The sequence below is a fragment of the Silurus meridionalis genome, chromosome 4 (assembly GCF_014805685.1).
Source record: "Silurus meridionalis isolate SWU-2019-XX chromosome 4, ASM1480568v1, whole genome shotgun sequence".
Taxonomy (NCBI): domain Eukaryota; kingdom Metazoa; phylum Chordata; class Actinopteri; order Siluriformes; family Siluridae; genus Silurus; species Silurus meridionalis.
Window position 1 is genome coordinate 41,994,031 of NC_060887.1, and position 72,089 is coordinate 42,066,119.

General features: G+C 43.1%; 2 protein-coding genes across 9 annotated transcripts in view; both read right to left on the bottom strand.

Moving 5' to 3' along the window:
* Nucleotides 1-22,220: 22,220 nt before the first annotated feature.
* On the bottom strand, nucleotides 22,221-50,090 carry zgc:91999 (uncharacterized protein LOC445104 homolog). The gene is made up of 9 exons (XM_046848643.1): nucleotides 49,932-50,090; nucleotides 49,511-49,667; nucleotides 40,248-40,483; nucleotides 39,626-39,781; nucleotides 36,475-36,650; nucleotides 36,083-36,203; nucleotides 35,840-35,910; nucleotides 22,905-22,984; nucleotides 22,221-22,763 (listed from the first exon to the last, which is right to left on the bottom strand). The coding sequence occupies exons 1-9, from the start codon at nucleotides 49,974-49,976 to the stop codon at nucleotides 22,657-22,659; spliced, it is 1,149 nt and encodes a 382-aa protein (XP_046704599.1). The 5' UTR covers nucleotides 49,977-50,090; the 3' UTR covers nucleotides 22,221-22,656.
* A 13,241-nt stretch (nucleotides 50,091-63,331) lies between these two features.
* The window catches only part of LOC124384309 (SH3 and multiple ankyrin repeat domains protein 1), a 73,486-nt gene continuing 64,728 nt past the window's right edge, over nucleotides 63,332-72,089 (bottom strand). For 2 of the 8 annotated variants that reach the window (XM_046847049.1, XM_046847047.1), the window contains 4 exons: nucleotides 67,109-67,235; nucleotides 66,810-67,015; nucleotides 64,170-66,700; nucleotides 63,332-64,052 (listed from right to left, as the gene is read on the bottom strand). In XM_046847049.1, the coding sequence (XP_046703005.1) occupies nucleotides 63,464-64,052; nucleotides 64,170-66,700; nucleotides 66,810-67,015; nucleotides 67,109-67,235 (3,453 nt within the window). In that variant the 3' untranslated portion in view covers nucleotides 63,332-63,463. Of the gene's footprint in view, nucleotides 64,053-64,169; nucleotides 66,701-66,809; nucleotides 67,016-67,108; nucleotides 69,506-72,089 lie in introns of those variants that run through there. The other 6 variants (XR_006925376.1, XR_006925377.1, XR_006925374.1 and 3 more) reach the window with 6 other exon arrangements.

Below are 72,089 nucleotides of genomic sequence, written 5' to 3' on the forward strand. Positions count from 1 at the left end.
ATACACACAGATGCTCCCCACTTTTAGCTCTTACATCATTAGAAGATATGCGTAGTCAATAACAAACACAGTAACAACTAATGAACATATTCAAGGTACGAATTGTCACTCGGAACTTTACTATAGTGTAGACTGAGGGTAAAAGTTCATGTGGTGGAGCAACCATCATTAAACTGTTCTCTAAAGACTTTTACACCTGCACTATTAAAAGCATCCAGACATCACAAGTTTTTGTCACTTTTTGACCAAAGCACAATTCATTTGTACACAGTGGCATTTCAGGTTCAAGGAAAAAAGAGACCTGGCAGCAAATTAAAAATGGTGTTAACACAATATCATCTCATAATCCTTGATATTGACAGTGAGGGTGTTCTCCTTACAACCAGTCATCATTCTCATCAGCAAATAAATCTGCATGGTCTGTATGTTCTTTGAGCAGATCTCTTTCTGACAAAATGAGCAAAAGCACTATATCAGCCAGAGCAAATGTTCACTGTTATGCAGGCTTTTAGTACCTCTTATAGCAATCTAAATACATAATAATTGAGAGACTAATTGGCTATATGCCAATAAAAAACAGTTAGCTTGCAGATATATAGGCTACTAATGGTGCTTGGTATAAAAAGTTTAATTTAATGGTTTCTGTTTAATTTAGTTTATTGTTTAATTTTATCATTAAACATAATTTTGCTAAACATGTACTTCATGCACAAACAACTGCACACATCTGGACTTTATTTAAAACAGTTTCCTAAAATAAGTATTTCTTACATATTTTTCCTACTTTTTAAAATATTTTCTGCTGTTATAAAACTAATTTTTTAATTTTAAATTATGGATGCCCCTCCATAACCTCACAAATACTATACATCTCACATGAATTCCTAAAATTCAAGGAATTGTTCAACAAGACCAAAGCCAGGACAGTTCCAAATAATTACTACATAGTTAATAATTTATCATCAACGCAACCATGTCTGCCCACTCTCCATGTCCAAGCTTGAAGTTATTAAGAAAATTGTAGAAGCTTTTCAATGGTACAGTGTTTTTGCCTTCACTGACTATTTTAATCAGCTCGGATTTTCACAAAACCGGACCTTCACACTTTGTACAATATTCTGAGCATCAAAAGATGCTTTTTGCACCACCTCTGGTTAGTTTGAGTATTGTGTCATTCCAAATGGTTTACCTATTCATTCTCTGTGTTCATTTCTTTAGGAAAGTTTGTCACTGTTTACATTGTTTACATCCTGGTCTTGTTCTTGCCCTCATACTTCAAAAACTTTATGTCAAGGCTGGATCAGTTACAGTGGTGAAATGTCTTTCAGAGGTGGACCTGATATGATTGACTTAAAGTATCCAGTCTTGAGATAAGGGGCTGAACAAGCACCTAAGAGGTCTGTAACATAAGATAAGATAAGACAAGATAAGATATACCTTTATTCATCCCACATTGGGAAATTTTTAAGTTACAGCAGCAAAGAAAAGAAATGTGCAAATATATAAAAAGTTGAGACATAACTCAATTCAATTCAATTCATGTTTATTTGTGTTGTGCTTTTAATAATGAACATTGCCTCAGAGCAGCTTTACACAGATAATGTGGTGATAAAAATGAATATGTTCTTTATAAGTGTAAGTTTGTCCCTGATGAACAAGCCGTGGGCGACTGTGGTGAAGGAAAAACTTCCCGAGATGGCATAAGGAAGAAACCTTGATAGGAACCAGACTCAAAGTGAACCTCATCCTCATCTGGGTGCCACCGAATGTTCATTTATTACAGATAAACGATGTTGAGGTGCAGGGATGTGATCAGAAGCAAACTGTAGTCCTGAGTCAGTGTAGCAGACTGTTGATATTAACTACAGTCCAATTCATCCTCAAAGCTCCTGATCTTACTCCAGAATTTCATGGAACCACCCAAGGCGTTGATGAGAAACCGCCTCAAGCTGCACAAAGTTGCCTCCAATCGAAGAGAACACTATCCAGAGGCAGACCAGGATAAAGAGGGAAGATCCACAGAGGGAAGAGGGGCAGGAACAGTGATCACTGGAACCTCAGGAGCACGTTTAACCATACCTACCCATCACCTCCTCATCACCTCTGTTTCCTTCACCTACACGCCCATTAAAGTCTGCCCCAATCACCAATCTTTCATTCCTAGGTTGACCTTCTACCACTAAATCTAACTCACTCCAGATTTTTTTCTTCTCCTCCATCTCACAATCCACTTGTGGAGCATAAACACTGATGACATTTTTTCATCACCACTTCAGCTTCACGTTCATCACCCTATCAGAAACTCTCTTCACCTCCACTACACTCTTACTGTACTCTTCCTTCAGAATCACCCCTACACCATTTCTCTTTCCATCCACACCATGATAGAAAAGTTTAAACACCTCCATGTTCCTGGTCTTACTCCCTTTCCACTTGGTCTCCTGAACACACATCATCTCTACCTTTCTCCTCTCCATCATATCAGCTCCCTCTCTCCCTTTACCAGTCATAGTACCAACATTTAAAGTACCAACCCGAACCTCCACTCTCCTCCACTTCTTCTTTCCTTGCTGTCTCTGTAGACGTCTTCCTCCTCTCCTTCTCCTCCTTCAGCTAACAGGAGCCCAATTTCCACTGGTACCCTGTTGTTAATGATACCTGTGGTGGTTGTTAGTAACCCGGGCCTTGAACGATCCGGTATGAAATTCTGATTCGTGATCCGCATGTTTAATTCGGCACGTTTTACGCTGGATGTTCTTCATAACACAAACTTCCACATTTATCTGGGCCTGAGACTGACACTAAGAATGACCTGGATTACTCGGATATAACGAAAAACTAACCACCAAAATTACTTAAAAACTTTTACAAGTATATTTTGTCTCTATTTTGAGTTTGGTTTCACTAATAGTAAACATACATTTGCATAAAGCATCATATTTGTCCATGTGCATGTTGATTATACTACTAAAAACTTTAAAAGCATTAATTTAATGTACATTTAGTACAGACACAAATGTGCGATAAAGTTGCGATTAATCACGATGAAATAAAAATAGATAAATAAAGAAATTTAATTAAAGATCAATTGGCAGCAATAAATATACAAATGTTTACCACTGTGTGGCGTCCCCTCTTCTTTTTATAACAGTCTGCAAATGTCTGGGGACTGAGGAGACAAGTTGCTCAAGTTTAGGAATAGGAATGTTCTCCCATTCTTGTCTAATACAGGCATCTAGTTGCTCAACTGTCTTAGGTCTTCTTTATCGCATCTTCCTCTTTATGATGCGCCAAATATTTTCTATGGGTGAAAGATCTGGACTGCAGGCTGGCCATTTCAGTACCCGGATCCTTCTTCTACACAGCCATGATGTTGTAATTGATGCAGTATGTGGTCTGGCATTGTCATGTTGGAAAATGCAAGATCTTCCCTGAAAGAGACGACGTCTAGATGGGAGCATATTCAATTCAATTTCAATTCATTTTTATTTGTATAGCGCTTTTAATAATGAACATTGTCTCAAAGCAGCTTTACACAGATAATGTGGTGATTAAACATAAATATGTTCTTTGTAAGTATGTTTGTCCCTGATGAGCAACTGTGGCAAGGAAAAACTCCCCGAGATGGCATAAGGAAGAAACCTTGAGAGGAACCAGACTCAAGAGGGAACCCATCCTCATCTGGGTTGCACCAAATGTCCATATGTTGTTCTAGAACTTGGATATACCTTTCAGCATTGATGCTGCCTTTCCAGATGTGTAAGCTGCCCATGTCACACGCTCTCATGCAACCCCATACCATCAGAGATGCAGGCTTCTGAACTGAGCGCTGAGAACAACTTGGGTTGTCCTTATCCTCTTTAGTCCGGATGACATGGCGTCCCAGTTTTTCAAAAAGAACTTCAAATTTTAATTCGTCTGACCACAGAACAGTTTTCCACTTTGCCAGAGTCCATTTTAAATGAGCCTTGGCCCAGAGAAAACACCTGAGCTTCTGGATCATGTTTAGATACGGCTTCTTTTTTGACCTATAGAGTTTTAGCCGGCGATGTATTCACCAACAATTTTTTCTGAAAGTATTCCTAAGCCCATGTTGTGATTTCCATTACAGTAGCATTCCTGTATGTGATGCAGTGGCGTCTAAGGGCCTGAAGATCACGGCATCCAGTATGGTTTTCTGGCCCTGACCCTTACGCGCAGAGATTGTTTCAGATTCTCTGTGCCCCTGGTACTACATAAAACAACAATCACAGAAAACAGAAAACACAGGGTTAAGGTATAAAGGTATAAAGTGCATGTGTGCAACCTGGTGCAAACAGTGCAAAGACAACACAAGACAGTGTAAGACAAATACACAAAACACAAAATAGCGCCGCCAGTAAACCTGTTGTATATTGCACACTGCGGGGTGTAAAAGAGTAAAGTGAGCATTGTAAGTAACACAAAAATTTAAACAAAATGTTGTGCAAAAGAGCAACAGCAGCAATCTAAAATAAGGTGCAAAAACGGCATGTAAAAAGTTTAAGGTAATGAAGTGATGTGAGTGGTGCTGAAGACATTGATGTGTGAAGTGAGTATGATTGTGTGTTGAGTCCGGGTTGTACAGATCAGATACACAGTTTGATGTGTGTCTGTGTGTGTCTGTGTGTGTGTGAGTTCAGTTCAATTCTGTGTTGAGAAGCCTGATGGCTTGAGGGAAGAAACTATTACACAGTCTGGATGTGACAGCCCGAATGCTTTGGAACCTCTTTCCAGGAGGGTGAAGAGTGTGTGACGGGAGTGTGAGGGGCGTGTGTGTGTGACGGGTGTGTGGAGTCATCTACAATGCTGTTGGCTTTGTGGATGCAGCGTGTGGTTTAAATGTCCATGATAGAGGGGAGAGAGACTCTGATGATCTTCTCAGATGGTCGCTCTGTGCTCTACTTAAGTCTTTCGTTTTGTCAACATTCAGAGACAGGCTGTTACCGTTGCACCTCCTCTCTGTATGCTGACTCATCATTCTTGCTGATGAGACCCACCATGGTCGTGTCATTGGAGAACTTGATGATGTGGTTTGAGCTGTGCATTGCTACACCGTCGTAAGTCAGCAGAGTGAACAGCAGTGTTCTGAGCACACAGCTGTGAGGTGCCTCAGTGCTCTGTGTGGTTGTGCTGGAGATGCTGTTTCCAATCTGGACTGATTGAGGTCTCTCAGTCAAGAGGTCCAGGATCCAGATGCAGATCCAGAGGGAGGTGTTTAGGCCCAGTTGGCTCAGCTTCTCAATCAGGTGTTGAGGGATGATTGTGCTGAATGCTGAGCTGAAGTCTATGAACAACATTCATACATAAGAGTCCTTGTTGTCCAGGTGGGTGAGGGCCAAATGAATGGTCGTGGAGATGGCATCGTCGCAGCGGTTTGGATGATACGAGAACTGCATGGGGTCCATTGAGGGTAAAAGCTAGGTCTTGACGTGACTCATGACGAGCCTCTCGAAGCACTTCAACACAATGGGTGTGAGTGTGATGGGACGATAGTCATCAAGGCAGGAAACAGTAGACTTCTTCGGCACAGGAAAGAAGGTCATTGTCTTGAATCATGTAGGAACATTGTTGCTGCTGCTCGAAGCAGGCGTAGAAGTCGTTCAGCACATCTGGGAGGGAGGCGTCATGGTCACAAGTAGGTGAAGTTGTCTTGTAGTTCGTGATCGCCTGGATGCCCTACCACATGTGCCGGGTGTCTCTGCTGTCCTGGAAGTGGCTGTGAATTCTCTTGGCATGTGTGCGCTTCACCTCTCTGAAGGCATAGGGCAGTTTTGCCCTCGCTGTCTTCAAGGCCGTCTTGTCCCCTGCTCTGAAGGCAGTGTCGCTTGTTTTAAGCAGGGCACGCACTCATCCACGGGTTCTGGTTGGAGCATGTGGTGATGGTCTTGGAGATGGTCAGGTCATCAAAGCACTTGGCTACAGTGGGAGGACGTGTTTCTGGCAGTAGGTGAGCAGGTTGTATTTAATAAAATTGTGTCGGCTTCGAGAATGAACAAAGCAGTGGTGGTTTTTCTGAATGAGCGGCTGTTGGTGGGGCAGGTGATCGGGAGAGGAGTGTAGTGGGGCAGTTGATCGGGAGTGGAGTTTGGTGGGGCAGGTGATCGTGACTGGAGTGTAGTGGGCCAGGTGATCGGGAGTGGAGTGTAGTGGGGCAGGTGATCGGGAGTGGAGTGTAGTGGGGCAGGTGATTGAGAGTGGAGTTTGGTGGGGCAGGTAATCGGGAGTGGAATGTAGTGGGGCAGGTGATCTGGAGGGGAGTTTGGTGGGGCAGGTGATTGGGAGTGGAGTGTAGTGGGGCAGGTGATTGGGAGTGTAGTGTAGTGGAGCAGGTGATTGGGAGTGGAGTGTGGGTGAATGGAGCTCACACTACCATCTCACCACTCGCGTCTTAGTCTTTGAGGGTTACAGTATCAAATGTTCCTCCGTTTATTTCCGATTCCAACATCAAGAAGGAACTTGACAGGTTTGGGAAAACTGTGAGCAGAATGAAAATGGTTCCCCGCCTTAGGTGCAAAAACTACTCACTCAAGCATGTCATGTACTTAGACGTCAGGTTTACATGTTTCTGGATTTCCCGACCCTCAATATCTCCTTCTGCATCTATCATGAAAGGAAATCCTACATGATCTACACCAGTACCGGCAGTTTAAAATGCTTTGAGTGTGGAGATTTAGAAAGTGGTTGATCTCCTTAGCGGTGTAAAGCTGCTCATCTTCCTGTATTGAGGTGATATCAGACATCTCAGAGAGACTGTCATCATCACACATCTCATCCATCCCATCACTTAAATCAGCCAGTCCTCCCCGGGATAGAGAGGTCAGAAAAAACCGGCACAAAACAAAACGCATGTCCACATAAAGTTAATGAAACTGCGAATAAACAACCAGAAAAGAAACGGGTAATGAAGCAGCTGGTCCCAGTGTGGCTCCAGCAGCCGGTGAGAAAAACATGACAGAGAGTAGTGACAGTGAAAATCCCAGTGCTGAACCCATTCAGACACAAATACAGGAGAAAACAGACACACACTGTAATAAAACTGTAGTAAGAGGCTGTGACAGTGGGAATGATAATGTGGAGGTGTTTGCAGGTCATGGAGCTGATGGTGGTGATGCTCAGTGTGAGGTTCAGGTCGACAGCAGTAAAGGTGTGGAAGTAACACACTCCTCTCTACCCCGGGGAGAACTGGCTGATGTAAGTGATGGGACGGATGAGATGTGTGATGATGACAGTCTCTCTGAGATGTCTGATATCACCTCAATACAGGAAGATGAGCAGCTTTACACCGCTAAGGAGATCAACCACTTTCTAGATGAAACTTTTGGTAAAACTGTTGAGGTTCGGAACTTTTTTCTAGATGTTAATAGATTTCTAAAATCAGTAATTAAAATCCAGAAGTCAGCAGGTTTTGATGAACTGAGCAAAAGAATAAGGTTCAGATAAAAAAAATTTGTAACAAAACTAAGAAGAGGAAAAACGGCAGCAAAAAATTTTCTCTGAAATGGTGACACGGGGTGACTCCTTTCCTACTCTGTACTGTCTGTTACACGTCTATCTTCCCTTTCTCTCTTTCCTTATGGACAACATTAAGATAGGGTCTTGATGGTCCTGGGTGCTACCTCAGCTTTCATACAGGGGTATGAGTATTGATTCGCAAACAACCTGGAGCTTCAGCACTGTGGCACAAGATGAGCGTTCTGGATCCTCCAGCAGCATTGTGCAGGCGTTACAGATGAAACTTACTGACTTTTTCTGGGCCGGGCGGCACTGGATACAAGCTACTGCACTCTACCTTTCTGTCCTGGAGGGGGGTCAGGGTCTGATGGACATCAGAAATAGAATCAGGACTTTTAGACTTCAAGCTGCACAAAGACTCCTGTTAACACCATGCTGGGCAGACACGGCTTGCACCCTGCATTTTTAAATACCACATGGATCTGTTTTTAACCAGACTGTGCAACACGGATTCAAGGGAGTTTTCTCCTTTCTACAGATCTGTTCTAACAGCCTGGACACAAGTTTTTAAAGTCCAGAGGGACTTTTTAAATTATGGACACTGGAGAGGAAATACACCTCTTTTTAACAATCCACTAATCCGAGCACAGATACTGGAACACAGGAGCGTACAAATCATCATGGCAAAAGTGTGATGCACGAAGACCTGAGGAATGCGGCCAGCTGGAGAAGCCCAGAAGAGATGTGCAGTTTGACAGGCATCCAAGTCCAAAAGGTTTATGACACTCACGATAGAGAGCAACCTCTCAGCACTACCCTCCGCCTTCAAACAGAGTTTCAGCTGCGGTGGAGGCGGAGCCAGAGGAAGGCTCTCTTCTGACCTTCAGGACCCCTCAACTGGAGGACTTTGAGAACACCTCGAAGAAAGCACTGTATATCAGCTGCATAAAGGTGTCACACTACAGCACGCTCAAAGACTGTAAAGCATCGAAGTAGTCAGAAGTGTTTGGGCCAGACTCGTCTTCCAAAGGCTGCTGGAGATCCCTGTACAAACCTCCGATAGAGAAACGAACTTTGGATCTCCAATGGAGAATTGTTCACTGGGCGGTAGCTACAAACAGACATGTGGCACACATCGACCCCACCATAGGGAGGGAATGTGTCTTCTGTAACACAGACGAGTCAGTAGACCACCTGTTTCTACACTGCTGCAGGCTGAGATGACTCTTCAGGGTGTTCATGGACGGGGCAGAGAACTGGGCAGAAACGAAGAATTTTTTATCTTTGGGCCCAGATTCACGAGTATAGACAGAAAACGTATCTGCTTTATAAACTTCCCAACAGGAGAAATAAAGCTGGTAATCTGGTTGACCAGGAAAAGGAAACTCTGAGGTGAAGGTACAGTAGATGGTTAAAGCTTTAATATCTGCCAGGCTCAGGCTGGAGTTCAGCTGTTTTACACCACACACAATCTGGATGCTTTTATCTATATCCGATGCAGAGAAGCTCGTCCATGTGTTCATGACCTCCATGCATTACTAGGTGGATGTCCTGCATCATTAATAAACAAGCTACAGTTAGTTCAGAATGCAGCAGCAAGAGTTCTTACAAGGTCAAGAAAATATGACCATATAACCCCAATCTTCTCATCCCTGCACTGGCTTCCTGTTAAGTTTCGAATAGACTTCAAACTACTGCTACTCACTTATAAAACACTAAATGGTTTGGCTCCTATGTATCGCTCCAGTCTTTTAACACGCTACAATCTGTCACGCTCCCTGAGATCTCAAAACTCTGGGCTTCTAGTAGTTCCTAGAATAGCAAAGTCCACTAAAGGTGGTAGAACATTCTCACATTTAGCTCCTAAACTCTGGAAACAGTCTTCCTGACAGTGTTCAGGGTTCAGACACACTCTCCCAGTTTAAGTGCAGATTAAAGACGTATGTTTTTAGCGAGTTCTACACATAACACACATCACATCATAACCTTGTGCTCCAGAACATCTGATCACATGCACATTATCAACTTGTGCTGTTAATATCATAAACAGCAGCTACACTAATTCCTCTCCACTGCTTCTCTTTCTCTCCCCATCCCGAGGCTTCCTGAGGTTGGCCAGCTCCAGTCACCTCCCACCTCATGAAGATTATAGACCTTTGAAGAAGTAGATGCCGAACTCGCAAACATCCAGAACCATCTAGAGACAAACCAGTGCCAATTGGATACCACTACATGTGTGGTTTTGACATTGGACCTCCTGGAGTGTTTAAAGGCTCTGGCATGGAGAAGCTGATGCTGGATCTGTGATGATCACAAATGTTGAGCTCAGTAGCTCCTACTTTTATAACCATATAGACTGTATAAGACTGTAGAAAGATCATTACTTATAATCTTATACTCCAGTGCTCATGTTAGTTCTCACTCTCCAATGTTCTGTAGTGTTTAAAGACTATAATCACACTCTTGATGTCACCCAAATGAGGATGGGTTCCCCTTTTGAGTCTGGTTCCTCTCAAGGTTTCTTCCTCATAACATCTAAGGGAGTTTTTCCTTGCCACAGGCTGATCATCAGGGATAAACACACACCATTCACCTTCACTGTTGATTTCTGTAAAGCTGCTTTGAGACGATGCCTGTTGTGAAAAGCGCAATAGAAATTGTCTTGTCTTGTCTTGTCCTGTCCTGTCCTGTCCTGTCCTGTCCTGTCCTGTCCTGTCCTGTCCCTGGGCACTGAATGATGTCTTGTTCACACTGGACCAGGATCATCAATTGCTTTACATGTGTAATGTTTTAATGTGTGTGTCCTCATTTAATCCAAGTGTGTGTTTTTAATCTGTGCATAAGCAGGTTTAAATTTTGTGTATTTTTTTATTTATTTTTTACTTTTTTACGCACACACCAGTATTTATTCATTAATTGTGCTTTCTTCTTTTACCTATTTATTCATTTGAATATTTATGAAAGTGTCCGTACAGCTGTGTATTTGGTTTTTATTCTTTAATTTTAATTGAGCATGTTATCAATAGTTTAGGAACTAAAAAGGAATGTTAAATAAGTGGGAAAATAAATAAAGGTGTGTGAAAAGTCAAAAGTCTCTCTTTCAATCACTCACTCACTCTCTCTCTCTCTCTCTCTCTCTCTCTCTCTCTCTCTCGCTCTCTATCTCACTCTCTCTCTCTCTCTCTGTCTCTTCCACCCATGCTCTTTCCATTTTACACTTCTTTTTCATCTTTCTGTCTGTCGCTTCCTATTCCTTATCGTCTCTGTCTCTGTCTCTCTCTCTCTCTCTCTTTCTCTCTCCTCCATTAAGAATCCAGTCACACAGTAGTGCAGTGGATATTCCTCCTTCTTTCTCCTGTGCTCCCGGATGTCTGTCTGTCTGTCTGTCTCTTTCTGTCTCTATCCCTCTTTCTTTTTTTTCTCTTTTCCTATCTTTTTCTTATTTTATATACCCCTGTTCCTCTTGACTCCTCTCACTGTATCAATTTCTCTCTCTGTGTTTTCCCCATGTTCTTGTCATCCACACGTGTGTGTGTGTGTGTGTGTGTGTGTGTGTGTGTGTGTGTGTGTGTGTGTGGGTGTCTAGTTAGAGTCATCAGTCTGGAGGGCACTGATACTGATGATGACAATGAAGCCCTGTTTCAAACACATGTACACACACACACACACACACACACACACACACACACACACACACACACACACACACACACACATACACAGAAATGTCCTCTATATTTGCATACCTGTGAAAATTCATATTGCAAAAATAATTCCAATGTCACTGACACATAGAGAGAGAGAGAGGGCAAGAGAGAGAGAGAGAGAGAGAGAGAGAGAGAGAGAGAGAGAGAGAGAGAGAGAGGCAAGAGAGAGAGAGAGAGAGAGGAGAGAGAGAGAGAGGGCAAGAGAGAGAGGGAGAGAGAGAGAGAGAGAGAGAGGGCAGAGAGAGAGAGAGGCAAGAGAGAGAGAGGCAAGAGAGAGAGAGAGAGAGAGAGAGGGCAAGAGAGAGAGAGAGAGAGAGGCAAGAGAGAGAGAGGGAAGAGAGAGAGAGAGAGAGAGAGAGAGAGAGAGAGAGAGAGAGAGAGAGAGAGAGAGAGAGAGGAGAGAGAGAGAGAGAGAGAGAGAGAGAGAGGGATGGAGAGAGTGAGAGGAAGAGAGAGAGGGAGAGGGAGGGAGAGGCTGAAGTGACAGTATCTAAGCAACTACATCCGTTTCCATGGAAACAACAGCTGCGACATCACTTCCTGTCTGTGAGATAAATATTTAGTTCTTACACAATATGTTACTGTGTAGGAGAGAGACTGTGTGTGTGTGGTACTTTTCCAAGAATTCATACAAAGATAAAATATTGTAACTACATGCAAGACATTACAAATAGAATAAGCAATAAATTAGTTAGCTGTGGCAACAAATATATATATACAGTATATAATGTAATAATAATAATAATAATAATAATAATAATAATAATAATAATAATAGTAATTTAGCAGTCAGATTCAGTGAGCTGCACATTCACAGATTCCCTGATTGATTTCAGATCATATTCTCGGAAACTGGTGTGTTGTCGAGTCTCAGTTGATTTGTACATGTTATAATACAACTATCAGATATCTTAACCACTTTGATAACTTTTGTAAGGCCAAAGTGTCAATAAAATTTAGATCAGAAAACGAGAAAATACAGATGCTGGTTATTTCCTTCAGTTTACCAGAGAGAATCCTAATTTTGTAGAATTGTGAATTAATCAAAGTTCATCTAATTAAAATGTAAAATTAATTACATTTTATTTCATTTTAGATTTACAGCGGAGGTCATGCAGTTATAATGTGCACATTTTAAATGATTTCTGTGTAATTGTCTGTGTTCTGTCTCCTGGTTCTAAACAGGGATACTGTCTCCTGATTTTAAACAGGGATACTGTCCCCTGATTTTAAACACTGATACTGTCTCCTGATTTTAAACAGGGATACTTTCCCCTGATTCTAAACAGGGATACTGTCTCCTGATTTTAAACAGGGATAGCGTCTCCTGATTTTAAAAAGGGATACTGTCCACTGATTTTAAACAGGGATACTGTCCACTGGTTCTAAACAGGCGTACTGTCCCCTGGTTCAAAACAGGGCTACTGTCTACAGATTCTAAACAGAGGTTCTGTTCAATTATTTTAAACAGGGATACTGTCCACCAATTGAAACAGGGGTACTGTTCACGGATTCTAAACAGGGGTACAGTCCACTTATTTTAAACAGGGGTACTGTTTACTGATTCTAAACAGGACTCCTGTCCACTTTTTTATACAGGGGTACTGTTCACTGATTTAAACAGGGGTACTGTCCCCTGATTCTAATCAGGGGTACTGCTCACTGATTAAAACATGGGCACTGTCCACTGGTTCTAAACAGGCGTACTGTCCCCTGGTTCGAAACAGGGCTACTGTCTACAGATTCTAAACAGAGGTTCTGTCCAATTATTTTAAACAGGGGTACTTTCCCCTAAATCTAAACAGGGCTTCTGTCCACTGATTAAAAAATGGGTACTGATTACTGATTCTAAACAGGGGTACTCTTTACTAATTGAAACAGGGGGACCCCTAATTCTTAAAAGGGGTACTGTCCACTGATTAAAACAAGGGTACAGTTAACTGAATGAAACAGGGGTATTGTTCACTGATTCTAAACAAGGGTACTGTCCCCTGATTCTAAACAATGATATTGTTCAGTGATTGAAACAGGGGTACTGTTCACTGATTCTTAACAGGTGTACTTCCCCCTATTCTAAACAGGGGTTCTGTCCACTGATTGAAACAGGTGTACTGTTCACTGATTCTAAACAGGGGTCCTGTCCACTGATTATTAACAGGGGTACTGTCCACTGATTCTAAACCAGGGTACTGTTCACCGAATGAAGCAGGGGTACTTTTCACTAATTCTAAACATGGGTATTGTTCACTGATTGTAAACAGGGGTACTGTCCCCTAATTCTCAACAGGGGTTCTGTCCCTTATTATAAACATTGACATTGCTCACTGATCTAAAGAGGGGTACTGTTCACTGATTGAAAAATGGGTACTGATTACTGATTCTAAACAGGGGTACTCTTTACTAATTGAAACAGGGGGACCCCCTAATTCTTAACAGGGGTACTGTCCACTGATTAAAACAAGGGTACTGTTAACTGAATGAAACAGGGGTATTGTTCACTGATTCCAAACAAGGGTACTGTCCCCTAATTCTAAACAGTGGTATTGTTCAGTAATTGAAACAGGGGTACTGTTCACTGATTCTTAACAGGTGTACATTTCCCTGATTTTAAACAGGGGTTCTGTCCACTGATTGAAACAGGTGTACTGTTCACTGATTCTAAACAGGGGTCCTGTCCACTGATTCTTAACAGGGGTACTGTCCACTGATTCTAAACAGGGGTACTGTCCACTGATTCTAAACAGGGGTACTGTCCACTGATTCTAAACAGGGGTCCTGTCCACTGATTATTAACAGGGGTACTGTCCACTGATTTTAACAGTGGTACTGTTCACTGGTTGAAGCATGGGTACCGTTCACTGATTGAAACAGGGTTACTGTTCACTGATTCTGAACATGGGTCCTGTTCAATGATTCTAAACAGTGGTATTGTTCACTGAGTGAAAATTGTGTACTGTTCACTGATTCTTAACAGGGGTACTTCCCCCTATTCTAAACAGGGGTTCTGTCCACTGATTGAAACAGGTGTACTGTTCACTGATTCTAAACAGGGGTCCTGTCCACTGATTATTAACAGGGGTACTGTCCACTGATTTTAACAGTGGTACTGTTCACTGGTTGAAGCATGGGTACCGTTCACTGATTGAAACAGGGTTACTGTTCACTGATTCTGAACATGGGTCCTGTTCAATGATTCTAAACAGTGGTATTGTTCACTGAGTGAAAATTGTGTACTGTTCACTGATTCTAAACAGGAGTACTGTCCACTGATTCTAAACCAGGGTACTGGCATTCTAAACCAGGGTACTGGCATTCACTGAATGAAGCAGGGGTATTTTTCACTGATTCTAAACATGGGTATTGTTCACTGATTGTAAACAGGGGTACTGTACCCTAATTCTCAACAGGAGTTCTGTCCCTTATTATAAACATTGACATTGCTCACTGATCTAAAGAGGGGTACTGTTCACTGATTGAAACATGGGTACTGTTCAATGATTTTAAACAGGGGTACTTTCCCCTTATTCGAAACAGGGGTTCTGTCCCCTGATTCCTTATTAGGGGTACTGTCCCCTGATTCTAAACATGGGTACTGTCCACTGATTCTAAACATGGGTACTGTCACTGAATGAAACAGAGGTTCTGTATCCTAATTCATTATTAGGGGTACTGTCCCCAGATTCAACACATGGGTACTGTTCACTGATTCAAATATGGGTACTGTCCACTGATTATAAACAGGGGTCCTGTTCACTGATTCTGAGGAGGGTTTCTGTAACCTGATTACAAAGAGGTGAATTTTTACTCTGAAACTAAGGAGAGGTAATGTCTCCTGATTTTCCCCTGAAACTACAGATGTGTACTATACTCTGATGCTGAGGAGCAGTACTGTCCTCTGATGCTGAGGAGAGGGGCTGTTCTGGAGGGTTAGTGCAGTTTTCATGATGAGGTGGTCTGGTGCTGTTCTGATAGTGAGTAGGGGTAGTGCTGTTCTGATAGTGCTGTTCTGATAGTGAGGAGGGGTAGTGCTGTTCTGATAGTGAGGAGGGGTAGTGCTGTTCTGATAGTGAGGAGGGGTAGTGCTGTTCTAATGTACCTGCATTCTCAATCCCTTGCCTACAAGTATCCTCGAACAGATAATTTCAGAAGTAATTAAACCTGTATTAAAAATAATAAACTCTTCCATTAGCACTGGTTATGATTCTAAATCCTTCAAACTGGCAGTTAATAACCCCTACTATCAAATCTCCCCTTTATATCCAAGATTCTAGAAAATCCAAGATTCCTCTATTGAGGAATAACATTTATGAAATATATCAATCAGGATTTCGGCCTCATCATAGCACAGAGACGGCGCTAATTAAGGTGGTAAATTACTGTTATTGGCCTCTGATCAGGATTTTGTCTCTTTACTTGTTTTGCTCTGGTGATCTAGTGGTTAGGATGCGGCACTCTCATGGCTGCAGCCCGGGTTCGATCCCTGGTTAGGGAACCAACCCCAGCCACTCTTGGTGCCAGTCAAAAGCCCAGGTAAATGGGGAGGGTTGCATTAGGAAGGGCATCCAGCTTAAAAACGTGCCAAATCAAACATGAGGATGATCCGCTGTGGCGACCCCTGATGGGAGAAGCCCAAGTTTTACTTGTTTTGCTCGACCTCAGTGCAGCTTTTCACACCATTGATCATAATCTCCTGCTTGCTGGACTTGAGAACGTCGTTGGAATTAAGGGAACAGCTCTCTCCTGGCTCAGGTCTTATTTGACTGATCGCTATCAGTTTGTTGATGTAAATGGTGAGTTCTCCACACTCTCTGAGGTAAAATTTGGTGTTCCGCAAGGATCTGTCTTAGGCCCACTGCTTTTCTCTTTATTTCTGCTGCCTCTGGGTCAAATTTTACATAAACAAGGTATTCGCTTCCATTGCTATGCTGATGATGCACAGCTGTATATTTCAGCAAAGCCAGATGAGAGAGATCAGCTTAACAAGGTTGAGGAGTGTGTAAAGGACATTAGACAGTGGATGCTTGATAACTTTCTTCTGCTCAACTCAGATAAGGTGGAAGTACTTTTACTAGGACCACAGGCAGCTAGAAGTAAACTTTTAGATTCCGTAGCATCTCTGGATGATGTTTCTGTCTCAGTGTGTAGAGCAGTCAAAGACCTTGGTGTGATTATTGACCCGAGTCTTTCCTTTGAGTCTCACGTGAATAATATTACCAGGATCTCCTTCTTTCACCTTAGAAATATTGCTAAAATGATAAATATGATGTCGTTACAGGATGCAGAAAAACTAGTTGATGCTTTTGTAACATCTAGATTAGACTACTGTAACGCTTTACTGTCTGGGTGTTGGAGTAAGTGCAGAAATAAGCTTCAGTTAGTTCAGAATGCAGCAGCAAGAGTCCTCACTAGATCCAGAAAATATCTTCCATTAGCACTGGTTATGATTCTAAATCCTTCAAACTGGCAGTTAATAACCCCTACTATCAAATCTCCCCTTTATATCCAAGATTCTAGAAAATCCAAGATTCCTCTATTGAGGAATAACATTTATGAAATATATCAATCAGGATTTCGGCCTCATCATAGCACAGAGACGGCGCTAATTAAGGTGGTAAATGACTGTTATTGGCCTCTGATCAGGGTTTTGTCTTTTTACTTGTTTTGCTCTGGTGATCTAGTGGTTAGGATGCGGCACTCTCATGGCTGCGGCCCGGGTTCGATCCCTGGTTAGGGAACCAACCCCAGCCACTCTTGGTGCCAGTCAAAAGCCCAGGTAAATGGGGAGGTTGCATTAGGAAGGGCATCCAGCTTAAAAACGTGCCAAATCAAACATGAGGATGATCCGCTGTGGCGACCTCTGATGGGAGAAGCCCAAGTTTTACTTGTTTTGCTCGACCTCAGTGCAGCTTTTCACACCATTGATCATAATCTCCTGCTTGCTGGACTTGAGAACGTCGTTGGAATTAAGGAACAGCTCTCTCCTGGCTCAGGTCTTATTTGACTGATCGCTATCAGTTTGTTGATGTAAATGGTGAGTTCTCCACACTCTCTGAGGTAAAATTTGGTGTTCCGCAAGGATCTGTCTTAGGCCCACTGCTTTTCTCTTTATTTCTACTGCCTCTGGGTCAAATTTTACATAAACAAGGTATTCGCTTCCATTGCTATGCTGATGATGCACAGCTGTATATTTCAGCAAAGCCAGATGAGAGAGATCAGCTTAACAATGTTGAGGAGTGTGTAAAGGACATTAGACAGTGGATGCTTGATAACTTTCTTCTGCTCAACTCAGATAAGACGGAAGTACTTTTACTAGGACCACAGGCAGCTAGAAGTAAACTTTTAGATTCCGTAGCATCTCTGGATGATGTTTCTGTCTCAGTGTGTAGAGCAGTCAAAGACCTTGGTGTGATTATTGACCCGAGTCTTTCCTTTGAGTCTCACGTGAATAATATTACCAGGATCTCCTTCTTTCACCTTAGAAATATTGCTAAAATGAGAAATATGATGTCGTTACAGGATGCAGAAAAACTAGTTGATGCTTTTGTAACATCTAGATTAGACTACTGTAACGCTTTACTGTCTGGGTGTTGGAGTAAGTGCAGAAATAAGCTTCAGTTAGTTCAGAATGCAGCAGCAAGAGTCCTCACTAGATCCAGAAAATATGACCACATCAGCCCTGTTTTAATCATCTACACTGCTCCCAATTACATCTCACACTGATTATAAAATACTACTACTGACATATAAAGCACTTAACGCTCTCACACCGCAGTATCTGAGTGAACTTCTGTACCAGTATGATCCTCCACGGCTACTTAGATCAAAAGGTGCAGGCTATCTTTTGGTACCTCAAATAATGAAGACTCCAGCAGGGGGCAGATGTTTCTCTTATAAACCCCAAAATTATAGAACAACTTTCCAATCAGTGTTCGGGACTCAGACACAGTCTCAGTGTTTAAGTTCGAGGCTGAACACATATTTATTGTGAGGAGGGGTAGTGCTGTTTTGATAGTGACGAGAGATAGTGCTGTTCTGATAGTGAGGGGGGTAGGTGCTGTTCTGATAGTGAGGAGGGGTGGTGCTGTTCTGATATTGACATGGGGTAGTGCTGTTCTGATAGTGACGAGGGGTAGTGCTGTTCTGATAGTGACGAGGGGTAGTGCTGTTCTGATAGTGAGGAGGGGTGGCGCTGTTCTGATAGTGACGAGGGGTAGTGCTGTTCTGATAGTAACGAGGGGTAGGGCTGTTCTGATAGTGACTAGGGGTAATGCTGTTTTGATAGTGAGGAGGGGTGGTGAAGTTCTAATAATGAGGAGGGGTAGTGAAGTTCTAATAGTGAGAAGGGGTGGTGCTCTTCTGATAGTGAGGAGGGGTAGCGCTGTTCTGATAGTGAGGAGGGGTAGCGCTCTTCTGATAGTGAGGACGGGTGGCGCTGTTCTGATAGTGAGGACGGGTGGCGCTGTTCTGATAGTGAGGAGGGGTGGCGCTGTTCTGATAGTGAGGAGGGGTGGTGCTGTTCTGATAGTGAGGAGGGGTAGTGCTCTTCTGAAAGTGAGGAGGGGTAGTGCTGTTCTGATAGTGAGGAGGGGTGGTGCTGTTCTGATAGTGAGGAGGGGTAGTGCTGTTCTGATAGTGACGAGGGGAGGTGCTGTTCTGATAGTGAGGAGGTAGTGCTGTTCTGATAGTGACGAGGGAGGTGCTGTTCTGATAGTGAGGAGGGAGGTGCTGTTCTGATAGTGAGGAGGGGTAGTGCTGTTCTGATAGTGACGAGGGGAGGTGCTGTTCTGATAGTGACGAGGGGAGGTGCTATTCTGATAGTGAGGAGGGGTGGTGCTGTTCTGATAGTGAGGAGGGGTAGTGCTGTTCTGATAGTGAGGAGGGGTGGCGCTCTTCTGATAGTGAGGACAGGTAGCGCTGTTCTGATAGTGAGGAGGGGTGGCGCTGTTCTGATAGTGAGGAGGGGTGGTGCTGTTCTGATAGTGAGGAGGGGTGGTGCTGTTCTGATAGTGAGGAGGGGTAGTGCTGTTCTGATAGTGAGGAGGGTAGTGCTGTTCTGATAGTGAGGAGGGTAGTGCTGTTCTGATAGTGATGAGGGTAGTGCTGTTCTGATAGTGAGGAGGGGTGGCGCTGTTCTGATAGTGACGAGGGGTAGTGCTGTTCTGATAGTAACGAGGGGTAGGGCTGTTCTGATAGTGACTAGGGGTAATGCTGTTTTGATAGTGTGGAGGGGTGGTGAAGTTCTAATAATGAGGAGGGTAGTGAAGTTCTAATAGTGAGAAGGGGTGGTGCTGTTCTGATAGTGAGGAGGGGTAGCTGTTCTGATAGTGAGGAGGGGTAGCTGTTCTGATAGTGAGGACAGGTAGCGCTGTTCTGATAGTGAGGAGGGGTGGTGCTGTTCTGATAGTGAGGAGGGGTGGTGTTGTTCTGATAGTGAGGAGGGTAGTGAAGTTCTAATAGTGAGAAGGGGTGGTGCTCTTCTGATAGTGAGGAAGAATAGTGCTCTTCTGAAAGTGAGGAGGGGTGCTGTTCTGATAGTGAGGAGGGGTGGTGCTGTTCTGATAGTGAGGAGGGTAGTGCTGTTCTGATAGTGAGGAGGGGTAGTGCTGTTCTGATAGTGAGGAGAGGTAGTGCTGTTCTGATAGTGAGGAGGGTGGCGCTGTTCTGATAGTGAGAAGGGGTGGTGCTGTTCTGATAGTAACGAGGGGTGGGCTGTTCTGATAGTGACTAGGGGTAATGCTGTTCTGATAGTGTGGAGGGGTGGTGAAGTTCTAATAATGAGGAGGGGTAGTGAAGTTCTAATAGTGAGAAGGGGTGGTGCTGTTCTGATAGTGAGGAGGGGTGCTGTTCTGATAGTGAGGAGGGGTGTGCTGTTCTGATAGTGAGGACAGGTAGCGCTGTTCTGATAGTGAGGAGGGGTGGCGCTGTTCTGATAGTGAGGAGGGGTGGTGTTGTTCTGATAGTGAGGAGGGGTAGTGATGTTCTGATAGTTAGGAGGGTGGTGCTGTTCTGATAGTGAGGAAGAATAGTGCTCTTCTGAAAGTGAGGAGGGTAGTGCTGTTCTGATAGTGAGGAGGGTGGTGCTGTTCTGATAGTGAGGAGGGGTAGTGCTGTTCTGATAGTGACGAGGGGAAGTGCTGTTCTGATAGTGAGGAGGGGTGGTGCTGTTCTGATAGTGAGGAGGGGTGGTGCTGTTCTGATAGTGAGGAGGGGTAGTGCTGTTCTGATAGTGAGGAGGGTGGTGCTGTTCTGATAGTGAGGAGGGTAGTGCTGTTCTGATAGTGAGGAGGGGTGGTGCTGTTCTGATAGTGAGGAGGGTAGTGCTGTTCTGATAGTGAGGAGGGTGGTGCTGTTCTGATAGTGAGGAGGGGTAGTGCTGTTCTGATAGTGAGGAGGTTTAATGCTGTTTTGATAGTGAGGAGGGGTGGTGCTGTTCTGATAATGAGGAGGGGTAGTGCTCTTCTGATAGTGAGGAGAGGTAGTGCTGTTCTGATAGTGACAAGGGGTAGTGATGTTCTCATAGTGAGTAGGGGTGGTGCTGTTCTGATAGTGAGGAGGGGTAGCGCTGTTCTGATTGTGAGGAGGGGTGGTGCTGTTCTGATAGTGAGGAGGGGTGGTGTTGTTCTGATAGTGAGGAGGGGTAGTGCTCTTCTGATAGTGAGGAGTGGTAGTTCTGTTCTGATAGTGAAAAGACTAGTGCTGTTCTGATAGTGAGGAGGGGTAGTGCTGTTCTGATGGTGAGGCGGGGTAGTGCTGTTCTGATAGTGAGGAAGAATAGTGCTCTTCTGATAGTGAGGAGGGGTAGTGCTGTTCTGATAGTGATTAGGGGTAGTGATCTTCTGATAGTGAGGAGGGGTATTGCTGTTCTGATAGTGAGGAAGAATAGTGCTCTTCTGAAAGTGAGGAGGGGTAGTGCTGTTCTGATAGTGAGGATGGGTAGCACTCTTCTGATAGTAAGGGGGGTAGCACTCTTCTAAAAGTGAGGAGGGGTAGCGCTGTTCTGATAGTGAGGAGGGGTGGTGCTGTTCTGATAGTGAGGAGGGGTGGTGCTGTTGTGATAGTGATGAGGGGTAGTGCTGGTCTGATAGTAAGGAGGTGTGGTGCTGTTCTGATAGTGAGGAGGGTAGTGCTGTTCTGATAGTGAAAAGACTAGTGCTGTTCTGATAGTGAGGAGGGGTAGTGCTGTTCTGATTGTGAGGCGGGGTAGTGCTGTTCTGATAGTGAGGAAGAATATTGCTCTTCTGATAGTGAGGAGGGTTAGTGCTGTTCTGATAGTGAGGAGGGGTAGTGCTGTTCTGATAGTGACGAGGTGTAGTGCTGTTCTGATAGTGAAGAGGGGTGGTATTGTTCTGATAGTGACGAGGGGTAGTGCTGTTCTGATATTGACGTGGGGTAGTGCTGTTCTGATAGTGAGGAGGGGTAGTGCTGTTCTGATAGTGAGTAGAGGTGGTGCTGTTCTGATAGTGAGGAGGGGTGAGGAGTGAGGAGTGATAACACTGTTCTGCTTGCTAAAATGAAGTGTTCCCTCATTCATTGGAAATTAGTTCATCCTGAGTATTTTGTGTGATTTAAGACATATATAAATAAAACACACATCTGCTCACATAGCACATCTTATATATTCTAGACAAAAACTGTTATTTTTACTTAAAATATGAATATTGAATATACTTAAAACTGAATATTATTAAATATGCCATGCTGAAGGCCTTCTGAATTGATTTCAATTACTATTTTGTAATATCTTTTAAAATGTTTAAACTAATAAAAGTACTATCAAGGTAACAACATACATTTATAAATACAGTTTCTATCACACTTTCATTCATTTGTGTGTTGCTGAACTTTTGATGCCTTGCAGTGAGCATGAAGGACTGAAGTGAAGTGAACGAGTATCAATCAGGACAGAGCACATCTTTAACAGCTCCACTAACTGCTGTCTACAGTCTACTAGAGTTATTCAGATCAGTGCTGCCATCTTGTGGACTGATAGAGACACACACACACACACACACACACACACACACACACACACACACACACTCAGAGGAACTGAGTTTTAATAGAAATAAAGGAACTCATTGGTATCATTGATGTTAGTGTTGATGGGAACATCTTTACTGCATCTTGACCACGGAAATATAATCTCTACTGCTCTACATCTGTTCTGTATATCTATGATAAATTCATATTTTTGTGACTTGTATTTATTTAAGAGGAGAAACAGAAGCATCAGAGTAAAACCAGGAGAAATGTTTGGAACATCTCACCACCATTTCATTTAAACATATATTTAACTTTTCATTTTGTCCAAAAGGGGGCAGCAAGAATTTAAAAACTCTGTGTGTGTGTGTGTGTGTGTGTGTGTGTGTGTGTGTGTGTGTGTGTGTGTGTGTTTGACAGCTTCTGTGGCAACCTTCACACAACATAAGCCCCGCCCCCTTTCTGATGTCAGTAACAGTACATAGTGATGATGTCACTACACTGGCAGAACATAATTGGCTGGATAGTAGCCTTCCACTCCTTCTTTTATTCCACGACACCACCCCTGGTCATCTTCATCCTCCACCTTCAGAAACTCTTCACCTTCTCACACACACACACAAACACACACACACACACATACACATACACACACACACACACACACACAAAACCTTCAAATGATTACATCTATAATCCAGGAAGAGGTGTAGGCATGGCCAAATATGAAATAAGCATGGTCACCTGCTTTGAATGACAGCTCATCTTCACCTTCCCCTGTGTAAGTGTACAGAGCTCGGACACGCACTCCACCAATCATCACCCTGAGAGAGAGAGAGAGAGAGAGAGAGAGACCAAATGTATAAATATCCTTACTTTATAATCCTTTTATTTACAACCAAAAATTGAGCAAAGAGTTATCAGATCATCGGATATTTTTTCCACCTTTAATGTGAAATATCAGTCAACAGCATTCAGGAACAAAAATAGAAGAAAAATCACAAACACATTGCATCCTGGTTGCATGAGTATACACACCCTTTAATGGGTCATGTGACTGTGCTTAGAATGAACCTTCACATTCAAACTACTTTTGGCAGGATAAGTGATTTAATCCTCTGGCCTGGGTGGGCTGTGATTGGTGGCCTAATGAGGTGAAAGCGGCCACAGTATTTAAAGACCCTTGTTTTGGTGCGTGGTGACATAGAGGATAAATTCCATGCTGTTCCTGTTGGCATTTAGGTATAAATATAACCTGTTGACTGTGTAATGGTGTAAATGACAACTTAATATTTTTATTATCTATAGTTTAATTGAAGCGGAGCTGGCGAAACAAGTGTGTTACAAGTTGTGTTAGAGTTCACACTTGTTCTGAGTAGCCATACAGCTGCACCTTTGTTCAACCTAAGTAAAGACCTTTTTTAGGGCCCAAGCACCTATGGTGCGTAGGACCCTATTGTAATTGTGTCGTTTTTTTTATTATTATTAGGGCCCGAGCGCCGAAGGTGCGTAGGACCCTATTGTTTTCCTTCCGTTTATTTATTAGGGCCTGAGCACCTCTGGTGCAGGCCAGAATGGCCTGCACCAGAGGTGCGAAGCCATATTGTTTTCCTTAGAATTTATTTATTTATTTATTTATTTTTTTTTTTTTTTGCATTTTTTTTGCATTACAGGGGGCACTACAGAGCCCTACTGCCACGTCTGTGCCTAATCTCCGGTGTTTTTGAGCATGTTAAGGCACTCAAAGTGCATGCCAAGTGCATAATTACGCCTGAAAATGAAAGTAAAGTTTGACACGTTGCTATGGGAACAGCGTTTGATATATCAAAAATTCCTCCTCAATTTATCATCTACAATGTCTCAGCATCATGTTGACCACTTTTGGTGTCAATCGCATAAATATCCTGGGAGGAGTATTTAAAGTTCACCACATGCAACTGTCAAAAATCCACCTTTTGTGACTGAAACACTTCCTGGCGCCTGTTGGTGGTGCTATGTCCGAGATTCACAATAGGCACATTGATGCGATCGAAATCCTTGTCCGAACATATACACAGCATGTCATCCAAATAAGACATTTTTTGCTTTAGATATTAGACACTAACTTTTTCACTGAATTCGCCATAAATTTGTTGCCTCGCCACGGCAGCACCGTTCAAAATATCAAAAATCCCTTCGCAATTTAGCAAGGGCAATGTCTCGGCATCATGTTCTCCACATTTGATGTCAATTGCATGAATTCCCTAGGAGGAGTATTTAAAAGTTCACCACATGCACCTATAAAACAACCCAACATGGCCGACTTCCTGTTGGGCGGAGCTAATAGGTTTAATTGTGAAAGTTGTTCGGGTCGATGAGATCTATATGCATACCAACTCTCTTACATGTGTGTACATGTTTGCCCCATCTGTGCACCGATATTTGTTTTGCATTACAGGGGCGCTACAGAGCCCTATTGCCACGCCTATGTTCCAGCCTTGACCGGTCCTAATGGCAGACGACTTTGACGTCTGTGCCAAATCTCCGGTGTTTTCGAGCATGTTAAGACACACAAAGTGCATGCCAAATGCTTAAATATGCCTGAAATAAAAGTAAAGTTTGAGGCTTTGCCATGGGAACGGTGTTCAAGATATCAAAATCCTTCGCAATTTATCATCTACAATGTCTCGGCATCATGTTGACCACGTTTGGTGTCAATCGCATAAATATCCTGGAAGGAGTATTTAAAGTTCACCACATGCAACTGTCAAAAATCCACCTTTGTGACTGACACACTTCCTGGCGCCTGTTGGTGGCGCTATGTCCGAGATTCACAATAGGCACATCGATGCGATCGGAATCCTTGGCCGAACATACACACCACTTGTCGTCCGAATAACACATTTTTTGCTTTAGATATTAAACACTTCCTGTTCTCCAAATTCGCCATAAATTTGTCGCCTCGCCATGGCAGCACCGTTCGAGATATCAAAATCCCTTCACAATTTAGCAAGTCCAATGTCTCGCCATCATGTTCGCCACGTTTGATGTCAATCGCATGAATTCCCTAGGAGGAGTATTTAAAAGTTCACCGCATGCACTTATAAAACAAACCAAAATGGCTGACTTCCTGTTGGGCGTACCTCATAGTTTAGAGGGCGAAAGTTGTTCGGTCGATGAGATCTATATGCATACCAACTCTCTTACATGTGTGTACATGTTTGCCCCATCTGTGCACCGATATTTGTTTTGCATTACAGGGGCGCTACAGAGCCCCCTGCCACGCCTGTATACCAGCCTCACTCTGACGTGTGTGCCAAATTTCGAAAGTTTTCGAGTATGTTAAGGGACCTCTAATGACCAATGTGTGTAAAAAAAAAAAAATAATAAAATAAAAAAAAATAAATAAATTCTAAGGAAAACAATAGGGCTTCGCACCTCTGGTGCAGGCCATTCTGGCCTGCTTCTCGGTGCTCGGGCCTAATAAATAAATATAGCTGCACAAAAGGTGGATTTTTTGACAGTTGCATGTGGTGAACTTTTAAATACTCCTCCCAGGATATTCATGCGATTGACACCAAACGTGGTCAACATGATGCTGAGACATTGTAGATAATAAATTAAGGAGGGATATTTGATATCTCAAACGCTGTTCCCATAGCAACGCATCAAACTTTACTTTCATTTTCAGGCGTAATTAAGCACTTGTCATGCACTTTGGGTGCCTTAACATGCTCGAAAACACCGGAGATTAGGCACAGACGTGGCAGTAGGGCTCTGTAGCGCCCCCTGTAATGCAAAAACAAATATTGGTGCACAGATCGGCCAAATGTACGCACATGTACAAGAGTTGGTATGCATATAGATCTCATAGACCGAACAACTTTCACAATCAAACCTATTAGCTCCGCCCAACAGGAAGTCGGCCATGTTGGGTTGTTTTATAAGTGCATGCGGTGAACTTTTAAATACTCCTCCTAGAATAGTCAAGCGATTGACACCAAACTTAATCAACATGATGCCGAGACATTGTAGATGATAAATTGCAACGTGAATTTGAGGCATATTTAAGGCTTTTGGCGTGCTTAGATTAACTTGAAATTTGACACATACATCACATTTGTCGGCTGTTAAGTGTGGACAAAAAGGTCGGACAACAGTGTGTCTCTTAAGTGGCTCACTAGCGCCCCCGTTTGTCTAAAATGTGGGGTTTCTTTTACCTACAGTTCCCAAATGGGTCAGTAACAACATAAAATAGTCCACTGATATTTACCCACTTGATGCACTTGCCCACCGTGCATTGTTTTCTGGGAGGCACCGTATAGCGATACACAAACGTGCGAGGGCCCGCCATCGCTGCTTGCAGCTATATTTAGGGCCCGAGCACCAAAGGTGCGTAGGACCCTATTGTTATTGTGTCGTTTCTTTATTAGGGCCCGAGCACCTATGGTGCGTAGGACCCTATTGTAATTGTGTCGTTTTTTATTAGGGCCCGAGCACCGAGAAGCAGGCCAGAATGGCCTGCACCAGAGGTGCGAAGCCCTATTGTTTTCCTTAGAATTTATTTATTTATTTTTTTTTTTTTACACACATTGGCCATTTGAGGTCCCTTAACATACTCGAAAACTCTTGAAATTTGGCACACACGTCCAAGTCCTTTGTCACTAGGGCCGGACAAAGGCTGGAATACGGGCGTGGCAGGGGGGCTCTGTAGCGCCCCCTGTAATTAAAAAACAAACAGTCGTGCACAGATCGAGCAATTATGTACGCACATGCACGAGAGTTGGTACGCATATAGATCTCATCGACCCGAACAACTTTTGCCCTCTAAAATATGAGCTCCGCCCAACAGGAAGTCAGCCATTTTGGTTTGTTTTATAAGTGTATGCGGTGAACTATTAAATACTCCTCCTAGGGAATTCATGCGATTGACATCAAACGTGGTGACCATGATGCCGAGACATTGGACTTGCTAAATTGCGAAGGGATTTTTGATATCTCGAACAGTGCTGCCATGGCGAGGCGACAAATTTATGGCGAATTTGGAGAACAGGAAGTGTTTCATATCTAAAGCAAAAAATGTTTTATTCGGACGACACGCGGTGTCTATGTTCGGCCAAGGATCCCGATCGCAACAATGTGTCTATTGTGAATCTCGGACATAGCGCCACCAACAGGTGCCACGAAGTGTGTCAGTCACAAAAGGTGGATTTTTTGACAGTTGCATGTGGTGAACTTTTAAATACTCCTCCCAGGATATTTATGCGATTGACACCAAACGTGGTCAACATGATGCTGAGACATTGTAGATAATAAATTGCGAGGGAATTTTTGATATCTCGAACGCTGTTCCCATGGCAACGCGTCAAACTTTACTTTTATTTCAGGCATATTTAAGCACTTGGCATGCACTTTGTGTGCCTTAACATGCTCGAAAACACCCGAGATTTGGCACAGACGTCAAAGTCGTCTGCCATTAGGACCGGTCAAAGACTGGAACATAGGCGTGGCAGGGGGGCTCTGTAGCGCCCCCTGAAATGCAAAAACAAATATCGGTGCACAGATCGGGCAAACATGTACGCACATGTACGAGAGTTGGTATGCATATAGATCTCATAGACCCAAACAACTTTCACAATCAAACCTATTAGCCCCGCCCAACCGGAAGTCGGCCATGTTGGGTTGTTTTATAAGTGCATGCGGTGAACTTTTAAATACTTCTCCTAAAGAATTCATGCGATTTCCATCAAACGTGGGAAACATGATGCCGAGACATTGCACTTGCTAAATTGTGAAGGGATTTTTGATATTTTGAACGGTGCTGCCATGGCGAGGCGACAAATTTATGGCGAATTCAGGGAAACAGGTAGTGTCTAATATCTAAAGCAAAAAATGTCTTATTCGGATGACACGCAGTGTGTATGTTCGGCCTATGATTCCAATCGCATCGATGTACCTATTGTGAATCTCGGACATAGCGCCACCAACAGGCGCCAGGAAGTGTGTCAGTCACAAAAGGTGGATTTTTTTACAGTTGCATGTGGTGAACTTTTAAATACTCCTCCCAGGATATTCATGCGATTGCCACCAAACGTAATCACCATGATGCCGAGACATTGTTGATTATAAATTGCAAAGGGATTTTTGATATCTCGAACGCCGTTTCCATGGCAACGCCTCAAACTTTACTTTTATTTCAGGCATATTTAAGGCTTTTGGCGTGCTTAGATTATCTTGAAATTTAACACACATCACATTTGTCGGCTGTTAAGTGTGGACAAAAAGGTCGGACAAGGGTGTGTCTCTTAAGTGGCTCACTAGCCTCCCCGTTTGTATAAAATGTTGGGTTTCTTTTACCTACAGTCCCCAAATGGGTCAGTACCAACATAAAATAGTCCACTGATATATACCCACTTGATGCACTTGCCCACCGTGCATTGTTTTCTGGGGGGCACCGTATAGCGATACACAAACGTGCGAGGGCCCGCCATCGCTGCTTGCAGCTATATTTAGGGCCCGAGCACCTATGGTGCGTAGGACCCTATTGTAATTGTGTCGTATTTTTAGGGCCCGAGCACCGAGGAGCAGGCCAGAATGGCCTGCACCAGAGGTGCGAAGCCCTATTGTTTTCCTTAGAATTTATTTATTTTTTTAATTTTTTATTTTTTTTTTTTACACACATTGGTCATTAGAGGTCCCTTAACATGCTCGAAAACTCTTGAAATTTGGCACACACGTCAGAGTCCTTTGTCACTAGGGCCGTACAAAGGCTGGTATACAAGCGTGGCAGGGGGGCTCTGTAGCGCCCCCTGTAATTAAAAAACAAACATTCGTGCACAGATCGGGCAATTATGTTCGCACATGTACGAGAGTTGGTACGCATATAGATCTCATCGACCCGAACAACATCAAACGTGGCGAACATGATGCCGAGACATTGGACTTGCTAAATTGCGAAGGGATTTTTGATATCTCGAACGGTGCTGCCATGGCGAGGCGACAAATTTATGGCGAATTCAGAGAAACAGGAAGTGTCTAATATCTAAAGCAAAAATGTTTAATTCGGACGACACGGTGTGTATGTTCGGCCAAGGATTCCGATCGCATCGATGTGCCTATTGTGAATCTCGGACATAGCGCCACCAACAGGCGCCAGGAAGTGTGTCAGTCACAAAAGGTGGATTTTTTGACAGTTGCATGTGGTGAACTTTTAAATGCTCCTCCCAGGATATTTATGCGATTGACACCAAACGTGGTCAACATGATGCTGAGACATTGTAGATAATAAATTGCCAAGGGATTTTTGATATCTCGAACGCCGTTCCCATGGCAACGCCTCAAACTTTCATTTTCAGGCGTATTGAAGCACTTGGCATGCACTTTGGGTGCCTTAACATGCTCGAAAACACCGGAGATTTGGCACAGACGTCAAAGTCGTCTGCCATTAGGACCTGTCAAAGGCTGGAACATAGGCATAGCAATAGGGCTCTGTAGCGCCCCCTGTAATGCAAAAACAAATATTGGTGCACAGATCAGGCAAACATGTACGCACATGAACGAGAGTTGGTAGGCATATAGATCCCATCGACCCGAACAACTTTTACGATCAAACCTATTAGCTCTGCCCAACAGGAAGTCGGCCATTTTGGATGGTTTCAAAAGTGCATGTGGTGAACTTTTAAATACTCCTCCTAGGGAATTCATGCGATTGACATCAGAAGTGGTGAACATGATGCCGAGACATTGCACTTGCGAAATTGTGAAGGGATTTTTGATATCTCGAACGGTGCTGCCATGGCGAGGCGACAAATTTATGGCGAATTCAGAGAAACAGGAAGTGTCTAATATCTAAAGCAAAAAAATTTCTAATTGTATGACACGCGGTTTGTATGTTCGGCCAAGGATTCCGATCGCATCGATGTGCCTATTGTGAATCTTGGACCTAGCGCCACCAACAGGCGCCAGGAAGTGTGTCAGTCACAAAAGGTGGATTTTTTTAGAGTTGCATGTGGTGACCTTTTAAATACTCCTCCCAGGATATTTATGCGATTGACACCAAACGTAATCAACATGATGCGGAGACATTGTAGATGATAAATTGCAACGTGATTTTTGATATCTCGAACGCTGTTCCCATGGCAACGCGTCAAACTTTACTTTTATTTCAGGCATATTTAAGGCTTTTGGCGTGCTTAGATTATCTTGAAATTTGACACATACATCACATTTGACAAGTCACATACATCACAAGTGTGGACAAAAAGGTCGGACAATAGTGTGTCTCTTAAGTGGCCCACTAGCGCCCCTGTTTGTCTAAAATGTGGGGTTTCTTTTACTTACAGTCCCCAAATGGGTCAGTAACAACATAAAATAGTCCACTGATATTTACCCACTTGATGCACTTGCACACCGTGCATTGTTTTCTGGGGGGCACCGTATAGCGATACACAAATGTGCGAGGGCCCGCCATCGCTGCTTGCAGCTATATTTAGGGCCCGAGCACCGAGGAGAAGGCCAGAATGGCCTGCACCAGAGGTGCGAAGCCCTATTGTTTTCCTTAGAATTTATTATTATTATTATTATTATTTTTTTTTTTTACACACATTGGTCATTAGAGGTCCCTTAACATACTCGAAAACTCTTGAAATTTGGCACACACGTCAGAGTCCTTTGTCACTAGGGCCGTACAAAGGCTGGTATACAGGCGTGGCAGGGGGGCTCTGTAGCGCCCCCTGTAATTAAAAAACAAACATTCGTGCACAGATCGGGCAATTATGTTCGCACATGTACGAGAGTTGGTACGCATATAGATCTCATCGAGCCGAACAACTTTCGCCCTCTAAACTATGAGCTATGCCCAACAGGAAGTCAGCCATTTTGGTTTGTTTTATAAGTGCATGCGGTGAACTTTTAAATACTCCTCCTAGGGAATTCATGCGATTGACATCAAACATGGTGAACATGATGCCGAGACATTGGACTTGCTAAATTGCGAAGGGATTTTTGATATCTCGAACGGTGCTGCCATGGCGAGGCGACGAATTTATGGCATATTCGGAGAACAGGAAATGTTTAATATCTAAAGCAAAACATTTCTTATTCAGATAACACGCGGTGTGTATGTTCTGCCAAGGATTTCGATCGCATCGTTGTGCCAATTGTGAATCTAGGGCATAGCACCACCAACAGGCGCCAGGAAGTGTGTCAGTCACAAAAGGTCGATTTTTTGACAGTTGCATGTGGTGAACTTTTAAATACTCCTCCCAGGATATTTATGCAATTGACACCAAACGTGGTCAACATGATGCTGAGACATTGTAGATGATAAATTGCGAAGGGCGTGTCCATGGTGGTCTGACAAAATTCGAGGATTCGCCAAGAAAAAGGGAAGTTGCTATAACTCGGACATACAATGTCCAATCTGCCCCAAACTTCACATGATTGATAAGACTCCTGATCTGAAAAGATCCACATTTCCATATTTAGTTATAGTCATAGCGCCACCTGCTGGCAACAAGAAGTGTGGCACTTTGAAATGACTGTGCCATAATTATCCCGTCTTTACTCGCTTACATGCATCTCGCCCCACTGTTCACTGTTTTCCTCAGGCCGCCGGGTGGCAGTGAGCCCGGCGAGGGCCCGCACATCGCTGCTTGCAGCTTTAATTATAATTATTATTATTTTTTGCATTTTTTTTGCTCGAAAACTCATGAAACTTTGCGTACACAGTGAAAAAGGTCGAAAGATTAGGTACGCCATGTTCCTCAAAAGTGGATGTGGCCAAACCGGCTCAGTAGCGCCACCTATACACGTTCAACGGTGTGTGGCTCAAGCTATGTTTCACATACATGTCTGAAAATCGGTAGACACATGTACCACACTAAGACCTACAAAAAAGTCTCTTGGTACCAAATCCGACACCCAACAGGAAGTCGGGTATTTTTAATTGTATGAGCAAATTTTTGGCCGTTTTTGCCATCCTCCTAGAGATTTGTTCAGATCAACACCAAATTTGGTACGCATAATCTAAAGGCTTTTGCAATGTTAAATTGCTAAGATCTAGAGTTTTCATCAAAGGGCGTGCCCTTGGTGGTCTGACAAATTTTGACGATTCGCCATGAAAACGGAAGTAGCCATAACTCGACCATACAATGTCCAATCTGCCCCAAACTTCACATGATTGATAAGACTCAAGATCTGACCAGATCTACATTTTCATTTTTAGTAATAGTCATAGCGCGACAAGTGTCAATGCTTCGCCATGGGAATAACAGTTGAGATTTGTTCAGATCGACACCAAATTTGGTAGGTATAACCTAAAGGCCTTTGCAATGTTACATTGCAAAGATCAAGAGTTTTCGTTGAAGGGCGTGTCCATGGTGGTCTGACAAAATTCGAGGATTCGCCATAAAATAGGGAAGTTGCTATAACTCGGACATACAATGTCCAATCTGCCCCAAACTTCACATGATTGATAAGACTCCTGATCTGAACAGATCTACATTTCCATATTTAGTAATAGTGATAGCGCCACCTGCTGGCAACAGGAAGTGTGATGTTTTACTGTGCAATGAACTACTCCTAGAAATTTAATGCCATCCCCTTTTGTATTTGGTCAATCTTATCTTAAGGCCTTTGTGCTAGTGATTTGTGAAGATCTTGAGTGTTCGTTAAAGGGCGTGTCCATGGCGGCGTCACAAATTTCAATGTCTCGTCATGGGAATAACAGTTGAGATTTGATCAGATCAACACCAAATTTGGTAGGTATAATCTAAAGGCCTTTGTTATGTTACTTTGCGAAGATCTAGAGTTTTCGTTGAAGGGCGTGTCCATGGTGGTCTGACAAATTTCGAGGATTCGCCATGAAAAAGGGAAGTTGCTATAACTGGGACATACAATGTCCAATCTGCCCCAAACTTCACATGATTGATAAGACTCCTGATCTGAACAGATCTACATTTGCAGATTTAGTTATAGTCATAGCGCCACCTGCTGGCAACAAGAAGTGTGGCACTTTGAAATGACTGTGCAATAATTCTCCCGTCTTTACTCGCTTTCATGCACCTCGCCCCACTGTTTACTGTTTTCCTTAGTCCACCGGGTGGCGGTGAGCCCGGCGCTGCTTGCAGCTTTCATTTTAAATTTAGTTTTAGTGTTTAATGTTCAGATTTTTTTGCATTAACAGTGAGTTGGAACATTAATGCTGTAAGCGCTATGCCTAGCTGAAGAGGCTCTGTGACGATGACGCTGCTGGTTTGCTTACGGAAATTGCTGCTGCTTTGCTCCAGATTTTATCGCTGGTTTACTTGTGGGCATCGCTGCTGCTTTGTTAGTGATGTTACTGCTCTTTGGCTTATAGATACTGATGGTGCTTTGCTTGTGATTTGACTGCTGCTCGGGCCGTTGGGTTGGGAGCTACGAGCCTCGTGACTGCCAAGTTTCTCTTTTATTTCATTTGAATTGCTTTAGATACATTCCCCTGGGCCTTGTTTTGTTTATATTTTGCACTGGATTGTCCTTGGCAGCGATTTTGGTTCTTGTTGTAAATGTAAATCATTTTTTTTCTGTCTGATTTGTTATGAGCTGGTTATTGGTTGATTTTATTTTTATTCGACTTTACCACGAAATTTTGTGTTAATTGTTATTGTAACCTCTGGTTAACATGCGCATCTTTAGGAGCCGTGAGGGTGTAGTGTTGAAAAGGGAAGGCCGGCTGTTTCTTTCGAGAGAATGTTACACAGTGTGCACGGTGTGTAATTTGGAGTGAATTGGGTTGGTTTGGAAGCCTCCTGAGCTGCAACCGGCCTGCCTTGTTCCCGCTAAGCCTGGCTCGGAGACATATCCATAGTGTGTGTTTGTAAGGAAAAATATTCTATTGATAGTGATGTTTTTCTTTCTTCTTTTTAAAAAGATATTCACGCCTGGTATTTTTCGTTATTTTCCCTCAATTGTTAAAACTTATCAGTGTTTCTCTACGGGAAGTATTTTCCTGTCGCTCCACCAGGGTGGCGTAGTCGGATTAAATTAATTGAATCCTTGTGTTTCTCAATTACAGTTCTTGCACTTTCTTCGCCCACCACATGGTGTTTAAAAGTAAGTATACGTTATACTGTCATTAGTGAAGTGTTTCCAATTTACTCCAAAACCTTCAGCATGGTATTGATGCAGGGTGATGGGACTGTGGGCACTGCTGTGGGGACATGGGACGGGAATTATGACTGCAAAAGTAGCTCAGTGGAACAACTCGTCAGAAGGTCATGTGTCCAAAGCTGCAAATTCTGGCAATGAATAAACTTTTATTGAAGAGTACTGAGTGCTGATTTACAAGGAAAAATCTATATTTTATGCCCATGATCTTTTAAAACAGTCATGATTCTGTAATGAAAATCAATGCATGTGATCATCAACACCTCCAGAAATCATTATATGTGAACACAGTTCTCTATGTCATTGCCACAAATGGGGCCAAAAGCTCGTGTATAATGTACTGAGGCAAAATGGAAAACTGTTCTGTGTTCAGACGAATTAAAATGTTTATTTCTTTTTGGAAACCATGGACACCACGTTCTCTGTGCCTGTGGAATGGGCAGCTTGAACAATTAGAAAATCTCCAACGTTATTTACAGGTTTCAGAGCAACAAATGCTTCCATCAAGAAAATGTCTATTTCAGGGACAGTCTTGTATATATAAGCAAGACAATGCTAACTGTATACTGCATCCATTACAATAGCATGAGTTTGTAGTAGAAGAGTCTGGGTTCTGAATTGGCCTGTCTGCAGTCTAGACCATCATCTAAAAATACTGTTGAGCAGCTGGAATCCTGTATCAGACACATATGTAATGCTTCAAAGTGGCAAACATGTTCCTTTAACAACTTTTTTTGAGACGTGTTGCAACTGAAAAAAGAGAAATGGTATTTTCTTAAAATGGTATAAATATCAATTTAAACATAAGGTATGTTTTCTATGTTTAATTGTAAATAGAATATGCATTTATAAAGGGTCCCTGGTGGTCTAGTGTTTAGGATGCGGCGCTCTCACCGCTGCAGCCCGGGTTCGATCCCCGGCCAGGGAACCAACCCCAGCCACTTTCAGTGCCGGTCCCAAGCCCAGATAAATTGGGGAGGGTTGTGTTAGGAAGGGCATCCAGCGTTAAAAATGTGCCGCTGTGGCGCCCCCTATCAGGAGAAGCCGAAAGAAAGTTTTTAGAATATGCATTTATAAAACTGATCATTGCATTCTGATTTTATTTACATTTTACTTTTCTGGAAATGGAGATGCATTTAAAGAAAAATTTTATATTTCTGAAATGAATTATTTGCCATATCCACTGATGATGTCAATAACTCTACCAGGAAGTAGAATTGGACATGGATGAAAAGATGAGTGGGGAGAAGGAGTGATATACACACAGTGAGTTGGTAGGAAATATAGACACTCCAGAAACACCACTCAGCCAATCAGATCAAAGAAGCAGAACTATCTGCAGTATACCGACACTGGACCCCAAGATTGTGTATTATTTGTTCATTCAAAGCATCAGTGACCATTCCAACCAGGGACCAGGAACCAGGAAAGGGGCTTTGTTTATTTTTACCTGAATGATGTTGGGATTTTATAGCAGGTGGAAAATAATTTCATTCCTGCGTCTGTAAAGTATTCGATAATGATGATGATGATGATGATGATGATCGTCTTACCCTTTTCTCTCCTCAGTCTGTGGTCTTGGTTTTTTGACATGTTTCTGTTTCTTACATGGTGGAACCCACTCCTACACACACACACACACACACACACACACACACACGTTACATGCCTTATATTCAAGCCTCCAGTCACAGGTATATATGAATGGGGTTATTTTAATATGTTGTATAAGTAACACACACACACACACACACACACACACACACACACACACACACACACACTCATACACATACCTGCAGTGTGGGCCAGTGTGTGTTCATTCCTGGACCGTAGTTGTTTTTCCACCACTGTAAATCGTCCTGCTCATTGATGGACATGAGAGTGTGTAACAGATCACTGTACACGGCCTTCACACTGAAACACACACAAACACAAAGATAGAGTGTGTGTGTGTGTGTGTGTGTGTGTGTGTGTATGTGTGTGTGTGTCCTGCTTTGTACACAAACTCTCATTACCTCGGAATGTGTTTGTTCAGGAGCTGATGGTTAGGTTTTTATAATCGAAGTACTACGTTTACCAATCACAGGTTTTTATAAATGTGTTTTTATAAATTGTGTTTTATAAATGTGTTTATGCACACCCACACACACACACACACACACACACACACAGTGTTGTAAGTTACCTGTGATTGTTAGTGATGTCCAAGTGTGTGTGTATGGACAACAGTGTGTTCTTCAGGAAGCTGATCCTCTTCCTCTCCTGCTCCTGTGATTGGTCAAACACTGACTCCATTTCCTCCATGTAGCGTGGAGTATAACCAATTACATCATCCAGAACCTTCACATAGTGTTCACGTGCCTGTATCAACAAACATCGTCATCATCATTGCTGTGACAAATGTAAATACAAACAGAACGTAATGACTTGTACATTTTGTAAACCCATATTTTATTCACAGTAGAACATGGAAAACATTTACAATTTAAAGGAAAAAAAAAAGAGGTCATTTTGAATTTGATGGTTGGAACAGGTCTCAAAGTTGGATATTGGATGGCCATGATCTTCGGGACCACTGCATTTAAAACAGTCATACAGGCTCTCCAGATCATCCACAAATGCAGGTTAAATCTCTATCATGTAAAGAAGAAGATATGCGTAAACATGATCCAGAAACACCTCCGTCCTCTGAGCCAAAACTCATTTAAAATGTACTGAGGCAAAGTGGAGAACTCTTCTGTGGCCAGATGAATTAGTTTCGTTTAAATTTTTTATTTAAAAAAAGACAATTCTAACTGCTTACTGCATCTATTAGAACAGCAGGACTTCGCTGTGGCTTAGCTTCACAGAGTGATTGGTGACTGCACTGTTTGCAGACAAAAACTAGTGCAGACGCAAAACAGTGCAGACAGACAACACAACACAGTGTGGAACAAATACACAAAACACACAATAGCACTGACCAGTAAACCTGCTGTATGATATGATTATACAGAAATGTAACAGAGAGAACTATAAACAAGTGTGTGTTTGTAAACATAACCACAATGCAGTGCAGAAACAGCAGCAGTCAAGAGGCGCAGAACAGCATGGAACAGTATCATATCATTAAATATTAATATAATATAAATATAATATATGCAGCGTGTGGAGTAAATGTCCATGATAGAGGGGAGAGAGACTCTGATGATCTTCTCAGCTGTTCTCACTATCCTCTGTAGGGTCTTGTGATCCGAGACGGTGCAATTCCCAAACCAGGCAGTGATGCAGCTGCTCAAGATGCTCTCAATGGTCCCTCTGTAGAATGTGGTCAGGATGGGGGAGGGAGATGGGCTTTTCTTAGCCTTCTCAGGAAGTAGAGACGCTGCTGGGCTTTCTTGATGATGGAGCTGGTATTGAGTGACCAGGTAAGGTTATCCGCCAAGTGAAACCAAGGAATTTTGTGCTCTTGACGACCTTAATGGAGGATCCATGGATGAAATGCACACCTTTCCTCTGTCTTCTCAGAAAGTAGAGAAAAGGCTTTATTTTGGTGATCGAGCTGGTGCTGAGTGACCAGGTGTTCTTCAAGGAATTGTGTGCTCTTGATCTCCATGGAGGAGTCATTGATGATCAGTGGAGAATGGCTGTTCTGTGCTCCCCTGAAGTCCACAATCATTTCTTTAGTTATGTCAATGTTCATAGACCGGTTGTTGCTCCACACCAGGCTGTTAACTGTTGCACCTCCTCTCTGTATGCTGACTCGTTGTTCTTGCTGATGAGACCCACCACGGTCGTGTCATCTGTGAACATGATGATGTGATTTGAGCTGTGCATTGCTACACAGTCGTGAGTCAGCAGAGTGAACAGCAGTGGACTGAGCACAAAGCCCTGAGGGGCCCCAGTGCTTAGTGTGGTGGTGCCAAAGATGCTCTTCCTGATTCGCACTGACTGAGGTCTCCCAGTCAGGCAGTCCAGGATCCAGTCCCAGAGGGAGGAGTTCAGGCCCAGTAGGTTTATTCAGGAGCTGAGGGACGATTGTGTTAAATGCTGAGCTGAAGTCTATGAACAGCATTTGTACGTATGTGTCCTTTTTGTCCAGGTGGGTCCACGGCTTTTTGTTGGAGCGTGTAGTGATGGTCTTGTAGATGGTCACATCATCAACACATTTGCTGATGTAGCTGGTCACTGATGTGAACTTCTCTAAGTTGATTGCCATTGCCATTGGTCACCATTGGTTGCAGCCTTCCTAAACATGTCCCAGTCAGTGCACTCAAAACACTCCTGGAGAGCAGAGTACCTTCTGCTGGCCAAGCTTTCAGAACCGGTTTAGAGCGTCTGACGAGCGGTCTGTATGCTGGAATTAGCAAAACAGTGATGTGGTCTGAGTAGCCAAGATTTGTGTCGGGGCTCCACACGATACACATCAGGGATGTTTGTGTAAACATGATCAGGCATGTTCACTCCTCTCTTTGCAAAGTCCACATGCTGATGGAGTTTAGGGAGCACAGTCCTGAGATTCACATGGTTAAAATCTTTGGCGATAATAAACAATCTGTTGGGGTGAAAATTCTGCAGGTCGCTAATAGCCCCATAGACCTCACACAGTGCCTCCATAGCATTAGCGCTGGGGGGAATGTACACTCTGACAATGAAAGTTGTGGTAAATTCCTGCGGTAAATAAAATGGCCTGCATCTTACAGTCCCCATCTTACAGTCCCGGCTAGTCCATTCCTCTTCCAAAACATCAGCAGCTGGTCTCCTCAGTTCCCAAACATTTTAACATTGTTGTTAAAAGAAGACTTGATGCTACACAGTGGTAAACATGGAAGTGTCCCAACGTTTTTGAGACAAGTCAAGTCAACTAGGCTTTATTGTCAATTCAACCATATACAGTGCAGTACACAGTCAAACAAAACAATGTTTCCCCAGGAACAAGATGCTACAGCAAACAACATCAAATAACAAAAGGGAACACAAGGAACACAGAAGTACACATAACTCTAAACTAATAACACAACATGCACATGTGCAAAAAATGGGAAATGAAAAGAAAAGAAAAAAGACAAGAGACATCATGAGACAAGGAAAACCAGTCACACAGTAGTGCTGCCCAATAAGTAGGTTGTGCATAAAAACTTCCATGTGTTGCTTCCATCAAATTTAAAATGTTTCAACATTTGATACATTTTCTATGTTCTACTATAAATAAAATATGGATTTAAGATTTCACAAATCATTGAATTCTGTTTTATTTACATTTTACACAGTGTTCTAACTGTTTTAGAATGGGGGTTTGTGTGTGTGTGTGTGTGTGTGTGTGTGCGTGTGTGTGTGTGTGTGTGTATATATCTCACCTGGTCTCGGTGCGCTCCTGCAGTCATCTTGGCCAGTTGGATTTTGTTGAGTGTGTGTTCTTTTTGGTTGATGTTGTTTTTGGCTTTAATTTCTTTATTCAACACACTCTGCTCCTTCTGACACAATTTATGATAGGCCTGTCTCGCTTTCTCCAACTACACACACACACACACACACACACACACACACACACACACACACACCAGCACATTAGCATTTCATGCACTTCCAGATATTTTCCCTAATAGAACATGAACATTTTAAAGTTGTGTCCTAAATCCCACTGTTAGTTGTTCTAGATCACTCCTATGATTTATTTTTGGGGCGTAGGGGTGTGTTTATTTCTAGGAGTATGTTATAATTACTGAACAATTTATAGAATACATTAAACACATTCATTAGGGTTTTCTAATAAAGGACAGTTGAGTGCAGTTTCAATTGTACGTTTACAGTATTTAGCAGACACCCTCATCCCCATCCAGAGTTTCATCCAGAGGATCAATGCTAGATTTATTTCTCACACACTACAGGAGATTTCAATGTCCTACAGCATCCTAAAAACACACTGAACACAAACATCTCGTCTTTGGGGCGGGGTCGCAGTGCATCTGATGTTCTTACCTTCTTGAGTTTTTTGATCCAGGGTTTCTGTGCACGTGCAAACTCTCGCTTCAGCTTATGTGACTCTCGAAACCCACAAAACATTTTCCTCTGAAATGCATCCTTCTTCCAGGAACGAATGTGCTGTCCATCCTCTGAAACAAGGGCGTGAGAGATAGATGTGTGCAGAATAGAGAGACGCTCGGCAGAGGAGAAAAAACATTGCCATGCCCTCAGGAGAGAACCATACATCGGTCCTGAAAGAAAAATAACAATAGATAGATAGATAGATAGATAGATAGATAGATAGATAGATAGATAGATAGATAGATAGATAGATAGATAGATAGATAGATAGATAGATAGATAGATAGATAGATAGATAGATAGATAGATAGATAGATAATCTACACTCAGTTCCATATAAGTGAAAACAGAATTCTAGAAGAATGTGTACATTAAAATATAAAAAAACTGAATATAAATAAATATAAAAAAAACTGAAATATCTCGTCCATAAGCATTCAAACTCAATAACCCTTGAAAATGATCTCTAATTTCTCTGGATCATTACTGAGATGTTTCTACACACTGATTCTCTCCTTTATCTTACATTTTCACATTTACATCACAGAAACATTGGAATTCTGGCACAATACTGGTTATAAACATGTTTCCCATGACAAACATGTAAGAAATATTGCACATGCCTTTTATTAGTGTTAGTGTTAATTGTGTCTGTCATTTATTCAAAGAACATATTTACTTTTAATCACCACATTACCTGTGTAAAGCTGTTTTGAGACAATGTTCATTGTTAAAAGCGCTATATGAATAAAAATGAATTGAATTGAATTGAATTGAATTGAATTGAATTTATCTTCTAATGCTGAAGCATGGCCTGGTTTTAGTAATACAGATGTGGTATTCAAATATATCTGTAAAACAAAAATAGTGAAAATATCCAGATAAACTGTGCTACTCTTACTCCAGATTACATGCTACTACATTCTGGATGTTTCAGGCAGGGAAACATCAATGCCTAAAGTAACTGCTGAATCTACAGCATACAGGAATTCAATAACCAGCACAGCTTTCAAATGCTGAAGGTCTCTCACAGCCATGGAGATCATGTCAGATGTGTGAAGATTCTACACTATGGATAATAAAGATACTGAAATTACTGAGCAACTCAAGAACATTGAAGGATTTAGATTATAATTAATATCAACAGTCTGCTACAATGTGCTCAGGACCACAGTTTGCATTAACAGTTGGGCATGTAAACATCATCACTGAGCAGTTTATAACCTCAACACTGATGGAACTGTAATGATGGATATTCAGACTGCAAAAAAAAACGTTAAAACAGCAGAAAAAATCATTGGTGCTTCCCTGCCCACTCTCCAGGACTTGTACCATACAAGAACCAGAAACCGGGCAGGAAAAATCATTAATGACCCTTCACACCCTGGACACAAAATCTTTCAACTCCTCCCTTCCAGCAGGTCCTACAGAACTTTGTTCACTAAAACTGCCAGACACAGTTTCTTTCCCCAAGCAATCACCCTCACTAACAACTGACCATAATTATATTCCCTGCTCATATCTATGAGTACTGCACAGAACTGTCAGTCATCACATTATCTGTATATGTTGCACACACTATTGCTGCTATATACTGTACAAAGTTTTACAGTAAACTTTTTAATCATACCTGACACACAATACTGTCATTTGCACTACCATGCACTCCCACACTTTATATACATTACTGATCTGTATCCCTATTTATTACCCACACTGTCTATACTGTCTCATATTGTCTGTATTGTCTGTATTGTCTTGTATAGTCTGTTTTTGTCTTGTCTTGTCTGTTTTGTCATGTATAGGTTTTTTTATTTATGTCTGTACTTTTGAGAGTAACAAACAGCTGGAACCAAATTCCTTGTGTGTGTCAACACACTTGGCCAATAAACCTGATTCTGATTCTGATTCTGATTCAGTGTTGAGAAGGAGGTTCCCTTTAAAGTCTCTCCCCTTAAAAGCTGCTTTGGGAGAATGTCCCTGTTAAAAACTCTAAAAAAATCAAATTGAACTAAATTAAATTGACGTGAATTAAATAGAATTGAAATTTAGACACAACTCAGTAGCTAGATGGATAGTTTCAGAAATCAACCAACATTCCAACCATCTTAGCAGTGTTGTGATGAGCATACCATTCTAGTTTCATCATTGTAATGAGATGGCATCTGGGAACTTGTTTTTAATAAAGTTTTCTGTTGTGTTGCTGCTCCACATGAACAGCAGCGAAGCCTAACCCTATGGACTTCTGAGAAACCTGGTACCTGATTTAAGACTGCAGGTGCTTTGACCACCTCAGGACTGAAATCAAGTCTTCATTATCAAAACATTTTATAATCCTTGGCCTTGTTCGCTTGTACACTTTAGGCACATTTTGGATACTGTGGGAAAAATTTGTCTCTTCACAGTCTCTGTAGGAAGTGGAGGTCTCTACACAATTCTGTGAGCTGCTCCACCTCCTTTCTGAATCATTAGTTATGCTGATTAGACCCACAACTCTAGTGTCATCAGAAGCCTGATAAGATGAGTGTACTCTGCAGCACAGTCATGAGTCAGTAGTGTGAACAGCAGTAAACTGAGCACACAGCTCAGGATATCATCAACGTTCAGTGTGGAGTTGCTGATCCTTGCTGATTTAGGTCTACCATATTAAAGGTCCAGAATCCAGTTGCATAGGGAGATGATTAGAGCCATAATTGTACTAAACGCTTAAGTCCATGAAGTGCATTATCTCACAAAGTTGTCACTTTGGTCTAGATGGGCGAGAGAGAAAATGGATGGCAGGAGATATGGTGTCTGTCTGTTGGGATAGTCTGCTTACTGAATAGAGTCCAGTGTGATAAAGGAACCCTTATGTGTTTCATAGCTGCTCAAAGCACTTTATTACCACTCAGTGCTTTCACTTGGTGCTACTCAGCAGAGTCCCTGCTTATCTTTAAGCGACGGTTGAAGACCTACCTCCTTATGAAACGTTTAATTTAGCACTTATCAAGTTTGCATTGTAAAAATCAAGAGTTATAGTTTACTTTATATTAAGATTTTTTAATTAGCATACCAGTGTATATTTATTTATTGCTAGAGACTCAAAGCACTTTTGTATGTCGCTCTGGACACGGACATCTGCTAAATGCCGTAAATATAAATGTAAATGTACTCAGATGAGTATAGGCTAATTCTTAAGTCTGGTTCCTCTAAAGGTTTCTGCCTTATACCATCTCTGGGAGTTTTTCCCTTTCCTTCCTTTTTCCTTTACCACCGGCTTGATCATTAGGAATATACTTATAAGGACATTTTTTTTACTCTTTATTACCTCACTATCATTGTAAAGCTGCTTTGTGACAATGTCCATGTACCTAAAGTCCTCCACCTTCTCCACCTCTTCACCCTGCAATCGCACCCCTCCACTGCCCTCTATTATTCACACACATGTACGCTGTCTTACTTCTACTGACTTTCATTCCCCTTCTCTCCAGCATGTACCTCCATCTCTCCAGGATCTTCTCCACCTGCAACCTACTCTCACCACAAATCACAATATAATCCACAAACATCATAGTCCAGGGAGACTTCTGTCTGACCACATCCATCAACCTGTCCATCACCATTGCAAACAGAAAAGGGCACAGAGCCGATCCTTGATCCTGTTTTAAAATGTATAAACTCTTCCATTAGCACTGGTTATGTACCTACATCCTTCAAACTGCAGTTATCAACACTCTAATTAAGAAACCTGACCTTCACCCTGTCAACTGTCCAACTACAGTCCAATATCAAACCTTCCCTTTATCTCCAAGATTCTAGAAAAGGTTGTAGCACAGCAGTTCTGCTCACATCTACTGAGGAATAACATTTAGGAAGTGTATCAGTCAGGATTTCAGCCTCATCATAGCACAGAGACGGTGCTAGTTAAGGTGAAATATGGCCTGCTATTGGCCTCTGATCAGGGTTTTGCAGGCTATTTGTTGGTACCTCAAATAATGAAGACTACAGCAACGGGTAGATGTTTCTCTTATAATGGCTGTGTTACGTGACACCATGTCACGGATACACCAGACATCAAAAAACGGGAGCAAAACAAGGTGTCGTTTATTGTTATATTTAACAGAATAAACAGGAGAATAAGAAATGGGTGTGCAGGAAATAATAGACTTAGCTGTAGCGTGTTTCACAAGAAGCATAGCGAGGAGTATAAGAAACTCAGGATCACAGGAGCAGTAGTCCAGAAGATCTAAGATAGCTGAGCGAGAGTGTGGAGTGTTGGAGGAAGGCGTGACTGGTGGTTCTCTGACATTACCCCTCCACTCCAGGGGCGGCTGCTAATGCCCTAACCCAGCCCCGGGGATGCCCGTGACCTCTGGGTGCGGGGTGGTCAGGGTGATTGAAGTGAAACTCCTCCAGGAGTGCCGGGTCCAGGATAGCTCCTCTGGTCCATACCCCTCCCAATTGACGAGGTATTCCAGCGTGGAATGCCGACGTTGAGAGTCCAGAATCTCACAGACAGAGTAAACAAAGGGTTGCTCTAGCACCACAGGGGGAGGCAGATCGTTGGTAGCTCCAAAGTTCTCTGCGGTAGAGGGAGAAAAGGGATTTGGGAGCAACACATGCAAAGTAGGGTGGATGCAGTACCTGGGAGGGAAGTTGAGCCAATAATACACATCATTCATACGCCACAGTATCGTGAATGGCCCGTTGTAATGAGGACTGAGCTTCCTGCAGGGCAGTTGGGGGGGCAGATCTTGGGTCGACAACCACACCTTGTCTCCTGGTTGGTAGGGAGGTGCTTCTGAAATCCGAGGATCTGCGAACCTTTTTGTGGTCCTAAGGGCTCTTTGGAGCTATGTGTGTGCCGACTCCCAGACTCTCTCGCTCTTTCGGAACCAGTGATATGTTGGAAGGTTCCTCTGTCCAGGGGAACAGTGGAGGTTGGAAGCCGAGTACCCACTGAGATGGGGTCAAGCCAGTGGTTTCTTGGCATAGGGAGTTCTGTGCATGCTTGGCCCACAGGAGGAAAACGTTCCAACTATTCTGATCCGGGTGGCAGTGGGATCGGAGGTAGAATCCAAGCTCCTGTATCTTCTGCTCTGTTTGGCTGTTAGTCTGTGGATGATAACCAGAGGACAAGTTAACAGTAACACCGAGTAGCTTGAGGAACGCCTTCTACATGTGGGTAGTGAACTGAGGACCCAAGTCAAACACTATTTCTCTAGGGAGGCCAAAATTAAGAAACACATGTTGGAAAAGTAATTCAGCGGTTTCTAGAGCTGTAGGCAGACCTCGGAGGGGAACCAATCTGCAGGCTTTGGAGAAGAAATCTACAGCTACCAGGTGTTGCCATTTAAATTTGTCAGTTTAGAGACAAAATCAATTCTAAGTGGGACCAAGTTCGTTGTGGGACCGGTAGGGGAACCAGTTTTCCCACTGGTAAGTGGCAGGGTGTTTTTGAAATGGCACAGACAGAGCAATCTTGAATGTACCTTGCAAAGTCTCTGACTATACTGGGCCACCAGTAGCAAGATCGGAGCATTAGGAGGGTCTGCCACCTACCCGGGTGGCCTGAGCCTGGAGCCTCGTGGACTGACCTCAACAGGGGCTGACAGCAGGTCCTTGGGACACATTTCCTCCCCTCAGGGCATTCTTGTGGGGCAAGTTCCACACGGGTTGCCTTTTGGATTTCTTCATCTAAATTCATAATAGGTTCTGGGTCCATGGGGTCATCGGGGGCATAGTTTCTTGACATGGCATCTGCTTTACCAATCTTGGAGCCTGGACGATAGTTAAAACTGTTGTGAAATGGGTGAAAAATAAAGCCCATCTGGCATTTTGCTTTCCGAAGGTATTGGAGGTTCTTGTGATCAGTGATCACTGTAAACTGATGCGTGGCCCCCTCCAACCAGTGCCGCCACTCTTCTAGAGCCAGTTTGAGATCCAGAAGTTGTCAATTGCCAAAGGGGTTGCAGATGTGGGGGGTTACCTGTATGTTGGAATAGTGCAGCCCCTTCTCCTGTGGAGGAGGTGTCCACCTCCACTATGAATGGGAAATGGGGATCCAGGTGTCATAGGAGAGGGGTGGTACTGAACCTCCATTTAAACCTCATGAAGGCCTCCTCAGCCTCCTGCTTCCAGACAACGGTTTTGGCCTTACCCTTCAGGAGTGAGGTAAGCAGGGCAGTGACCAAACTGAAATTACGAATGAACATCCGATAGAAATGAGAGAATCCCAAAAAAAAGAAGAAGCTGGAAGCCACTGGAGAAGAGAATGGTGTGATGAAGCCCTGTTTTAAGGCTTCTTGAATATAGGTCTCCATAGCTGCACACTCTGGGACGGACAGTGGGTAGACTCGACCGTTTGGCAGCTTGGCCAAAGGGTCTCTCTCACAGACAAGCTGAAAGCGCTCTAGACATCCTTGGGAGATGAAGTTTCACGAGAAGCCCATATCTACAAGGGCTGAAATCAGAAGTGGTAATGTGGGGGTGATGATTTTGACAGGTAATTTTTATAAGTGGATGATCTCAGAGGTGAGGTTTACGGTACTCACCGACGGATGTAGGGGTCGGGCAGGGCACTGGCGGATAAAATGACCAGGATCACCACAATATAGGCATGCCCATGCCGCTAGGCAGTGCTCTCTCTCTCTTCTCGATAGTCGTTGTGTACCGATCTGCATTTGTTCTGGTTCTGGGATAGAAGGGACGGTGGGGCGGAGTGATGGTTCAGCCTCACGGGATTGACAGGCGCCCAGCCGTTGGGAGATGCACATGGCTCGCTGGATGAATGCCTTTAGTCATATATTGCCAGAGCCATGACAGTTACCTTCTAGTTCTCCCTTTTAGTTATGCTGCCATAGCGAGTCTTGCTGGAGCCCCAACTGCACAGTGTCCTTAACTTTCATACAACAAATAAGAACACATTATAATCCATATCCTTCTCTCTCTCTCTCTCTCTCTCTCTCTCTCTCTCTCTCTCTCTCTTTATCTCGCGGTTGAGTTTAACATGCTCCTGAGGTTCCAGTGATCAATTGAATTCAATTCATTTTTATTTGTATAGCGCTTTTAACAATGAACATTGTCTCTTTATAAGTGTAAGCTTGTCCCTGATGAACAAGCCAGTGGCGACTATGGCAAGGAAAAACTCCCCAAGATGGTACAAGGAAGAAACCTTGAGAGGAAGCAGCCTCATCTAGGTTGCACTGAATGTCCAATTATAGCAGATATATGATGTTGCGGGGTACAGTGATGGTGATCAGAAGCGAAATGTAGTCCTGAGTTCCAGTGATCACTGTTCCTGCCCCTCTTCCCTTCGCGGATCTTTCCACTTTGTCCAGGCCTGCCTCTGGATAGTGTCCCTCAGCACCTGATTGAGAAGCTGAGCCTACTGGGCCTGAACACCTCCCTCTGTAACTGGATCCTGAACTTCCTGACTGCGAGACCTCAGTCAGTCCGGATCGGAAACAGCATCTCCAGCATCACCACACTGAGCACGGGAGACCTCAGGGCTGTGTGCTTAGCCCACTGCTGTTTACTCTGCTGACTTATGACTGTGTAGCAATGCACAGCTCAAATACAAATCATCAAGTTCTCCAATGATCAGCAAGAACGATGAGTCAGCATACAGAGAGGAGGTGCAAAGGTTAACAGCCTGGTGTGGAGCGAATAACCTGAAAGAGATGGTTGTTGACTTCAGGAGAACACCGAGCGACCATTCTCCACTAATCATCGATGGATTAACAGTGGAGATCATCAAGAGCACCAAATTCTTTGGTGTTCACTTGACATATAACCTCACCTGGTCACTCAACACCAGCTCTATCAACAAGAAAGCCCAGCAGCATCTCTACTTCCTGAGAAGGCTGAGGAAAACTCATCTCACTCCCCCTATCCTGACTATGTTCTACAGAGGGACCATTGAGAGCATCTTGAGCAGCTGCATCACTGCCTGGTTTGGGAACTGCACCATCTCGGATCGCAAAACCCTACAGAGGATAGTGAGAACAGCTGAGAAGATCATCAGAGTCTCTCTCCCCTCTATCATGGACATTTACACCACACGCTGCATCCACAAAGCCAACAGCATTGTGGACGACCCCACAGACCCCTCACACACACACCCCTCACAGACACGCCTCACACACCCATCACACACACTTTTCACTCTCCTGCCATCAGGGAAGCGGTTCTGATTATTCGGCCGTCACATCCAGCTTCCCTCAAGCCATCAGGCTTCTCAAACCAGAACTGAACTAAACTCACACACACACACACACACACACACACACACACACACACACACACACACACACATTACATCACTTCATTTCCTTGAACTGTTTACACGCCGTTTCTGCACATCTTTCTGGATTGCTGCTATTTGCTCTTTTGCACAACATTTTGTTGACAATATTTTGTTTACATTGTTGTCTTTGCACTGTTTGCACCATGTTGCACACATGCACTTTATGTGGGGAGGACACCTACTAGTGCTTGGCCCTGTTTTTTTCTGTTTCTGTGATTGTTGTTTTATGTAGCATCAAGGTTCTTGAGGAACATCGTTTTATTTCACTGTGTACTGCGTCAGCTGTATATGGTTGAAATGACAATAAAAGTTTCTTGACTTGATTTGACTTGTCCTCTTCGATTGAAGGCGACTCTGTGCAGCTGGGGACGGTTTCTCATCAACACCTTGGATGGTTGCATGAAATTCTGGAGTAAGAACGGGAGCTTTGAGGATTGATTTGGACTGTAGTTAATATCAACAGTCTGCTACACTGACTCAGGACTACAGTTTGCTTCTGATCTCCATCACTGCACCCCAACATTGTTTATCTGTAATAAATGGACATTCGGTGGCAAATAAGCATGAATTGAATTGCTGTCACACTGTCCTGCACCACCCTCACATACTTCCCTGACACACCTGACTTCCCCATACAATACCACAACTCCTCTCTCCACCCTGCAATTCCTTCCAAGAATATTAAAGCAAATGTGAAAACATGCTTTACTGTGGGTAGGTCACTATTTCACCATTGAGTCTCAGTGAACAACTTGTTACTATGGAAATGATAAAGTATTAGAAGTAAATATAATTCTGTCAATGCTACTGTTACAGAACCCTCTGACTACTTACAAGCAACAAGGAGTGTGTGTGTGTGTGTGTGTGTGTGTGTGTGTGTGTGTGTGTGTGTAGTGTGTAGTGTACATACTTGAGTCAGTTATTTTTTTCCACTTGTTGCTCCATTCAGTGAGCTGCTGAGCGTAATGTTTCTCCAATTGAGCTCGGTCTTTAAAACAGTCCACAATGACATCACACACCTCGAATGAGTCCTGAGTTCTGTTAACTGTACGGGCATAGTTTCCCGGCTGAAACACGCACGCACACACACACACACACACACACACACACACACACACACACACACACACAGTGTTTACAATGCCATAACTTAATTAACACCATATTTTGTATATTTACCATATACAACATCAGCGGTTACTCTAGAAAACATTACAGAGAGAGAGAGAGAGAGAGAGAGAGAGGGGAGAGAACTTAGAGAAAGACAGAGTAATAGTCAGAGAAAGGGAGAGAGAGCGCGAGCGAGAGAGAGAAAATAACAGTTATCTCACCATCCAGAAGCTGAGTTTGTTGGTTTCATCGTGCTCCCCTGCCATGCGTCAAGCTGCAAACACCTAAAGCCTAAAGAAAGTGTGTGAGTTAAAGGACGAAGAGCAGTGTGTGTGTGTGTGTATGTGTGTGTGTGTTGGCTGGAATCTGGCAGCAGGAATAGAATCCCCTCCCAAACATTCCACTATCCAGCAGAGGCATCCCAAAATAAATAGCACATGAAAGGTCAACACACACACACACACACACACACACACACACACACACACACCTGCTATACAGTAGACATCTCAGACATCACCATATACATAACTGTCTCTCTCTATCTGACACACACACACACACACACACACACACACATATCCTAATTTAGCTCCTTTAAAACATGATCAAACATACCAATTACATCGTTTACCAGTTAGTATTGCAAGAGCAGTGTGTGTGTGTGTGTGTGTGTGTCTGTGGGTAATCATAAAAACTTAAAATAATGTCAAATCTTTTCTGCAGGGTATAAGTGAAGGTTTAAGATCAGTTTAAGATCAGATCAGATTTTGTTTGTTTCAGATGGTTTGAGTGCTTAGTCTCCAACACCTACATAAACTCATCACCCCCTTCCCAACACGACCATGGCCTAATCAACCCCCTTTAAAACACCCACATAGACTAATCAACCCACATGGGTGAATCAACCCCCTTCCCAACATCTGCATAAACCAATCAAACCCCTTTCTAACACCCAAACAAACTAATGAACCCCATTTAAGCCCTGAAGACAATCTGGCACAGATTGAAGGTTTCTGGCGTCCTTATCTGTGTTTGCAAGATGGACACCCTTTCCACGTAGCAGGTTGCAAGGGGCCGGTTCCCTGGTGGTGGAGGTGGCAATGCCGGAAGTGCTCAAGCGGGCTGACATCAACCATATTACAAAAACAGGCTTCTTCCACCTTAGAAATATTGCTGAGCTAAGAAACATGTTGTCTATATCTGATGCAGAGAAGCTCGTCCATGCGTTCATGACCTCCAGACTGGACTACTGTAATGCATTACTAGGTGGATGTCCTGCATAATTAATAAACAAGCTACAGTTTGTCCAGAATGCAGCAGCCAGAGTTCTCACAAGGTCGAGAAAATATCACCATATGACCCCAATCTTCTCATCCCTACACTGACTTCCTGTTAAGTTACAAATCCACTACATACTGCTACTTACTTATAAAACACTAAATGGTTTATCTCCATGTATCTCTCCAGTCTTCTAACACGCTACAATCTGTCACGTTCCCTGAGATCTCAAAACTCTGGGCTTCTAGTAGTTCCTAGAATAGCAAAGTCCACTAAAGGTGGTAGAACATTCTCACATTTAGCTCCTAAACTCTGAAACAGTCTTCCTGACAGTGTTCGGGGCTCAGACACATTCTCCCAGTTTAAGTGCAGATTAAAGATGTATCTTTTTAGCGAGTTCTACACATAACACACATCACATCATAATCTTGTGCTCCAGAACATCTGATCACATGCACATTATCAACTTGTGCTGTTAATATCATGAACAGCAGCTACGCTAATTCCTCTCCACTGCTTCTCTTTCTCTCCCCATCCTGAGGCTTCCTGAGGTTGCTCCAGCTCCAGTCACGTCCCACCTCATGAAGATTGTGGACCTTTAAAGAACTAGATGCCCACAAACATCCCAAACCTTTTAGAGACGTACCAGTGCAATTTGGATCCCACTTCATGTGGAGTTTGGACACTGGACCACTTTGAGTGTTTAAAGGCTCTGGAATGGAGAAGCTGGTTTTGGATCTGTGGTGATTGCAAATGTTGAGCTATTTTATGAGTTGCTCAGTAGCTCCTGGTTTCATAACCTCAAATGGACTGTGTAAGACTGTAAAAAGAACATCACTCAATTACACACTTCAGTGCTCATGTTAGTTCTCACTCTCCAGTGTTCTGTAGTGTTTAAATACTATAATCACACTCTTTATTTCACCCAAATGAGGATGAGGTTCTGCTTTTGAGTCTAGTTCGTCTCAAGGTTTCTTCCTCATAACATCTAAGGGAATTTTTTTCTTGCCACAGTCACCATGGTGCTCATCAGAGATAAATACACCTTGTTCACCTTCATTCTTAACCCAGCCATTAGGGGGGCACAAGCCAGTGCACTCTTAGTGCCGGTCCCAAGCCCGGGTACATGGGGAGGGTTGCGTTAGGAAGGGCATCCAGCGTAAAACATGTGCAGAATCAAATATGCGGATCACAAATGAGAATTTCATACCGGATCAGTCGAGGCCCGGGTTAACAACGACCGCCACAGGTATCGTTAGCCGACAGGGTACCGGTGGAAATTGGGCTACTGTTGGCCGATGGAGGAGAAGGAGAGGAGGAAGACGTCTACAGAGATGGCAGGAAAAGGAGCAGTGTAGGAGAGTAGAGGTTCGGGTTGGTACTTTAAATGTTGGTACTATGACGGGTAAAGGGAGAGAGGTAGCTGAAATGATGGAGAGGAGAAAGGTAGATATGTTGTGTGTTCAGGAGACCAAGTGGAAAGGGAGTAAGGCCAGGAACATTGGAGGTGGGTTTAAACTGTTGTATTATGGTGTGGATGGAAAGAGAAATGGTGTAGGGGTGATTCTGAAGGAAGAGTACAATAAGGGTGTAGTGGAGGTGAAGAGAGTTTCTGATAGGGTGATGATCGTGAAGGTGGAAGTTGAAGGATGATGATAAATGTCATCAGTGCCTATGCTCCACAAGTTGGCTGTGAGATGGAGGAGAAGGAAAGATTCTGGAGTGAATTAGATGAAGTGGTAGATGGTGTACCTAGGAAAGAACGATTGGTGATTGGGGCAGACTTTAATGGGCATGTAGGTGAAGGGAACAGAGGTGATGAGGAGGTGATGGGTAGGTATGGTTTTAAGGAGAGGAATGTGGAAGGGCAGATGGTGGTAGATTTTGCTAAAAGGATGGAAATGGCAGTGGTGAACACGTATTTTAAGAAGAAGGAGGATCATAGGGTGACGATAAGAGTGGAGGAAGGTGCACACAGGTGGACTATGTGCTATGCAGGAGATGCAACCTGAAGGAGATTGGAGACTGTAAGGTGTTGGCAGGGGACAGTGTAGCTAGACAGCATCGGATGGTGGTCTGTAGGATGGTTTTGGAGGCGAAGAAGAAGAGGAGAGTAAGGATTGAAAGAAGAATAAGATGGTGGAAACTGAAGGAGGAAGAGTGTAGTGTGAGGTTCAGGGAAGAGGTCAGACAGGGGCTTGTTGGTGGTGAAGAGGTGCTGGATAATTGGGCAACTACTGCAGGAGTTATGAGGGAGGCAGCTAGAAAAGTACTTGGTGTGACATCTGGAAATAGAACTCAAGACAAGGAGACGTGGTGGTGGAATGAGGAAGTGCAGGAGAGCATTAGGAGAAAGAGGTTGGCAAAACAGAAGTGGGATCGACAGAGTGATGAGAAAAGTAGGAAGGAGTACAAGGAGATGCGGAAGCAGGTAAAAAGGGATGTGGCGAAAGCCAAGGAAAAGGCATATGAGGAGCTGTATAAGAGGTTGGACACTAAGGAAGGAGAAAAGGATTTATACCGATTGGCCAGGCAGAGGGACCGAGCTGGGAAGGATGTACTGCAAGTTAGAGCAATAAAGGATGGAGAGGAAATGTGTTGACTAGTGAGGAGAGTGTGTTGAGAAGGTGGAGGGAGTATTTTGAGCAGCTGATGAATGAGGAAAATCACAGAGAGAGAAGGTTGGAGGATGTGGAGTTGGTGAAGCAGGATGTAGATAGGATTAGTAAGGAGGAAGTGAGAGCAGCGATTAAGAGGATGAAGAATGGAAAGTCGGTTGGACCAGATGACATACCGGTAGAAGCGTGGAGATGTTTAGGAGAGATGGCAGTGGAGTTTTTAACCAGATTGTTTAACAGGATTCTGGAAGGGGAGAGGATGCCTGAGGAATGGAGAAGGAGTGTGCTGGTACCGATCTTTAAGCATAAGGAGATGTGCAGACCTGCAGTAACTACAGGGGAATTAAGTTGATCAGTCACACCATGAAGTTATGGGAAAGAGTAGTGGAAGCCAGGCTGAGAGAAGAGGTGACCATCTGTGAGCAACAGTATGGTTTCATGCCGAGGAAGAGCACCACAGATGCCTTATTTGCTTTGAGGATGTTGATGGAGAAGTATAGAGAAGGACAGAAGGAATTGCATTGTGTATTTGTGGATTTAGAAAGCGTCGACAGAGTGCCAAGAGAGGAGTTGTGGTATTGTATGAGGAAGTCAGGTGTGTCAGAGAAGTATGTGAGGGTGGTGCAGGACATGTATGAGGACAGTGTGATGGCAGTGAAGTGTGCAGTAGGCACGACAGACTGGTTCAGGGTGAAGGTTGGACTGCATCAAGGATTGGCCCTGAGCCCTTTCCTGTTTGCAGTGGTGATGGACAGGTTGACGGACGAGGTCAGACAGGAGTCTCCCTGGACTATGATGTTTGCAGATGATATTGTGATTTGTGGTGAGAGTAGAGAGCAGGTTGAGAAGAGCCTGGAGAGGTGGAGATATGCGCTGGAGAGAAGGGGAATGAAAGTCAGTAGGAGTAAGACAGAGTACATGTGTGTGAATGAGGGGCAGTGGGTGATGCGGTTGCAGGGAGAAAAGGTGGAGAAGGTGGAGGTTCAGGTACCTGGGGTCAACAGTGCAAAGTAATGAAGAGTGTGTTAGAAGTAAAGAAAAGAGTGCAGGCAGGGTGGAGTGGGTGGAGAAGAGTGACAGGAGTGATTTGTGATAGAAGAGTATCTGCAAGAATGAAAGGGAAAGTTTATAGGACTGTGGTGAGACCTGCGATGTTGTATGGATTAGAGACAGTGGCATTGAGTAAAAGACAGGAGGTGGAGCTGGAGGTAGCAGAGCTGAAGATGTTAAGGTTTTCGTTGGGAGTGACGAGGTTGGACAAGATTAGAAATGAGTTTATTAGAGGGACAGCACATGTAGGATGTTTTGGTGACAAGGTGAGGGAGGCGAGACTGAGATGGTTTGGACATGCGCAGAGGAGGGACATGAAGTTCAAGTTCAATACCTTTATTTGTCCCCCAATGGGGCAATTAGTTTTACAGCATAGGAGCACACAAACTTACAAACACAAATACACATAGTACAATAAAAAATAAAATAGATATAATGCACATTCTGATCAAATAAAAAATAATGTGTAAGCTACCTTACCCTCCTAGCATTTAGAAGAGAGACAGCAGACGGAACAAAGGAGTGTTTAAATCTGTTTGTTTTGGCAAATGGGAGTCTGAGCAATGAACCTGATGGTAAAAACTGAAACTGTAGATATAAAGGATGAGAGAAGTCAGTCAAGATAGAGTTTGCTTTCTTAAACAGCTGTTTTCGAGAGATCCTGTAAAGTTTCTTGTGGAAGCCCTATAATTTTACTACTGACGCTAACAACCTTGTTCAGTAAGTTCCTCTCTTTTACCCTCAAGGATTGAAACCAACAAACAAAGGAGAACGTAATAATAGACTCAATAAAAGAACGATAAAACAAAATCATCAAAGTAGAGTCAACCTGGAATTTAGATAGTTTTCTAAGACAAAAAAAACGCTGCTGGCTTTTCTTATAGATCGAGTCAGTATTTTTCTTAAATGTCAGCTTGTTATCGAGGAAAGTGCCTAAGTACTTATAAGACTCTACCGATTCGACTGTCTGACCATCAATCACTATAGTGTCAGGGGAAGGCTGAGCACGTCTAAAATCAATGCACATATCTTTTGTCTTTAAAACGTTTAAGGTTAAAAAAGATTCCTGACACCATTTTAAAAAGTAATCAATCACAGGACCATGCGAAGTTTCAGTGCTATTCAACAGGCTCACTATGACTGTGTCATCCGCAAACTTCAATATATGACGGTTTTCAAAACTACTACAACAGTCATTTGTGTACAATATGTACAGCAAAGGAGAAAGAACGCACCCTTGTGGTGAACCAGTAGATGTTACAGATAGATCAGAAAATTTGCCATTTACTCTGACTCTTTGCGTTCTGCCTGTAAGAAAGTCCAAGATCCAGCCAACAATACTACTTTCTAGACCAAAGTTATCCCTTAGTCTCTGAATTAGTAGATGAGGCTGAATAGTGTTGAAGGCAGATGAAAAATCAACAAACATCAATCTGACATGGTTGTTTGGACTGTCAAGGTGCTTACAGATGTAATTCAACAGAGTTATGGTGGCATCCTGAACACCTCTCTTGGTCCTGTACGCGAACTGCAGGGGATCCATTCGGTGTTCAGTAGTTTTCAGCAGTTCAGCTTTGATCAGTTTTTTTCAGTGACTTCATCACTAATTAAGTCAGGGCTATGGGCCTAAAGTCATTTAATGATTTGGGATGTTTAGATTTACCAACAGGGACTATAGTAGACTGTTTCCACAGATTAGGCACCTTCTGTTGAGACAAGGATAAATTAAAAATATAATTAAAAATCGGGCCTAATTGTACAGCACAGTTGGAGAGTAATCGACTACTGATATTATCTGGACCAGCACTTGTTCTTATTTTACAGTGTTTAAAAGTTTTAACAACAGAATATTCATCAAAAAAAGGGGAAAAACATTGTTTTGATTCCAGTGATGTATTTCTCAGCGTCATTATTTCATTATTGAAAAAATGCACATCGAATCTGGAGTAAAATTTGTTTAGCTCTTGTGCCAGGACCAGATCAGAGGTGAACCCATCTAATGAGACCCTTTTCTTTACATTGTCAGTCAAACCGACCATAGACCTGATACTATCCCATGCTGAACCCATATTATTGTTGCTAAGCATGTCTTCTAATTTTCTTTTATAAGATAATTTAGCTCTCCTGATTTCCCTTTTAATTTCCTTATGAACAGACATTAGCTCAGTAGAATCTCCCTGTTTAAAAGCCTGTTTCTTTTTATTTAGTAGGACTTTAAGTTGTCTACTTGCCCAAGGTTTACTATTTGGGTAGGTTCTGACAGTCTTTACAGGAACAACAATGTCCTCACAGTAAGTTACCCATGAACTGACCACATCAGTGAGTTCGTGAATGTCTCTAGAGGATTCAGTGAACACCTCCCAGTCTGTGCTCTCCAGACAGCCCTGGAGGGTGAGGGTGGCCTCTTCCGACCACACTTTGATGTTTCTAGTTGTCACCTTCCCCCTCTGAAGACATGTCCGATAGGATGGAACCAAGTACACACAGTTATGGTCAGCTGAGCCAAGAGGGGGGAATGAAATTGATTTATATGCATTTTTGATGGACCCATAACACTTGTCCAAAATCCTGTTTTTCCTAGTGGGGCAGGAAACGTACTGATAAAAGCTCCTGAGAGATTTGTCCAATGAGCAATGATTAAAATCACCTAAAACCAGGTTAGGAGCATCAGGAGATAAAGACTGAAGTTTATGCACAGACTGAAAGATGAGCTCTGAGGCGTTTTCTTCATTCGCCTTTGGATGAACGTAAACGACAGTAACGAAAATCTGTGGGAATTCTCGTGGCAAATACATAGGGCGCATGGACAAAGAAAGCAGCTCCATGTCCTTGGTGCAAAGTCTCTCTCTCACTATAACATTTTTACACCAGCGTTCATTTATGTACGCGCATACTCCACCTCTGCATGATTTCCCGGTAGTCGTGGACGTTCTGTAGGTGCGAAACGGGATCCCAAACCCGTCTATAACTAAATCACCGTCAGCGTCCCTTTCCCCGAGCCAGGTCTCTGAAAAGGCCAGAATACAGGCGTCTTTAAATGCGTGCTGATGGCGAACAAGAGCCTGGAGTTCGTCAGTTTTATTACGGAGAGAATGGGCGTTGGACAGGATAATTGAAGGCAGGGGAATGCGAGACGGATGTTGCCGTCTCATACGCTCCCGCACCCCGCCTCTTCTTCCTCGCCTCCTTGGCCTCCGTTCTGGAGTTCTGAAATGATCGCCTTTCCCGAGACTGGCTAATTTCTCCAGATCAGGTATGATCAAGTCCACTGGTGGTCCGCTGATCACAGATTTTTCAAATGTTAGCAGATAGTCTTTGGAGTATTGAATCGGCCAGAGTGATCCCAGGTGCCATACGGACGCCAAAAACAGGAACAAAGTTGGATCCATGTCACTGAGTTTTGACGTGCCTTAACAGCCCAGAGTGGATGTTTGATATCAAAGATGTAGATGTTTGATCAGTACAAAAAACAAACTAAAACTAAAACAAACTACTTAACCGGAAAAAAAAAAAAAAAAAAAAAGAGAAAAACTACAAACAAAATGAACATGCTACCCACTGCTGCCGGTCGCTGCGTTCGCATGCGCCCCTTAATATAAACGCTAAAATAAATTATATTGGTAGAAGAATGCTGAGGATGGAGCCACCAGGTAGGAGGAAAAGAGGAAGCCCAAGGTGGAGGTTCATGGATGTGGTGAGGGAAGACATGCAGGTAGTTGGTGTGAAAGAGGCAGATGTAGAGGACAGGGTGGTATGGAGACGGATGATCCGCTGTGGCGACCCCTAATGGGAGCAGCCGAAAGAAGAAGAAGTTCACCTTCATTCTTAAATTCTGCAAAGCTGCTTTGAGACAATGTCCTCTGTGAAAGTACTATAGAAATAAACTTGACTTGACTTATTGCCCTCTTCCAAACTCCTACACCGACTAATCACTCCTATCCCAACACATACATGGAATGATCAACCCCCTTCCCAACACAAACTTTCACTGATCACCCCCTTCCCAGCACCTACACTGACTAATCACCCACTTCCCAACACCTGCACTGACTAATCACCCCTTCCCAACACCTGCACTGACTAATCACTCCCTTCCCAACACATGCACTGACTAATCACCCCCTTCCGAACACACACATGGACTAATCAAGTCAAGTCAAGTCAAGTTTATTTCTATTGCACTTTTCACAACAGACATTGTCTCAAAGCAGCTTTACAGAATTTAACAGTGAAAGTGAATGATGTGTGTTTATCACTGATGAGCACCATGGAGACTGTGGTGAAGGAAAAACTCCCTTAGATGTCATGAGGAAGAAACCTTGAGAGGAACCAGACTCAAAAGCAGAACTTCATCCTCATTTGGGTGACATCAAGAGTGTGATTATAGTCTTTAAACACTACAGAACACTGGAGAGTGAGAACTAACATGAGCACTGGAGTGTGTGATTATGAGTGATGTTCTTTTTACAGTCTTTTACTGTCAGTTTGAGGTTATGGAACCAGGAGCTACTGAGCAACTCATAAAATAGCTCAACATCTGAGATCATCACAGATCCAACACCAGCTTCTCCATGCCAGAGCTTTAAACACTCCAGGAGGTCCAGTGTCCAAACTCCACATGAAGTGGGATCTATTTGGCATTGGTACGTCTCTAGATCAGGGGTCACCAACCTTTTCAAAACTGAGAACTACTTTTTGGGTACCATTAATGTGAAGGGCTACCAGTTTAATACACACAGTTTTTTCAGTTTGATCTGAAATAACAAATTTGCTCAATTTACCTTTTATTATATCTTGTTATTAATAATTAATGATATTCATCTATGTGGAGACACTGATCATGTTACTCATAATAAGTATCAACAATGATTTAACAAAGTAGAAAACTTTTTTAGAAAAGGCCCGCGGGCTACTCAAGTGGTTCTTGCGGGCTACCTGGTGCCTGCGGGCATCACGTTGGTGACCCCTGCTCTAGATGGTTCGGGATGTTTGCGGGGTCAGCATCTAGTTCTTTAAAGGTCCACAATCTTTATGAGGTGGGACGTGACTGGAGCTGGAGCAAAATGTTCATGATATTAACAGCACAGGTTGACAAATTCACTTTTAATCACCACATTATCTATGTAAAGCTGCTTTGAGACAATGCTTATTGTTAAAAGCTCAATACAAATAAACATGAATTGAATTGAAAAATGTGCATGTGATCAGATGTTCTGGAGCACAAGATTATGATGTGATGTGTGTTATGTGTAGAACTCGCTAAAGAGATACATCTTTAATCTGCATTTAAACTGGGAGAGTGTGTCTGAGCCCTGAACACTGTCAGGAAGACTATTCCAGAGTTTAGGAGCTAAATGTGAGAATGTTCTACCACCTTTAGTGGACTTTGCTATTCTAGGAACTACTAGAAGTCCGGACTTTTGAGATCTCAGGGAGCGTGACAGATTGTAGCGTGTTAGAAGACTGGAGAGATACGTGGAGATAAACCATTTAGTGTTTTGTAGATAAGTAGCAGTAGTTTGTAGTGGGTTTGAAACTTAACAGGAAGACAGTGTAGGGATGAGAAGATTGGGGTTATGTGGTGATATTTTCTCCACCTTGTGAGAACTCTGCCTGCTGCATTCTGGAAAAACTGTAGCTTGTTAATTAATCATACATAATAATTACCCCCTTCCCAACACCTACACTGACTAATCACCCCCTTCCCACCACACATCTACAAATTGCCCCTCTTCCCAAAACCTACCTAAACTATTTACCCCCTTCCCAACACCTACACTGACTAATCACCCCATTCCCCCACATGAACATTTGCCTTCGGATGAGCTGGACTTTGTGAGTGGAGGTTGATGTGAACTGAAAGAAGAACATATTGAAAGAAGAAGAAAACCAGAAATATAGAGTATAATACTCATTTATTCAAACATCTAAATCATCATTTTCAGATCATCACCATCATAAACATCATCCTGACATAGCAACAGAAATACCTGATAAATCTATAGAGCTCTGCATAAATATCTGTCTTATATTTATCATTTAATTTTAAATCCAAGTGCTTAATATTATTTATAGATTTTTACTTTGTCCTAAAATATTGTCTTTTTCCTTTTAAATAACATGAAGTGATCTTATCATCTTTGCACTAACCTCCCACACACTTTACATCAGCATGTTGTACAGAGAGCAAATGAAGACAACCTAAACTCCAAGGGACATGTGTTCTGTGATCTGGAAGACCAATTATGCTTACGGTGTGAAAATGACTTCTATACTTAACTCTTAAATGCTTATTCTTATTACCTTTTAATGATATTTGTTATTGTAAATAAAAATAAAAACTGTAAAGCTAATGTTCATCATCATAACCACCACAATTATCATCCTGATCCTCTTTATCATTCTCATCATCATCTTCCTCGTCCTCATCAGCAGCATCAGACCACAAGTAACGATGTGTATGGCATGAGCGATATCTGTACACACGTTTACAACAATAAAGATCATTGCATTGTATTTCTACAGTAAACTTTACATTACCATAGCAACAGAGAAATGCTGCCATCGCTGTGAGTAAATAAAAATCACACCAGGATTTTAGAAACGAAGGAAGCAGACTTGGAGCGTCCACTGCTGAAGCTGAAGACGCTCCCAGGTGTTGAGTCTCTCAGGTGGATCACTTTTAGATAGACACACTGGAGTAGCTTAGCACAGATTTTAAGATAATAAATGGATGTTTGGCGGTTCGAGTCAGAGAGTTTTTATGTTCATCTGCGGAGATAAGTGAGTATGAGAGCCCTGTTTTCTTTGTAATGTAAACCTTTCAACTCTGAGTTCCTTCATCTCGCAGGCGGTCATTCGGTCCCTCTGAGGAAACAGTGGAGACAGAAAATGGAGATGACAGTCTGAAAGGAGAGAAAAGGTTGCATCATCACAATTATTAAAGATGCATAGATAATTTTAGATTGAGTATGAGTATGGAGGGCACGCAGAGCAGCATCAGTGAGTGACTGCAATGTGACTGCAAACTCGACCTCAACTCAGAAGGAAAGTGTAGACCTGAAGTGCATGTCTCACAGAAACTTTCTTTGTTCCTTGCTCATTTATAAATTTGCTCATTGTTGCAGATCTTTCTCTTATAAACCCCACAGTTATGGAACAGCCTTCCAATTAGTGTTCGGGACTCAGACACAGTCTCAGTGTTCAAGTCGAGGCTAAACACATATTTATTTAGCGGAGTCTTTAGTCAGTAGGTGTTTGTGAGGTAAAGGAGCAGATCTGGAGCAATATCATGGATATAGAGTGTTTGGTGAACTGGGATATTTGGATGCTGTCGTCTCCTCACTCTCACACGTTCACTCAGGTTTGTTGATGGTGGTGTGGTGGGTCGTCTCTTATCCCAGAGATCCATCATGTCTGTGTTACCTTCTGCTTCTCCCTTTTAGTTCTGCTGCCAGAGTGAATCTCACCAGAGTCCAAACTGCACAGTGACATTAACTTTAATACAACAATAGAGACTTAATTATCCATATCCTTCTCTTCCTGTCACCTCTTCTCTCTCTCTCTTTCTCCCTCTCTCTCTCTCTCTCTCTCTCTCTCTCTCTCTTTCGAGTTAAACATGCTCCTGAGGTTCCAGATGAGGATGAGGTTCCCTCTTGAGTCTGGTTCCTCTCAAGGTTTCTTAATAATGTTATCTTAGAGAGTTTTTCCTTCACCACAGTCGCCATCGGCTTGTTAATCAGTGACAAACTTACACTTATAAAGAACATCTTATTCATTTTATCACCACATCTTCTGTGTAAAACTGCATTGAGACAATGTTCATTGTTAAAACCGCAATACAAATAAATATGAATTAAACTGAATTGAATTAATAGCTTTGTGTGAATGCAAAATCTATGCAGCATTGCTGCCATTGCTCTGTGCACTCAGGTCAGCTGTCCTCAAGCTTTCTCTCAAACACACTGTTCACTGTAATGTTGTAGCAGAAAATCTATGCTGTAAAAGATGCTGCATTTCATCCTCTTTTTGTTTTCATAGAAATGAATCTGCTTTACAAATAAGTAATAAAATGTGACCAGATTGCTCTTTTTATGTTGGATTTTATCCTAAGTCTAATCATCGACTGTCCAAAAAATATTTTGATTTCTGATTAACTTTTTTTACCATTTGCTCTCATGGTAAAAATCTATCTTTTATTTCTCACCTGTCAGTAAGCCTCTTCAGCGCTCGCTCAATGTTCATGCGATGTCCGACGCGGCTCACTCCAAGATCAAGGAAGTCCTCCTTGGTGAGTGATGGCAGGTGTGAGCCATCAATCTCATTGTCTAGGAAGCGCTCTCTATGCTCCCCAAGGTTTAGGTAGGTTAGCCAATCAGCAACATCATATTTGGTCCAGTATGGGAGGGGCTTGGATGCAAAAGGCCGATTAGGTGGAGGAAGTGTTAGAGGTGGTAGGTAGCTCACACTAGAAGGGGAGGAGCCACCAGATAGGAAATGTGTAGGGGAGAGAGAATGTGAGGCTAGCAAAGGGTTTGAAGTAGGTGCTGGGGAGGAAGGGGGCATTAGTGGAGCAGTTGGAGGGAAGAAATGCTCGGCCAAATGATGGGAAGATAATGGGGGAGTAAGAGGGACCTGCAGATCAAAGGGGGATCCATAAAGAGAAGCAGAAGGAAAAACAGGAAGAGAGGAAGGACGTGGTGGCCCAGGTTGTGGTCGTTCTGAACAGGAAATAAGAGGACTTGGAGCACGGCGGTGCTGAATATGAGCTTCAGAGCGCCTTGATTCTAAAGCAGAAAAGAAATCTAGACCTTTAGTACGATATTTAGCACGATGCTTTGGTGAAGTCGGGTATGGGGAATAGGACACAGAGGAAGGTGAAAGAGGGGCATGAGAGAGGGATATAGGAGAGATGGGGGGGTGGTTATATGATGGAGGGGACAATGGAGGGTGTGCAAGAGACAGTGGAGAAAGAGGGGCATGGGGCAGACAGGAGGAGAAAGAGGACAGTGAGAGAAAGATAGGGGAGATGGGGATGTGGTCCAGCTTGAATAAGGAGGGGCCTGAGGGGTCAAAGTAGGCGTTAATGCAGGAGTCAGAGGTGAAGAAGGTACAGCATTAGCGGTAAGGCTAGGGGCTATCGGGTTAGGTACAATATTTGTGGTTAAGGGGTTAGAAGGGATTGTTGAGGTTAATGGAATGGGGGCTAAAGGACTAGGAGGCAATGTATTTGCTAAGGGATTAGGGGTCAAATTTGGTGCTACAGGATTTGAGCTAATAGGATTTAAGGTAACAGGAGCCAAAGAAGGTGACAAAGATCTCTGAAGTGGTTGTGAGGAGGAAAGAAGTAGGGCATGGCCTGCAGGGACTAATGAAGACAGGTCTTCTGAAAACCTGTAAGAAAAAAGATCAGATAATCTAAGAACCTCCAGATGGATACAAACCCTCAACTACTTTTGTTTATGATTTAACTGACAACTTCATAACAGTCTCTAGTGGATAATCTCTGACCTTTGCATCTGCTGTGACCCTTGACCCTGCCATCCCCCGATCTGCTGCAACTTGTTGCTGAGTTCACTGATAATACTGGCCTTTACACTGGAAAGAGGGGAATTCAGACGTCTGTCCATAAAAGATGGTGCCTTCACTCCTCCTTTTCCCTCCATCTTTTCATCCAGCTGGTAAAATCCTGGGGCAGCACTTGTCTGTCGCCGTAATGATGGCACTGTCCGGACTGTCTCCACATTAGTGTGTAATTTAGCAGTGTTATGTAGATGTGGTTTCACATGTGTGGGTGGTGGAGGTTTGCTTTTGTGTGTGTGAGTTTTTGTGTGTGTGTCATTGTGCATTTTAAACTGATGGTGTGTGTTAGACAGACAAGAATCCAGAGACACTCTTCTTTCTTCTTTTATTCCACCAATTTCTGTGCTCACTCGTCTTTCCTGGTGCCTCCTTTCTCCACTAACACTTTCTGTCTGATGGTCAATGCTGCTGTGACTGTCTGGTTCCTCAATCCCAGAATCCACGACTGCCTCTGGCCACTCAAAACCCTTTGATTCTGTCTGGATCCTTTCACCTCCAACAACCGGTCGACTTGCTGAAGGGGTTGTCATAGTTACAGTTACTACAGCAGCAGTTGCTGTTGCTGCTGCAGCAGTTGTCATAGTTGCAAAGGTAAGAGTAGAACTACCGCGATCTTGTGGTGGGTAGAAAAGTGGGAGGGGCCTGTGCAGTGATGCAGGGTCTGAGGAAGTGGGTGGGGCAGAAGTAGTGGAAGTTGTAGAAAAAATCTGGGGAGATGGAAGTGAAGGAGACATAGCAGATTGAGTTAAATTGGCCACTTCACTATCATATGATGTCAAACTAGATGCAGCTGAATCAGCAGCATGGGGGGAGGGGAATGGAGGCTGAGGGTGGATTTGTGGCATTTGGGCAGGTTGGGGTGGATTGGCAGGAGGGATTTTTGGACAGAGCTGAGGTGGTGGAAGTAGAGGAGAAGGAGGGAAAAGATATGGATGAACAATGGCAGAGGGATGAAAGGTTGAGGTATGAATTTCAGGTAGAGACTGGGATGTTTCTGTTGGTCCTGGTGGGTCTATAGTGGTGTTCTGAAGCTGCTGATCATGCTGCAGTAGACTTTGACCACCATGTTGTTGTTCTTGGTGAGGATGTTCCTGTTGATGGTGGTTGTACACTGTTGTTTCCTGTACTGATCTGTCCACTCCATTTGCAAACTGTAAGGGTGGTGGAAGTGGTTCTGCAAACACAAACTCATCGGCTATATCCACTGAGGGGGCAGGTGGAGGCAAAACCATTACCCCACCTCCAGTTTCACCGCCTTGACCTTCCTCCTTGATTTCAGCCCTTTCTGTCCCTGTATCTGTTTTTTTGGTGTTTTCTAGGACAGGATTAGCATGGTAGATAGCATTACTGCTCACTTCAGTATCCATGCGTACTAAAGGGGGTCTATGTTGATGGTGCTGTTGAGACATTTTTCCTTGCCCTTCCCTCTCATTGTGATAGGTTTGATATTGATTTGTTCTTTCAGAAGTGACTTGCACCTTCTGAACATCCCTTCCTTCCATTTCTACACTCATTACCCCACTACCAGACAGTCGCAACATTCTTGGACTCTGGGGTCGACTCAAAGGAAAATTACTTGTTGATGTAGGGCTGCTACCACTAGGGTAGATACCAGTCTGTGCTTGGTGCATGTAGGAAGAGGAATGGTGCTGTGGATTGTGGCTAGATGAAAGAGAGCTAGGAAAAGCAGCAGCAGTGGAAAACTGGCGCCCGAAATGCCTCTCATCCTTACGTGATCGACGGTCATCCTTAAGAGCTCGTTCTCGAGCAGCTAATGCTAGGCTTAATGGACTTGATGGATCCAGAACTTTCCCAGTTAGTGGGTGAATAAAGGTAGTGTTGTGCTGAGAGGCATATTGTGGCAGTCCAAAGGCAGGTGGCATGCTTGCAGCATCGCTAGTGTACAAGCCCTCATCAATTGACTTGGAGGAGCGGAGCCTGGGCGCAGGGTCATTCTGAAATGACTGGGAAAGGTCAGGATCCTCAAGGACATCCTCTTCAGAGGAGTAGAAGAAAGAAGTGCTCTTGCGGCGGGAATCACGAAAACGCTCTCTTTCTCGCTGAGCTGTTCCACCCACATCTGGAGGGAAGGGTGTAGGTGGAACTGGAGGCAGGGCAATAGGTGGAGCTGGGATTGATACTATGCTATGATGTTCTGCTTCTTCATCCCCAAGCTGTGAAGAAGGCTCAGCTTCTACGCTGCTGTTCTGGCTGCTACGTCCTGAACTGCTTGTGGAAGGTGCTTTGACGATTATGGTTGGAATTGGAATAGAGTTTTTCTCTGATCTCCCTCCTCCTTCCTCCACTTTACGTTGCTTTAGCAGTGGCCCTTTACCACCACGTCGGCCAGTTGTCTTGGCGATTGCTGCTGGCATGTCAGATGGTGGTACAGCACTGCTAGAACCACGCCTTAAACCACCCATTTTAACTCCTCCCCTCCTACTGTGGTCAGTGTCCACCTTAGAGGAAATATATGATATAATTAGATAAAATTAGAAAGAAAGGAACATAGCAATAAAACTTAAACACAAATGGCTCTGCTACATTGTGTTCATTAATGGTGCTCACCCGACGAGTAGATGCCCTAATTTGCATCTGGGCATGATGAGTGGGATTGTTGTGCATGAGCTCTGGCCTCCGCTGAACAGGAACCGGTGGTTCTGGTGCAGACGTTTCAGGAGGAGGTGGGATGTCTTCTGGCCCCGGCACTGATAAACTACGAGATAGTTTCATAGTAGGGGGGTGAAGATGTCCCCGTTCCTCATCGGTTACTCCTAAAATAAAAAATCAAAGATGAACTAATATGTAAAGGAAATTAAAATGCACAGGAAAGGCAAGATGGATGACTGAAGGGTTTTTTGACTCACCAACAGATTTCTGTCGAAGCATCACCCCATGCTGGGAGGTGTGGCTTGATGAAAACTGGGCATAATTAGGACCATACCCAGACCCTGATGAAATCATACCAACACTTCCTGATTGGTCAAAACTTTGCTGTTTGCAAAGAAGAATATATAGTCATGAATATATTAATACCTCTGTGCAAATATCAACTATACATTTACACACACACACACACACACACACACACACACACACACACACACACACATTTCTAGTTCTAGTTCATAATTGTACCATTTATCATTCTTTTGATGATTTGCTCAAAAATCAGCCAATAAACTGTTTATCCCATATCCATTCTTCACTGTACTCATTGGATGGCCATACATGCCAGCAAGGACTTATCTGCTAACCTAAACTCCATCAGAATCACTAAAGTACATTTTAATTTATATTTTTCCATTAATATGTATTACATTGATCCTAATAGTCTATTCTCTTTACTTTGGTTTACTCTTTGGTGCACTGCTTCTAGTATCATATGTTAATGTTTGCTTTTCTATTTCTAGCATATTTTAACCATCAAATGTTGCCAGCATAAAATAAATCTGCTTTGATGCCCTTTAGAGTCAAGAGTTGGCTTCTAGCAGGTGTACAAAAGCATTGACATTTTCAAGTCCTTTGATTGGATGGTCAGAAGCAAACAAGTCAGATGCACAGCAAACTGCAAAAAAATTCAAATATATTGATGTGGATTTAATAGCTATTTTTTCATTCCACAAATACTGACGGAAACCGATTTGGTCGCAGATGCACTTACAAGGACATTTAGAAGAAGGTTTTTTTTTTTTAAAAGCTGGACATTGTGAGGAAAGGTCCTCAAAACAGTAAAAAACAAAACAAAAAAAACCCTTTTTCAAGAACCGTTTAGACTTTTGCGTTTTCTTTCCTGTACAATTTGCATAGAAACACACACTTTGTCTTAATTTCAAATCACCAGGAAAACCCTAATCCAGAGGTTTCCATTGTCAGAGAACTGTCATTTAATGAGGTTAATATTGATGCTTCTGCTAGAGATGATGTATGCAGGAGGTGCAGTTGTGGCTCCAGTGAAAAGAGATGTTTTGAAACGTGTTTATTTGGTTTCTTGCTTTATTAATGACATTCATTCTCACTGTATGCGATTCCTGTCTGTGATGAAGTGCTTTGTTCTACTGCGTTTCTCTGTATATTGATGGTTTCTATACTTGTGGCATCATTATGATGGTATTAAGAGGTGGATTGGTTCAGGTAGAACATCGCTGAAGGTGTGCAATGCATGGCCCAACACTGAATTACATTTATTATCTCACCATAGTGGCACCTGTCACGAGGTGGGATATGTTTAAAGGAAATAAATGAATATTTTCTATCTGAAATTTGTGTTGGAAACAGGAAAAAATCTAAATATGGCCGCTGTCTTCTAAGTAAGGTAGCGACTTAAAGTGCCAAATTAAGATGTCTTAACATCAGAAGATGTTTATAGCAGTATGACATAATTAAGTACCTACCAAAAGTGTTTCAAGGATGAAGACCTGGTGAACATGACTGTGGCAGCAGGTGTGTGGCTGAGCTCCAGATTATGAATGGAAGGCAGAGCTGAAGGAAGCGAGCAGTGAGGATCAGTGAGGAAGAGGTTAAAAAAAGAGCCGAGAGAGAGAGATGCAAAGCTGAGTGTGTTCATGTGTGTTTAGGCTTAAAACACTAAAAAGTGAAAGTAAATTGTAAAAGTGTGATTATGGTTGAATAAAGCCAGTTCTGGTTTTGCAAACGCATTGTTTGTCTCCTCTTTCTTTTGAGTGTACTGCATCACTCAATAAAGCTTATCTTTAATAATCGCTAAAAATGGGTAGTGCATCAACATTTAGCTGATTTTACTGACCATCGATTACTCTCAATTTGTCGAAAGTATTACGAAGGGTTTCGTCTCGAGTCTGCTGAAATGGGAAATCACTGAGGGAAATCCCCCAGATGGAGAAGTGGGTTACTCTCTCCGGGCCTGCCTGCTGCGGAGCTGACATCATCAGCCCTGGCAACACCTCCCCAGCCATCACATCGCACATCCCACATCACTATTAATGCAAGAACCATCCATGCAGATTCCTCTCAATAGAAGCAGAAACACTGGCCAAATAATTCCCAGAATTAGCAGATGTTTAAGGTCTGAACTAACCACTCTAACCACTGTCTCGATTTAGGGGAGGTGGTAACTCAGTGGTTAAGATGTTGGACTTCTGATAAGAAGAACATTAGTCAGGTATCCAAACCGCCACCCCCACCTTCATCACAGGGCATTGGTCCTGGAAGTGCCCAGGCTCCCCTCAGTGCCAGCAGACTAGCCCAGGCTTCCCTCCCACACCTGTGATGTCAGGATCACCTACCTGTGGGGAAGAAAACACAAATACATGAAAGGTAGAAGGAAAGGGAAAAGAGGCGTTTGAGCCTGGGGAACCATTCTCAGGGATAAATTCTTGTTTCAGAAGAACAAATGTGGGGCAGGGCAGAGTAAGGAAAAGGCAGAAGGAGAGGAAGAGAGGGAACAAAAGAGAGAAAATAAGTTGTCTGTTACTAGGTACACTGGGGGCAGCAGGTGGGGTGCCTGTTCCAACAACAGCTAGCCCCATGCTAGTACAGCTTGAGAAAAGCCTCAGCACTATCCTGTGGCCCCATCTCGATGAGCAGGATGTAGGTGGTGGCTGTCGTAGCTGTGGCTTGAGAACTCTGTTTTTTGTGCAGCATGCTTCAGAACACCTTCTGGTTTTCATCCTGATCTTGAATCACTGCCTGGAAGTGCAGATCCTGCTCCACATTAAGCTGAAGAAGGGTGTTGTTTCTGCTGGAGCTCTGCAAAAGCTTTGACCAGCTCACTCACCAAAGACAAAAGGATGACATGACTAAATAACACTCTGTTTCCTGAGTTTCAGCACCAGTGTGGATAGCTCACTTTCTCAGGGGAGAAGAAAGAGGATACAGGTGATAGGTTCCCCCAGAAAAGTTTTGGCTTTACTTGCTCGTAATCAAGCTTTTGCAATTTACTTTAACTTTTCACTGTTTTAAGCCTAAACACACATGAACATGCATTCATGCACTCCTCTTTTTATCCTCTTCCTCACTTACTGCAACAGAATACACGGATTAATTAAATCCACTACAGGTGTGTGATCCTTACTGCTTGCTTCCTTTGGCTCCACCCCATTCTCAAAACTGTTGCTCGACCACAAGCTGCCCCTGACTACCAACCAAAAGCTCCTACAATGGACAGATGATGATCATGGAACAAGGGATGAAGGTGGTCTGTTCTTATCAATCAGTTGACCAGCCCAGTGTGTGGGTGTGGCATACTTGGGAAAAACATGGCACCAGGATGTACTATGTGAAAAAGGTGTGCATAAAGGTATTATTCAGGGAAATCTTGGGTCCTGGTGTTCCTGTGGAAGTTACTTGACGTGCACCACCTACCTACGACCTGCAGATACACTCTGACAATTACCATTTATATTTATGGCAGGTGTCCTTATCCAGAGCAACTAACAATTATCTCATTTCATTTAATGCTGCTGGGGTTTGAATACATGATCTTATGATACAAAGTCCAAAATCTTAACCACCTAGCTACTATTTATGAATTATACCCTTTAATGGTAAATGTGTTCCCTATTGGCAGTGTCCTCTTTCAGTTGGATAACACTCCCTGCACATCCACACTGCAACACACTGTTCAGGAACTGAGAAACATCACAAACATTTCAAGAGGTTGACTTTACCAACTAATTTTTCAGATTTCAACCAGATGAGGCTCCACCTCATAAAGGTACATAAAGGTTCTGATTTGATTGGTTTAGCAGTGGGAGGGACTTACACTATATTAGGCAAGTGGCTTTCATGTTATGTCTGATTAAAATATCAAAGTGTTAATGGTCTTTTCACACCACAGTCTTGTGCCTCTGTCTTTTATTATTCTTCTAATCCTTTACTTATCTTCCACAAGTCTTTTAATACTTGAGAATGTTGATTTAGAAGTATAGAGAAGGTCAGAAGGAGTTGCATTGTGTGTTTGTGGATTTAGAGAAAGCGTAAGGACAGGGTGGAGAGAGGAGTTGTGGTATTGTATGAGGAAGTCAGGTGTGTCAGAGAAGTATGTGAGGGTGGTGAAGGACATGTATCTGGACAGTGTGACAGCAGTGAAGTGTGCAGTAGGAATGACAGACTGGTTCAAGGTGAAGGTAGAACTGCATCAAGGATCCGCTCTGAGCCCTTTCCTGTTTGCAGTGGTGAATGACAGGTTGACGGACGAGGTCAGACAGGAATCTCCCTGGACTATGATGTTTGTGGATGATATTGTGATTTGTGGTGAGAGTAGTGAGCAGGTGGAGAAGATCCTGGAGAGGTGGAGGTACACGCTGGAGAGATGGGGAATGAAAGTCAGTAGGAGTAAGACAGAGTACATGTGTGTGAATGAGAGGGAGGGTGATTGCAGGGAGAAGAGGTGGAGAAGGTGGTGGAGTTCAGGTACCTGGGATCAACAGTGCAAAGTAATGGAGAGTGTGTTAGAGAAGTGAAGAAAAGAGTGCAGGCAGGGTGGAGTGGGTGGAGAAGAGTGATAGCAGGAGTGATTTGTGATAGAAGAGTATCTGTGAGAGGGAAAGGGAAAGTTTATAGGACTGTGGTGAGACCTGAAATGTTGTATAGATTAGAGCTGGAGGTAGCAGAGCTGAAGATGTTGAGATGTTTATTGGGAGTGACGAGGATGGAAAGGATTAGAAATTAGTTTAGTTTAGAGCCTTATTTATCCTCTTGGGGCAATTGATTCAAGCTATCGTGGTGCTTCACACTATCAGAACACACAAATACAACTGTTAATATCTTAAAATAGAAGGAAGAAAAAAAATAATAATTAAAATCCATTAATATAATTCATCTAATTCAACTGGATTTGTTACATAGCCGTATTGCTTCGGGCACAAA

What these genes read in the sequence shown, in the direction of transcription:
- zgc:91999 (XM_046848643.1), bottom strand. Translation starts at nt 49,976, where the DNA reads ATGGCAGGGGAGCACGATGAAACCAACAAACTCAGCTTCTGGATG. An exon ending in CAGGAGCGCACCGAGACCAG is followed by an intron (nt 36,651 to 39,625) that starts GTGAGATATATA and finishes TTGTTGATACAG; the next exon opens with GCACGTGAACACTATGTGAA. An exon ending in CAGACTGAGGAGAGAAAAGG is followed by an intron (nt 22,985 to 35,839) that starts GTAAGACGATCA and finishes TCTCTCTCTCAG; the next exon opens with GGTGATGATTGGTGGAGTGC.